This window comes from Aphelocoma coerulescens, chromosome 4A (genome assembly GCF_041296385.1).
Source record: "Aphelocoma coerulescens isolate FSJ_1873_10779 chromosome 4A, UR_Acoe_1.0, whole genome shotgun sequence".
Classification (NCBI taxonomy): Eukaryota; Metazoa; Chordata; class Aves; order Passeriformes; family Corvidae; genus Aphelocoma; species Aphelocoma coerulescens.
The window spans coordinates 18,851,587-18,912,534 of record NC_091018.1 but is presented as its reverse complement, the minus strand read 5'-3'; the positions used below and the strand labels follow the sequence as shown (position 1 = coordinate 18,912,534).

Genomic DNA, 60,948 nt, shown 5'->3' with positions numbered 1-60,948 from the left:
TGAGCTGGGCAGCACTGGTGGGGTCCTGGAGGCAGCATGGCTCCCTCACTCTCTGATGTGGCCTCGGTGCCTTTGGGGATGGGGCAGGGTCACTGTGAGTGCCACAGCCTGTGGAAGGGAACACCAGAGAAAGCAGAAAGACCTTCCAGAGGCACCGGGGGCTGCTCAGGTCTTCAGGGTTGGTGGAACAGGAGAACTCAGTTGCTCTTTTTGGGGACAGAGAGAGGGTCAAAGATGCCACTCTCAGACATGGCCTCAGTTTTGCTGAAAAATAAGGCACCAATGCTAACATAAGGTTGAATTAGCACAGAAGCCTGGCTGGAATAACCCACAGCCAAATCTGTCAGCAGCCTGTAAATGGTGATTCTTCCAGAACTACCTAGAAAGGTGACCAGCACCTAGAGCAGGGTGCAGCAATAAAACCCTCATTTCAAATTAACACATGGCCAGCCTGGCCTCTGCACAGCGATGCATTTGTGCAACCAGGAAAGAAAATCTTTGGAAAATGCTGTTCTGTTACAAATTGTCCATGCTTTAATTAAGGAGTCCTCATCAGAGAGGAAGATAACTGTGAGATACATGAGAGGAGGAACACACTTGATCTATAATGAGATCAGCTCTCAAATGAGGTCGCCCACCCATGCACCGCTTGTGCACGTGCAGCGGGAGCAGGAGCCAAGCACAGGGAGATGAGGCCAAGCTTTTGTAGCTCTGCAAATGAATGGGTCACGCTTTGGGTGGGGAGGGGACACGAGTTATGTGCTGGAGAACTTGAGGACAAGGGCAAATGTGTCCTCCCGTGCTCTCCTCACTGCCCTCTTAAAGGACAATTCCCTTATTCCTGTGCCTTGTGACAAAGGATCCTGGAACAGGCTCCAGGCACACACGGGCCAGTGCAGCATCCCCTCATGGAATTAAAACAGAAACTGAAAAACACCTTTCTGTCCCCTTGACACAGATTTAGGTACATAAAACCGAGCCCACCCTTAATATCCTTAAATCTTTAAATGACTCAGGATACTCTGCTTTTCTGGTCAGAAAAGTAGATCAGGTGTGACTTTAAATGCCAGGCACCAGCTCTAGGAAAAGAGTATTTAGAGCAGTAGGCTACAACTCAGGAGACTTTCAGCTCCTGCAGTGGCCACAGATTTCTGTGTCACCTAGGGAATCACCTGGGGCCACAGAAAAAACACAGCAAGTGCCCAAAGTGGGCTTAGAATTTCTTTGGACTCCAGGTGCCAGCAGAATGGATAGTCACTACTTCAGACTCCATGTAAACAGTTTCACCTGGGAAACCAAAACAGGTGCTAGGAGTTACCAGCACAAGAAATCACCAGCACTGTGAGAGCAGTCCTGGCATCTGAAACTGCAGGAAGACAGATCTTCACTAAATAAAAAATGTCATTGCATGATCAAGTGTCCAAGGTGAAACCTCCCAGGCTCCAAAGCAGACATGGACTGCAGTGAGCATGGCCTGGACACTGCAGAAAAACCTAAAGCTTGGTGCAGTGGGGCTCTGTCTTGGAGTGCAGAGCTGCTGGGATAGGCTTGGACGATGTTCCTGCAGCAGCAGCATCCCACAGACCATGAATGACAGGGCAAACATGAGCCAAGCCCCGTCCAACATTAAACAAGGCTCTGATTTCAGGCTGTGGGAGAGGGGCAGCACTCCTGGAGGCCTCGGCATCACCGATGGAGAAGGGGAAAACGCTAAGCCCGAGCACATTTCTCATGACCCTGAGACAGGAACAGCTTTATCCAAATCCCACTGAGAAACAAGAGTGCTACAGGCAATGTTTTAAATATTTAATGTTTACACAACACTCGGAATACAAATGACAAAGAGAAGGGAACTCCTGTCTCTGTGAGCTCCTCGGGGAGTTTTCTCTTCATGTGTGGTTTTCAGCTTGATTGATGCCTGCCCACACAGTGAATGGCAGCAGGGGACGTGTCCCATGTGCCCCAAAAACACCCATCCTGCTGCCACTGCACAGGGCCCTCACTGCCAGAGAATGGGGAGAAGCTGGGGAAGAATCGGCCTCAGCCATGGGCACACGGAGAAGCAGGATGGGCCCAGGGCCACAGATGGCTGAGGGAGAAGAGCCAGCCCCTTCCCTGGCCCCTTCCCCAGCCCTGTGCCCCTCTGCCCTCCCAACACCACAGTCACAACAGTCCCTATCCCAGCCCCTCAGTGATTTCAGCTCCTTTAGTCCCTATCCCAGCACCACCAGCTTTATTTCACTGCCAGCTCTGCTGATTCAGCTCGTTCCACATCTTCCCCCGGCCATCAGCTGAGGCTGCTCCAGCTTCTCATGGCAGGATCTCCATTATGGCTCCAGCTGAGCCCCACAATGAGCTCCATCACTACAGCTGCTCCCCCATTCCAACAACTGCTATCCCAACCCCACAGTGATTTCAGCTCCAGCCCCACAAGCTTTATTTCATTGCCAGCTTGGCTGTTTCCACTCCAGCTCCACATCTCCCCACTGCTGACAGGTGAAGCTGTTCCAGGTTCTCAGCAGGATCTTCATTTTAGTTCCAACCCCCCAGTCCCTACCCTGTCCCTGCCCCACAGGAGCTTCACCCCCAGCCCTACCATGTTTATGTCTTGCCACCTCTGCTGTCTCAGCTCCTGCTCCTCAGCTTCCCTCTGCCTCTGGCTAAAAGCTGCTTCTGGTTCTCACTCCAGCCCAGGGCTGTTGACAAGGACATGAATCAGTCACTGTCATCACTTCAGTATCTCCATGAGCTCTCACACCCATCCCAACAGGGGCTAACGAGACCTGACCTCCGACACACCCCTTCCCACAATCCCACCCCAGCCGGCAATAAGGGCAAGGAACAGCCACTGAGCCCCAGGTTCCCCATCCCAAAAGGTGCCCTTGGGCTGGTTCTGAGTCCCAGGAACACCACTGAGATTCCACCCCCAGCTTGTGCTTGACACCACTGGCTGGGCTGGAAGCCCCTGGGTAGCTCCTGCAGCCCTTGAGCTGCAGCTCCATCCCCCTCTCTGTGGGATTTATTTCAGCTCCACATGGGTTTGGGTCTGGCTCCAGCCCCTGGGCTTTACATCCCCTGTGGCCCCAGTCCTACAATCTTTATTTAATAAACACTATTTATTTAATAAGAGAATAAAAAATAGAATAAAAATACTCTAATACAAAGTATTGATAGAACATAAAAGCAACACAATAATGGAAGGAAACAACTTTATTGCCTTTACTTTTAATATTACTTCAAGCTCCAGATCCCCACAGTGCCTGCCTACCCCTCCCTTGCCTTTCCTTCCCCTCCCTTGCCATGTCTTGCCTTGCCTTCCCTACACCCCTCTTGCTTTGCCTTGCCTTTCCCACCCGTCCTTGCCTTTCCCACCCGTCCTTGCCTTTCCCACCCCTGTCCTTGCCTTTCTCACCCCATCCTTGCCTTTCCCACCTCTCCCTTGCCTTTCCCACCTCTCCCTTGCCTTTCCCACCCCTGTCCTTGCCTTTCCCACCCCATCCTTGCCTTTCCCACTCATCCCTTGCCTTTCCCACCCCTGTCCTTGCCTTTCCCATCCCATCCTTGCCTTTCCCATCCCTGTCCTTGCCTTTCCCACCTCTCCCTTGCCTTTCCCACCCCTGTCCTTTGCCTTTCCCACCCCATCCTTGCCTTTCCCACCTCTCCCTTGCCTTTCCCACCTCTCCCTTGCCTTTCCCACCCCATCCTTGCCTTTCCCACCCCATCCTTGCCTTTCCCACCTCTCCCTCGCCTTTCCCACCCCGTCCTTGCCTTTCCTACCCCATCCTTGCCTTTCCGACCTCTGTCCTTGCCTTTCCCATCCCGTCCTTGCCTTTCCCACCCCGTCCTTGCCTTTCCCACCCCTGTCCTTGCCTTTCCCACCCCGTCCTTGCCTTTCCTACCCCATCCTTGCCTTTCCGACCTCTGTCCTTGCCTTTCCCATCCCGTCCTTGCCTTTCCCACCCCGTCCTTGCCTTTCCGACCTCTGTCCTTGCCTTTCCCACCCCGTCCTTGCCTTTCCCACCCCATCCTTGCCTTTCCCACCCCATCCTTGCCTTTCCCACCTCTCCCTTGCCTTTCCCACCCCATCCTTGCCTTTCCCACCCCATCCTTGCCTTTCCCACCCCTGTCCTTGCCTTTCCCACCCCTGTCCTTGCCTTTCCCACCTCTCCCTTGCCTTTCCCACCTCTGTCCTTGCCTTTCCCATCCCGTCCTTGCCTTTCCCACCTCTCCCTTGCCTTTCCCACCTCTCCCTTGCCTTTCCCACCCCTGTCCTTGCCTTTCCCACCTCTCCCTTGCCTTTCCCACCCCTGTCCTTGCCTTTCCCACCCCATCCTTGCCTTTCCCACCTCTCCCTCGCCTTTCCCACCCCGTCCTTGCCTTTCCCACCCCGTCCTTGCCTTTCCCACCCCGTCCTTGCCTTTCCCACCCCGTCCTTGCCTTTCCCACCCATCCCTTGCCTTTCCCACCCTCGCATCCCAGGGCGATGCCGCCACCTCGCGGGCCCCGGGCTCACAGGAGGGAAGGAGGGAGGGAGGATTTTGTGTGTGTCCTTCAGGGAAATAAATCCTGGGGCCGTTCCCTCGCAGGGGTGTTCCCGGGCTTCTCCTCAGGCTCCTTCCCTCGCCGTGACCAGCCTGCCTGAAAAAATCACTCCAAGCGCCCGCTTCAAACGCTGCTGCTCCGGGGAACCGCAGGGATGGATGGCAGTGCTGCCTGGTCTGTCCCCACAACAGATCATTGTTGTCTCTGAGATGCCTTTGATTTCTCAAGGTGTAGAAATTTTTGTTATGTTTGTGGTTACGGTAGGCGGGGGATGGATCCTGTCCTGTATTCTTCAGTTTCTGTGACAGCTGTAGACAGGGGCAAAGCACAGCCCTTTCTGTGCCCTCTCTTTTAGGGGCTTTTTTAGCTCAGTGCTGTGCAGAGGGTTCAGTGCTAGTCTGGGACTGATCCCTTACTCCAACCCTTCCTGTCATTTATGCTTTGGGAGAAATATCAAAATTCCACAACGCAAAAGATGAGTGATCCAGGTTCAAAATGCTGTTGGTTGAGCAAAATCAGACACAACTGGATACACAGCTCTGAAAGTTTTCTGTGAATCTTGGTTAGTTTTCAGATTCAGCCTCTTGGGCTCTTCTTTGTTCCAACTGTTTAAATTAAAAAGAGTAGAGTAAACATGTAGGATTTAAGTCGAATCTCTGCTGGAAACCGCCCCATGTTTTATTAATAAATTGCCCCATGAAATGAAGTGAATAATAGATGAACATAGCTCTGGTGGGACACAAGAACCTGGCACTGGAGTGTGTGTGCAAGGTGATGGGCAGGAATTTATCAAGGTACGAACGGGCTTTGAGCACAAGGTGCTGAAGGTGTAGAAGACCTTGCACAGGAGCAAGTTCTGTTGTTTACTTGTGCTGTGTGGTTTGTCTTTTCAAAAAAAAAAGGCTGGCTCTGGGCTCTGGTTTGCCTGCTGGCGGTGCAGGAGGAGTCAGGTTTGGAAAGCAACAAATCTGGAGCAGGGGACACTGCTCAGGGGGTGTTTGCAGGCTGTGCAGGAGAGCAGTGAGGCAACTGGGGACACCAGGAGATGCAGCACAACCATGGATGGAAACCAGACCAGAGGAGTGCACACACCCACCGAGGAAGCTGCAGGGATCATTCAAGGCTTTCAGGTATGATGTTGTAAGGTTCAATGGTTCAGAGTAAGTGAGACCTCCTTTACAGGATTTTTTTTTTCCATTGCTTGTCATCCGTGGGGCTCATCTTGCTGCCTGTCCAAAGGAATTTCTGTTTCTGACAAGACTTCCAGCAAGAGCTCCTCCTCAGCCCAGACAAATCCCACACAATTCTTGGATTACGCCACTCACATCAAAAAGTTCTCATGGTTTCGCTCTGCACTGGATCAAAGCAAAGGCTGCTACTGTGAGAACACATCTTATAAGCTGTGAATATTTATTATCAGCTCACAGAGCGGAATTTTGTTGTGCTCCTGTGGGTTTTTTCCATGTTCTTCCCTGAGCTGTGCAAATGAATCGCAGTGTGTGTGTAATATATAGGCATCAGCTTTTTGTTATGCTTTAAACTCTGGTTTAAACTCAGTCAGGAATTGGAAACACATGGCTTTAGTATGTAGGGCTTTTTTACTCCTGAAATGGTAGAATTCTAGTGGCAGCTTCCAGGGGCATTCAGTCCAGATTTCAGCGTGCCTTCAAAAGGAGCTGGGGTAAAAGAGCAAATAGTCCTGCAGCAAACCTTGCAGTACAGAAATTTGTGATACTTCTTAATCATCTTCAGAGTATTTTGTGGATGTAACTCATCCCCTGAAATCCAATCTCCTCTGGGAGATTTGCTCAATAATAATAATGTTTAGGAGAAGGAATGAACTTGTTTGTAAACTTAGACCAGTTGTGCTAAAATGAGGATTAAACGGGGGAAGAAAATTGGGGAGAATGATGACATTTTTTAATGCATTTTGAAATGGTTCTTGTTCAAAAATTGGAATGCATTTACTAAAATACAAGTAAAAGCCACATAATGGCAAAGTAAAGGTGTTATAGTCCTCAAATGAGAAAAAATTCAAGTCAAATTAACCCAGATGTTTAGGATTTACCCAGAAGGAAATTGAGGCTGAGCAAAGTATGGAGAGAAGCTTGTTTTGCCAAAACCATTTTTTGTTGAAAATTTCTTTGTGCCCTACTTTTTATTTTGCCACAGCTCAGAGAAATGTATTATTTCCTGAGTTTTAAACTTTTCTAAACCCATAAAGTGATACCAATTCCTTTACTAGGACAGGGAGAGGAGAAGGATGAGTGCTGTGCAGCCTAAGAAGGAATGTAACTTTTTTTTTTCCATGGTGCACATCAATCTGTTTTCCCTACAAAAACACCAAACCAATCCTGCAGCTCTTGCCAAACAGCCTTATTTGCTTCTTTAGGAGTTCATTCACAGTTCCAGCCACAGCTGACAGTTTGTGTGTCAGGAGTGCATGAGGCTCTGCACTTTCGGTCAGCTCGGAGCTTTCCTGCTGTTCCTGGGACATCCCTGGAGGAGTTATCCCAACACACACCCCCTTGGAGATGTGCCTGGGGTACAGCCCGCAGAATTCCAGGTTAAGAAGCCGAGGGATCCGTGTTTGCAGGAGCCACTTTGGAGCTGGATGTGCCCCGAGCAGCGTCTGACATCAGCCAGGTGAGTGCCTGACTGGTGTTTACTGGGTTTTCACCTTTGTCACAGGGAGAAAACTCTCTGTGTGAACCATAGTGAGCACTTCAGCCAGCACGGGAGAAAATGCTTTGCATTACTTGTGTTTGTTTAATATTTAGTTCTCTCAGAAAGTCACAGCTCTGTGTTAACTCTGAGCCAAACTTTATTGCAGGATTTATTGCCAAAGCATGGGTGCTCTCCTTTCTTCTGGGATAACCAGTTTCATTCTACTCTTCTCTCTACAGGCACCCTTTACAGTTATTCCAAAGAAAGGGGCCAGATTGGTAAAGTGTCATTTGATCTCTGCTTGTATAATTCCATTTGCCATCCTGTCTCTGATCTTCCAAAATATTGTCAGTTCTCACCGTGGATTCTCTCACTGTGAAATTCAAGGGGGTGTTTTACTTTTTTTCGTTGTTATGGTTCTTGTGAAGGAGAGATTTTTGTACTGTATCTAAAATAATTGATCAGTGGATAGATAAAATAATGGAGTGGCCTGATAAGGAATTTCTGATTAATTTGCAGTCTCTTTTTTCTTAAGCTAACTTTTATGAAAAGGCAGAATGGAGAGGTACTGGAATTCTGAAGAAATCTGTTTCCTGTGGTTTCAGCACAAAACCTTGGCTTGAATGAATCAAGGGGTAATGCTGTTTGCATTTTCTTCAGAGCTTTTAATAGATCACTTGACTGGATTCATGTTAATTGTAACAACTGGCATCTAGTGTACTAAATTACTTTTTTTAAAAAAATCTAACTGGAATTGTACCTCTCTGATATTAACTGAAAATGTGTCTGATCCTGAGGCTGTACTGGGAGCCACTGATGGACAAGGTTTCTTGAAACATGGAGACACCTGTGCACTTTGGGAAATCCTGAAAGGAGCCACGGGCTTCTGTCTCTGCTTGCAATGGTCTTTAAGAATTTCAGCATTTCATTTCACCTGGAAACCAATCAGCTGGAGGCAAAAGTCTCCTCTGCTGCTAGCCCCATTGCTTTTTTAATCTTTGCCATTGCCTGAGGAGAGAGAGAAAATGGTTAAAAGTGTTTCACAGGCTGGGATAAACTCCCATGGGAAAGGCAAGGAGGGGAGGGAGGGAGTCCAGCCAGAGTTTATCCTCCCTGAATGTGTTCTGCCAGGCCTTGGAGTAGTTTTGACTATGAAATCAGCATTTTGACTATGAAATCAGCATTTGACTATGAAATCACATATTTAAATATGTGCAATCATATATTGATTTGTATTGATTTCAGTCAGTTCTCAAGCTGAGAAGATCCCACACACTTCTGACCATCAGCCCTACAAATCTGGGGTGTTGCTCATGCCAGATGCAGTTGTTCCCCCTTGGGCACAGTCACCTGCGAGGGCAGCTTTTCTCAGCAGCTGTTTGCTTCTGTACTCCCCTCCTGAAGGGTCAGAAGGGGTTTACTCTTTATCTCACCAGTTCCTGGTAGATAAGAGATAGAGAGGTAGGAGAGAAGCTGTGAAAATCAGTGCCAGGTTCTTGGCAGAGCTCCTGCTGCACTCCTGGGCTTAGGGAATGTCAGGCTTGGTCCTGAACCAGCACTCACCCTCTGCAGTGCAATCTAAATCCCAGCTCCCAGCTGAAGTGCCACAGAACCTCCCCAGTCCAGTGAGACCTGGAAGAAAAGCCTGGTTAAGCACTGTGCTGTTGCAATACAAGTGTTGTAATGAATTTTATGGTAGAAAAGCTTTGGTTTATAGCCTGAGGATTCTGCCAGGCCTTGATGCCATCCATGAAAGCAAACAGGTTGTGGCCAGTCCTGTTCCTGATGTCCAGTTACTCTCCCCCACATTCCTGCTCAGAGGCAATAGGATATGGGCAGATAGTCCCAGATGAAAATATGTGTTTTCCTCTCTCAATTTTAAGTGTGGCAAAACTGCACAGCAGAACAAGGTTGGCACCATCCTGTTTCTGTGAGAAGGCAGATGCTTGTATCTCCTTCCTGTAGCTAATTCTTGAGCTGAGCTAATGGAGAAACCTTTATATGCCTATAAAAGTACTGAGTTACAGAGGCCATAAAATAGTCAAACTAATCTTATTTTGTTGGAAAATCCAAATACTGGATGAAAGAAGGGCTAATGCTGCACAGCCATGGTATCCCCAGAGCCTAGAGCACAGAATAAACTTGGTATTTCACCCAGGCATGGAGAGCATTGCCATCCAAAACTACTGAGAAGCCCTGCCTCACGGTCATTAATACTGGACAGGGTGCTATTAAATTATCCTGTGCAGCAAATTTGATCAAAATTGAATATATTCATACTAATACACATCCACACAACACAGATTTAACATTGACTTTATACTTTTATATTGGCTTATGCCGAGGAAGAGAGGATATCCAGTCCAGCATAAAGTTAATGTATTGAGCTGTTTAGAGAATTTGAATGAGTAAGTTTCTCCAGAAGAGGTGCTTCTGCTGCAGCAGTAGCAGTGGAACAGCCAAGGTCATGACACCACAGTGTTTATGAAGTGGAAGCTTTTCAACTGCTTTAAGTTCCCCTGCACCCTTAATACAGATTTGCAAAGTCATTGCATCGTAAGGACCTGTGATCACTCTGCACAGCAAGAGAGAGCAATAACCTTTTCCAGCTGGAGCTCTGGAAGTTCCTTTAATTAGTTTTACAGAAAACCAGTTCAGAGTCATTTAAAGCTTTTGGCTCCAGGGCTGCTTTTTTGGAGGCACTCACGGGTTTGATTGTTCTGAAGCAAACTATGGAGACAGAGATGTTTGGGAAAATACGAAACTATGTTTGCAAACAGTGAAATACTTGAGTCCCTGTTTTGTTGTCACAGTCCAAACAGTGGCTTTGAGGTTTGGTGAGGAGTCAGTATTGAAGGAGCAGAGTTCAGAGCTGGGAGGTTTTTGTGTGTTGTCAAGACAGGCCCACAACTGCAGGTACCAAAGAGAAACCTGACAACCAGGTGTGGGTGGCTGTTGTTCCTGCTAAGGTGACAACTTGGTACGTGCAAATGGACAATAAGCTTAAAACTGGGTTCATACAATAGCAGAATGGTTTGGGTTGGAAGGGGCCTTAAAGCTCATCTCATTCCACCACCCTGGGCAGGGACACCTTCCACTATTCCAGGTTGCTCAAAGTCCAATCCACCCTGGCCTTGAACACTTCTCTGGGCAACCTGTGCCAGTTCTCAGGAAATCACTTCTTCCTGGAATCCAATCTAAACCTCCTCTATTTCAATTTAAAACAACTCCCCCTTGTCCTATCAGTGTCTGCCCACGTAAAAAGTTGCTCTCCCTCTCTTTTGTAAGCTCCCTTTAGGAGCTGAAAGGCTGCTCTAAGGTTTCTCTGGAGCTTTCTCTTGTCCAGGCTGGACCACCTCAGCTCTCTCAGCCTGGGAGGCTACCCCAGAGCATGGAATATGCTGTGTGCATCATTTCTGGCATCTCTCCATGGTCTTCCCAGATGGGGGCTCCTGAGCCAGCAGGAATGTGGGCCTGAGGCTGGGGTGGGCCTGATCTCAGGATCCACTTCTGGAAGAAGCAGTTTCATTTTCAAAGCTGTGTCCAACTGTGGCCTTAAATCCCACCTGGAAATGCACTTTGCGCATGGAAATTCCTCGGAGTCCTGCAGCTGGAACAGCAAAGTGGGGTGTGTGACAGAATTTATGTTACAACACACCAAGCTCCTCCTTGCAGAGGAGTTTCATCTGGCACTGGGGGCCCTCTGCAGCTGCTTGACCTCTGGGGCTGCAAGTGCTGGGTTTGGTTAAGAAAAACCCAGCCCTGCTGTGCCTGCACCCCTCAGGCTGGGGTGGGAGTGGGAGGGATGGCTTGGCTTGACAGCTGCAATAACTGCTCTGCCCGAGTTTTTACCCTGCATGTCACTTGGTTACACAGAGTTACAAAACTGGGCTGAGAAGAGGTGACTCCTGTTCAGGTTTGTGTATTTAGTGCATGAATTCAAGGGTAAGGAGGGGTGTAGTTATCCCTCACACTCCTGTCTGGACACTCAGTGCTGTTTTTGGTGGATCTCCGGTGTAGCAGCTGGAGGAGAGAAAGGTTAAGACAGGGAAATGTGAGTGTAAAGAAACTCTGTTGGATAGTTTAGCACTTGAAGCTTCATCTTAATGCCCTGGTGAAGACTTGGATATCTCAAGTGAATGTCCCTTTAATTTATGGCTCTCCTAAGGCCAGGAGGTGATATTTGCCCAGTGCTGAATGTGATTTAGCCGTGCTCCCGGCAGAGGAATCATCTCTGAGTATAAACTGTAAGTAAAACTGACATTGTTCCGTGGTCAGGCTGAGGAGGGGACTCTGCACCAGCTCAGCTTCGCTCTTCTGCTGAAACCCTTTTTCTAAAAGAATAGGAAACTCTCTGGGAAAACAGAGGGGCAGAGAAAGACTTAAAAGCTCAGAGGTTGGAATCTCAGTGACGTGAGACCTGCTGTACTTCTGCTGAGACCACGGGGGATTGGGTGATCTGTAGAGCTCGTCAGGGCTTTTTCCCCCTTCCCTTCTCCCCTGGAGTGGTCCCTTCTCTCTGCACAGTGGCAGAGTGTCTGTGAGCTGGCCTGCATTATTTTTAGGACTCACAGCTCATTCTGTACCACATGGCAGAGCAGGGAGCCCTGGCAGGGCAGCTGCCAAGCCCTGCACGGTGTTTCCTCAGCGCTGCAAGGTTGGAGTGGCAGCTGAACCGGGGTAAAGTTGTGGGTTTGGAGCAGGGGATGCTCTGCTGCTGTGTGTCCCCACTGGAGGAAGGAGTGTGGTTCTTAGTTTGGGCACTTCAGTCATCAACTGAGGGTCAAAAACCAGGAGCTGCTTCAAAAATAAACCTTGCAGTGGGAGCTAGGTCTGCCTCAGGCCATGTCCTGGTAGGTGAACACCCCAGGGGAGAAGGGTTCAGCTGTGCTCCTCCATCCACAGCGCCCAAACCAGCAGGCTGTTGTGTAGAAACTGCACTGACATTCTCGATGATGGAGGGCTCTCCAATGAGAAAGAGATACTTTTGATGCATTTAAAAAGGGCAGCTTTGGGTTCCTGTGAATGTGGATTCCTCCTGATTCTCCACATGGTGGTTGGACTTCAGTTCAGTGCCTCCTGGGTGGGAGTGAAACATCCAGCAGCCACGATGAGCAGCCCTAGGAGCCTGAGCCCCTAAAACACACTCCAGATGTCACAGGGAGCCTGGAGAGGGGCAGGATAAGAGAGCTGCAGGAGAAGCCTCCTCCTTGTTGGTGTTCCCCTCGTTGAGCACTGCTGTGCAGCCCAGGGTGAGGCAGGCACTGTTTTATCGTCTGTGCGTTGCCACAGAACATTCCAGGCTGTTGTGGAATGGAGTGTTAATCCTGGAAGGACTCATGTTCCTGTCTGGCAGATAGAAAGGGAGAAAGGGCAGGGGAATGAGGTCATGAAAGACCTATCTCAATGAATTAGGCAGTGACAAAACCCTCATTACCCAGGGGCTATTTTAAAAACAAACAGACTCAGTTTAGGATGTTAGATAGCTCATGGGGAATTTTTAATGATCAAGAATGCCAGTTATCATGAAATAATCTATATCCCACCCAAATTAGTCAAACTATTTTGTTGTGGTCCCTGAGGTACCCCTGTAAAATTGACAAGTTGTTCTGCACTTGAATTTGAAGAACTGGTTTGGGGGGGGGGGGGGGGAAAGCAAATCTATTTTCCCTGTCTTGGGAGGCAACCTGCCAAGTGAGAGGCCTTGTGACTTTTTTTTGAGGGAGATAAGTAACCAGAAAGTAACAGAATCCCAGAATGGCTTTGGTGGGGAGGGACCTTAAAGCCCATCCAGTCCCACCCCCTGCCATGGACAGGGCCACCTTCCACTATCCCAGGTTGCTCCAAGCTCCATCCAACCTGGCCTTGGACACTTCCAGGGAGGGGGCATCCACAAACAGTTTTCACTCACAAGAACAAAGACCATGATAAATTTGATGTTTCCAAGTGTTCCTCATTACTCTTCAGTTTTTCTCTCGCTGTGCTCACTTGCACACCTGCAAAAGCTTGGTTTAGCTTCCTGCAGATTCGTGGAATCTCATCCAATTCATGCTGCAGGTGGCTCAAGGAGTTCCAGCTGAGCTCACTGCAGCTGGACACAGCAAGTGGCTGCCAGGACAATGTGGTGCCATGCTCCAGAGCAGGATGTTGGTTAATTCAACCTGCATTTGTCTTTATTGCTGTAGGCAAGGAAGGGGAGATCCATCGTTAACTTTAACCTGTGTCCAGAAGGAAGAGGAGAGGAACTGACACACAAGAACTTTCCAGAGTAAGTTCAGATGCTCTCACCACTCCCTCTCTTGAAGCAGATGTAGCATCCCTCATGTCCTCCAAATTTCAAACTGAGTGATTTCAGTCAAACCTGAGTGATTTCTGTAATTGATTTCTCATTTGTAAAATGTTTTAAAGCAATTTATTTGAGCTCTGTGGGTGCGACTGTAGACTTGCCAAGTTTGATAGTCAGGATTCTGGGAGTTAAGGTCTGAGAACACATTGTTTGGGTTATTTGTTGCTGTTGTGCTTTTTTTAATACTTTTCGTTCTCATCAATTATTTGCAAATATTTTCTCCTTCGGGGAATTCAGTTTCCTGAAATGTAGCATCAAGTTCAAAGGCAATAGTACAAGCCAAAGTACTGTCACTTAAATTAAGATGGAGAAATGTGGAAATCTGCTTTTGGTTTTTTTAGGCATATTTGGAATGGATAGTTCAAGCTTTAGTGGCCAGAAGAAGAATGTAGGACAGAAAGATGGCCCAGCCCTTCACATGTGGTGCAGACTGAGAGCCAAGCCTCACTCTGCTACCTTTCCAATCAATTAGACAAAGCAAAATGTTGGCTTTGTGCCTGGTCTGGGCTTTTTCCTGGTAAGCATTCTGTTCAGACAAAAATATGATCCCTATATATAAGATCTTTTTGGGTTTTATACTTTCCTAGTCTTTAACATGATCTAATTTATAATCTGGGTTGTTTTGCTTTATTTTAAATAAATCAGTAATCTCGTTTAGAACAAGTTATATGCTCTCTTGTTAAAGACCAGGGAGTGGTATCAGCTATGGACTTTCAAGAACCTTCATAGCTTGTCCAATATTGATCCTATTTAGACAGGAAGATGTCTTCATCAGTGCAGCTCTTCCGAGATCAGAAGTACCACGAGCTGAAGGGGCAGTGTGTCCAGCAGGGCCGGCTCTTTGAGGATCCCGAGTTTCCAGCCTCGGATGAATCCCTTTACTATGACTCAGCAGCAAGAGGGAGAGTGGAGTGGAAGCGGCCAAAGGTAAGGGATGAGCTCCTGCTGTCTCTTCCAGCAGAGACACTTCCACCAAGAGGTGTCACAGCACACCTCTGTTCTGTTGTGGATTGCCACCCTCTCCCTCAGCTGTTCCAGTTTGTTTTGCCGAAGCCTTAGCCCCAGGTTCTACCCAGGGAGAGTGGAGGGTTTTCTTTTATTGGTTGATGCCATCTCTGGTCTCTGCATGGCTATGCTGAATTCACAGTGGATTTTGCCTCTGACTTGTGTAAAACCTCAATTACCCACCAGTGATTTTCTGTGCCAAAAGAACAGCTATTATCTGTAAGCAACCAAGAATGCTGGTGTCTATTTGCCACTTTTTCTGGCATCTTAACAGGAAAACAAATATGTCATTTGCTTTGAATTGTGACTAATGTAGTGGGCATTTCAAATTATTAATACTACCTATAGATGGGGTCTGTTAGTTGATTTGCTCTGAGGTTTTATGCTTTGCATGTATTTTAAAATCAGTTCACAGCCATAAGAAAACAATTCAGAAGAACACAAACCCATTCCCAGTCCGGCTTTCTATCAGTGTCATCTGTTCTCTTACTCTCACAAGTGTAATGGAGAGGACAGTGGAAGCCTCTAGCCAGATGCATGCAGTATTTTCTCCCTTAAGCATGATGAATTTCTCCTTTACTTCACCCATGTCTACTTTTGGGATTTGAGTTAATCTTCTGGAAGGACAAACTTGGGTGTCTTTCTTTAGAAAACACGATGCCAATGTGATGTCCTTCATATGCAGCTGGTGCTGTTCTCTGTCCTCTGTGACAGGGGACAACAGATGAGGCTGACCAAGGCTGGACTGTGTTTGCCAGGATGGCCTGAGACTGCTTCTCTCTTTTGCTTCTTCTTGTTCTTTCCTGGTGGTGCTCATTCCTCACAGCAGCTTCTCTATTGGAATTTTAATGAGCAGTCCAAGGGTTGCTTTCCTGCTTCCCATTTCAGTTTTCCAAGTAAGACGTGAGACTGAAGAATGGGGAGAATGAATTTAGGAAAGAAAAAGAAGACATTCCAAAGTCTGTGGGTTTATTTTTATTTCTGAGCGCTTTCCTGTTTATTGGAGTCTTTCACCCCCTCCTAGGAGGGGAAATGCTGTGCAACCAGTCATGGTGAGGTCAGGAAAAGTGTTTGTTCTTTGTAAGAGATGTGAAGCAAGAGCTAAACTCTAGCCAAGGATGCCATTTTGGGCCATTCTGGTGTGTATGAGTTTGTTCAAGGTGGTGGTCAGTGGTTTGAAGTCTTAACTGTAGGTCAGTGATGAGCATTGCATCCAATTATTACCCACATTAAACACGACGTTAATGTAGGAAAGCTCTCAATTAATGTTCTCTTCACATTAGTTTCATTGTCATTCATCATAAAACCATGCACAGATTCACCTGACACACCTGAGATGTTGAACCATATCCCACCAGTGCCTGGTCTCTGCTGTTGAGAAGTTCAGAGGGTGAGTTCAGGTGTTGATGCCAACAATGCAGAACCATAGAACCTTCTAGGTTGAAAAAGGCTTCTAAGTCCAACCCTTACCCTGACACTGCTGAGTCCACTACCAAACTGTGTCCCTAGCACCAGATCTACACATCTTCTGAATATCTTCAGGTATTTAAAACCACTTCCCTGGGCAGCCTGTTCCGGTGCTTGACAACCCTTTTGGTAAAGAAATTTTTCCTTTTATCTAATCTAAACCTTCCCTGGTATGTGTTTTTGCTGGTCTTTCTGAACATTGGGCTCTGCTAATACCCCAGTCCCTCTGAGATAAACCTGTAAAATAACAACTGGGCTCAGCACCACCTTTTCAAAGGTGCAGCACCTTCCAGAGTCCTTCAGCTCATGCAGGAAGCCTCCTGGGGAGGTTTTCTGTGGGGAAAAAACTTCTGGTTTGTTGGAAAAAAAGTAGAAAGGTTCCCTCCTGTTAGTGGACATTCTTTCTGCCCACTGATATTAGCATCAGAGCCCATCCTGCTCTTTCCCTGTGATTTCCCTGGAGTTTGCCCCCTCTGCCAGGCTGAAGTGGGGCTGGGGGCAGGACCCAAGAGGCAGGAGAAGCCTCTGGCCTGGCTGCATCTGGGATGTCCTGGGCCACCTGTCCTGGTTAACTCCTTTCCGAGGCAAACACTGCCTCTCTGTGGTGGTCCTGCTCAGCATGGGCTGAAAACACCCAGGAACGACCGTCACTGCTGAATGGATACTTTGTCTTATTTTTAACTAAACCTCGGGTTTGTGTGAACTTTTTCACTGACCTCGCAAAAAGGATGGAATCTCAAGGACATCTTTGTCAGTGTTAAACAGCAGTGGTCCCCCAAGCAGGGCAGGCAGGCATGTGAGGAAAGAGTGGGTAAGCTTGCTTCAGAGATAAACAGCGTTCTTTAGTTCTTCATCAAGGAAAATAGTCTGATCCGACAGAATGAGGCTCTTATCATGTGCTTTCCTGGTTTCCCCGCTTGACCCTGGGTTTTATGAGCCTGATTCTGCTTTGATCTGCATCTTCTCCTTATGAAAGGGCTGTGATTGCACCCTTATGTTCTGGGAAGACAGAGCTGCTTTGTGTTCAGGAAGACACCATGAGACTGCTGAACTGCTTCCCAAGAAACCCCTCCTGTGTCCCAGCCCACAGGAGGGACACTGCTCTGCTCGATTAAATTCCCATTAACTCCAAAGGTCAGATACCTGGCTGAAGGTGGAGAGTTGCATGTGCACAGCCCAGTGCCCTTTTTCCTAGAAGCACTGCATGCCATGGGCCCCATTCTCCACCCTTCTCACCAGTTTTCCAGCATTTTCAGGGCTGGAAAATTTCATGCAGTTGAAAAGTCCAGGAAATAAGGCACTGTTGTGTTCTGGAATGATACAGTCCTAGGAATAAACAGGACAAGTGTCTCCCCATTTCCCAAACTGGGGAGTGTGGGATGAGCAGGTTGGTGATTTATCCAGGACCGAGGTGCCAGAGAATTCAGGAGTTCTGACTTCTGCACCTTCACGTGTTTACTGGAGGCAGCACCAGCTTTTGTTTGCTTCTAACTGGTGGAAAACAATTTGCCGTCTCAGGAGCTGAAACATTTTCCCATTTAAAAGTGCTGATTTGAACCCTAAACCCTCCCCTACCTCGCTACCTGTTTAAGATTTTGCTCTCATTTGGAAAGCAGAGGAAGCTTGGGGCAAGTCCCTGCGTGGGCACTTATTCTGGTTGAGCTTTAGAGATTTTGCATTAATGTTCTTTATTCACCAGTGGCAGGATTTGTGGTCTCGGTGTCCTCCAGAATATTTAACAGTAACCCAGTTGTCATAAATTTCATGGAATGAGGGTCATGAAAGACTTGGCTGTAAGCACGCTTGGGTTAAATGTCCCTCAGATGCAATGCTGTTCATCAGTTAATTCCTCTGTCTCCTCTGTAGCTGTGTCACTGCAGTCTAACCCTGTTTTCCAGTCTGAATAAGACCAGAGACATCTGCTTATGTTTGGGACTCGTGTCGAGCCCAGTGGTGCCTGCAGGAGAGGGAGGTGTCCTGGCACTGCGTCAGGCTTTGAGCACTTGCATTACCCCTGCAAGAGCGGTTTTGGGGCATGGAGTGGAGTGACAGCTTATCACACCCTGGGATATCTGCCAGGATGGGGCCTGGGGGGAGTCCAGAGCTGCAGGAGAGTGGACATTAAAGGGGAATACCATCAGCTGGCATGGCAGTGATGTGCACTCAGTGTAGCTGCATTGCTGCCTTCAGTGTGGCGAAGCGATGGGATTGCAACAGCCCCTGTGAGCAGTGACACTTGCCTGGTTTGCCAGATCCCCTCTCCATGCTCCCAGCTCCCTGCTGGAGTGTGGCTCTTGGTTCAGTGATCCCTTTTTCAGATCTGAATGTGCCTTTTTAATTCCTTCAGCCACTTTTTTCCAGTTAAAAATAGGGGGTGACAGCCATGTTCGTGCTCAGTCAGAAGAGGGGTCCCTCCCCACATCCCCTCGTCACCCCTCAAACTTTGAAGGATTTAATTACTGTTTTCTTGAAAAAATTACTTATTCTGCAAAGGCTAAATGTACTGAAACAGCTGAAGTTTAGGCTTGTTTCCCTGCCTATCCCAGAATTGTTCACATTTCTCTGCTGTTGGTGGTTATTGACTCTTGTTCATAGGTAAACACAAGTTGCAAAGCTCTGTGTGCTGTGACATTCGTGTTTGCACTGAAAATAATGGCACATATGGCATCTGGGAGGTGAGGGAATGTGTTTCAAAGAGTGGTGCTGAGCCTCTGCTGAGCTTTGAAGGAGCTCACAAATCCTTTTATGTGCCTCAAGCAAAGCTGGGGACACAAAGGTGGTTTCAGGTTGTAGGCTGTGTGAGCCAGTGTCTTGCAGTTTATTTGCTGTGCTTCTCTGGGCCCTGTTGGTAGCAGAAAAGGGCTGTGAAAGACTCAACCTTGCACTAAGACGAAATCAGTCCTAAGTGGCTTCTTTTCCTTATGTGTCTGTCACATCCTGGATCTCAACACCGTGGATATTGTCCTCCACACGCTCCAACATCCTTCAGTGGGTGACTTTCAGCCATTCACTCCACGAGTGCAGCTGTACAGGGCTACTGGAGGATTTTAGGACTTCCTAGATGGCACTGGTGATCATTTTAACAGGCCCTTTTGTATGCTGTAATTAGCTGTGATTACACGAGTGCAGTGGCAGGGAGGCTGTTTGCCATTGTTACAAATAGTTCTTCTTGCTGTTAAAAGCAGATTTAGCTTGTGATCTTCAGCTACAGCTCATTACCTGTGGCAAAGTTTTAAGTCAGGTATTTCTTTGTTAACTGCACGTGTGTGTATATAAAGAGAATGATTGCAGTGCACCTTAATTTTTATAGAAGGGCTTAAGCCTTGCAGGCTCAAAAGTGGTATAAAAGGTCATAGGCAAAGTAGGCTCTGACCTAAGTTTAAACCCTTCATCTTAAAGAAATAGGAGAGCTATTAAGAGCTAACCTCTGGGAAGCAGTCTGCCCTGGAAGATAATCCGAGAGATTGATGGGGAGGTTTCTGTACACATTAATCGTGGCTTTTAGGTTAAAATTGTGGAGGCAGGGACCGTGCAGGCAGGGACCATGTAACCCTCCAGACGTGATGTTAGTGTGGAGGGGGTGGGTGAGGGGACAACAACAAGCAGTTGGGAGACCACCAGAAGAAGAAAATTCGTCAACGATGGTGAAGGATCTTTTCTTTCCTCGTTAAGGACGAACGGTGCACCCCAAAGCTCCTGCAAATGGAGCCTGGCACTGCTGCACGTTTGAGGGGAGCTGTTCCCGCACGCTGCGTGCTCGGTGCTGTGGAGCTGAGCTGCAGCCATCTGCTGTCCCTCTCGTGCAGGTGCCGATCTGCAGAGCACGAGGAGCTGCTTGCCAAGGGCTGGCTGCTCCCTGCGATGGGAGGAAGGCTCCCGGGGAGGAAGGCGTTAAATCCATCCCAGCTGCGGGAGCTCCGATGTTGGCACGGCTCCCGAGGATGCAAGTGGCAGCACAAAAGCGTGGTCCTCGCACGCGTTGCCCTGGCAACTGCACATTCAAACGGCAGGAGGGGCAGCGGCATCCTGCAGGAGATGATGCAGTTGCAATTAAGTGGAATTGTCTTCACGTTGTCGGAATTAATTTGGAGCCGGGAGGGAGGGGAGGGTGATGGGTGATGGGTGCACGTTAAGGGTAGAACAATGAGCTGCCCCCCATCTGAGATGCCGGGGTAGGTAGGGCTTCATCGTGCTCTGTGTTTCTTTAAGGGTAAAATTAGCGCTGGCACTTGGCTTCTGGACCTTGGGTTTTGGTTCGTTTTTTTTTTTTTTTGTTGTTGTTGGGGAGACTAAAAATCTGCCTCGAGAGCTTTGTTTGTTTAATGAGGGTAGGTTTAGTGGAGTGAGTGATCGTCTGGACAGCTGTTGCTGTTCTTGCATCCTGGTGATCCACAGGCTGGAAATGTCGGCTTTACAAAGATCCCAGGGACGTGTCCAAAAGTGGAGGGCAAGGTCTTTCAAATCCAGGTCAAAACAAGTCTTACCTTTCCTGTGTGGCTGTAATTCTGGATCAGCTGCATTCAGAGTCTGCTTTCTTGTTGTCTTACTTGGTGAAATCGGCTGATTTGGATCATTTTCTCCAGCAGCTGGAAATGTAATGTCATTTTCAGGTGGCCACCTGGTTTTGCCCTGGCGTGATGAGACAGAGGAGGTCAGCTGTGATTTGGTGCATGAGACACATGGAAATTCATTGAAATTCAAAACTTTCTAAAGCACTTAGCTGCCAGGATTTTGGATTTAGTTGAAATCTAAATGTAATCTAAATAAGAGTGCTAATAGCTCGACTAGATGTGTTGATCAGAGATCAAAAAGGTAACTGGAACCCACTGGAACTGGAATTCTCATTTCACCAACCAGGAATGGAAGTTCTCATAGATGGCATCACGATGGAATAACATTGTCATTTTTACTGCTACCCTAATATGATCCTGCAATCATTTTGAAATTAATAATAGTCTGGCTGTTCTAAGCAATTTGTCTTTTTGAGGAGTGAACACATTTTGTAAAAATGGAGGGGAGGAATGACAGCTTTTTTTGTGGGGGGTAAGTACTGGGTTAAAATACGTTTTGGCTTTAATTTTAATGTTGCAACTTTTCCCCAAATATGCTAATAAAGCTGAAATATTTCTTGGAGGCAAGGAAACATTTTTCAGCTCTAAAGAGCCTTCCCTTGTTGGTCTTTTAAGGTACTTGGAACAGCATGTTCTTATGGTGTCCAGCCAAACACTTCTCTGAAAACATTGTGGGCTTTGTTTTGTTGTTTTCCTTCTCCCATTATTATTTTCTCCTAAGGTTTTGAGGTTGGGTTGTTTTATTTTTTTTCACTGAATGTATTCTGAAAAGAGAATGTGACACCTTCTAGCACCCTGGCAGGCAAAGGTAGGGAGCTCCAGACAGCTGTTTCATCCAGTCCCTTGCCCTTGCTTGGCCAAGAAGTAGCAAAGGTGGGGTTTTTGGGGTGTGTGTTTGTGTGTTTCACAACTGGGAGGTTCATTTGGGCTTTTTTTTCCACAGCTGGCTGGAAAAGGAAGAACCAAACAGGAGGATTTGTGTTACATTAGGCATGTAAAACGTGCTTGACAGCTCACAACGTCTGAGAGCAGCCTCCTGAGGAACCACGGAGACTCCAAAGGAGTCTCCTGAGTTCCAGCACAACATTATTATTCATGTGTTCTTGTTAGCTAATCTCTTATGGAGCCAACACCTGTAGTGCAAAGGGAAGGGCCTTTATTGCCACAGCAGAAGAGACAGCTGCCACAAGACATACCTTGTTGAACATAATAAAAATATATTATAATCCCTTGAGGAAATGTTATGTTGGTGCCAGGAAAAGGGGATGAGAGGGTTTAAATGCCCAGAGCATGGCCACTGTGCTAATTCACATTCAATATGACACTGATCCTTTCCCAGTGGCAGTGACATCTCTGCTGCAAGCCCTGCCTCAGCTCCTGCAGGTGTTCTATCACCAGACAAACTGGAAAACGTGTATTGACTTTGTCTGCAGGTTTGGCCTATTCATATTCTCAAGCAACCTTTGTCACCAAAGCCTCAAAGTAGTAATTAACAGGCTTGTCTCTGGAAATTTGCTGTGCACTGGACCTTGAGAGAATCCTGTTAACAGCAAGTATTTCGTATTGGATTGCATTTTGCCTAAAGAGAATTTTAAATTGAACAATATAAACTTCACATACAATGATCAATTTCTCCAATGTAAACCCCCAGCAAGCTGAAATCTTGACTCATTTGCAACAGCATTTCTGTCTGTGATGAGACCAACCCAATTTCTAACACAAATATAAAGCCTGTATGATGGGCTGCAAGGGCATGAACCCAGAGCAGGCAGGCAAGGATGTGTTTAAATGGATAAATGCACATGGATGTGTTTAAATGGATATATGCACATGGATGTGTGCCCATGACGTGGGGCAGGGACTTGGGAAGCAGGATGCTGCAGTGGCAAGAAGGGTGAAGCAGCACTTTGGACTTGCATTGTCACCCCAGGGCAACTCTGTGGCATTTGGAAGGCAGGCAGAGACCCAGAATCTGTGCTGTAGGATTTGAGTGGTGGTAGCTCTATAAGGGGAATTTAAAAATTCTTTCTGTGCTAAGAGGAGTGATGGGAAAGAGGGTGGGTCCAAGGAGAAGTCACTGGACAGAGCAGTCACCAGACACAGAGGGTTGGTGCAGATGTGTTGTTAAGCACTTCCTTTCCCAGCTGTTTTGTTCCTGGAGCCAGGAAGTGGAGCAGAGCTGTGTGTGGTGCCCCAGGATTCCTCTCACACAGCCAAACAAACAGGGAGGGATCTCTTAATTCCCTGAATCCCTCCTGGCAGTTATTGCTGGCAGGGGCTGGGATTCCACTCTTGGGGGGGTCATGTCCAGCTGTGTGACCCTTGTCCATGTCCCCTTTCCCTGGGCCTCAGTCTGCAGGCCACATCCAGGCTGAGGTGAGCGCAGTGTGCTGTGGCTCCAAACAAGAAGCTCCAAGAAGCTGATGAGATTTCCTCCAGATGGGCTCCATTTCTGTGTCTGTGATGGTCCTACAGAAACAGGATCAGGAGTTCCATGTTGTTCTAGGATTTTGTGTCTCTCCTCACCTTTCTGCAGGTGATGCCCAGCTCTGGCCGAGTGCTTCACCCTGCAGAGACCTTGTGTGTTCATTTGGAAAAGGAAAATGTGGGAGAACACAGTGCTCCAGGACTTGGGAGGGCCTCACTTTTTTTGAGATGGGTGTGTAATTTATGAAGCTCTATTGAGACTGAAACAGATAACTGTTTTGTTCTCTTGAGGATGTTATTTTAAGAAAGCGTCCTTTACTGAACAATAGACACTTATAAACATAGTTTAACTCACTTTTATTCCCACCAGTGGTATAAGCTGGTACACCTCAATATTAACATCAGGGTTTTTGGTCCCTGGCACCTTTCAAAGCTTTGGGAATGTCACTGTGCTCTGTTTGTCACTTTGTCTGTCCCCCAACAGGCTGAGTATGGGAGGCATCATGAAAACATCGCTTGGCATGTTTCCATCTTGGTTTCTGACTGGATAAAACATTCCTCCCATAATATTTTGTCCTTAATGATTTCAGCTGGGGGAGTTGTGACATGTTTCTTCTTGGAATTGCCAAAATGTTCCCAGAATTGAGCTGTTGCTCACCCTTATTCTGTGAATTCCATTATTTTATTTTTATTTTGCCTGGAAGGTCTTGCTAAGATGGGGCTTGGCCAGAAGAAGAGATGAGCAAGGAACTATAAAGCCTTCAGGTCTGACCTCTCCAGTTCAGTCTGGTGACTGAGTGGGCCCCATATGACATCAATTTGATGGCTCAATCCTGTCTCTGGGGTCACCTCAGAAAATTCTTTGGTTTTAGTTGTGCCTTTCTTTGCTGGCTGTGTCATGACAGGAAGCAAAACCCCACAGTGGCTCCCAGCCAGTGTCCCTGCCCTCCCCACTCCAGCAGCTTTCAGAGGAGCTGGGGGTGCAGTGGATATCCTGGCACACAGCTGCATCCTTCCCCCCTCATCTGGCAGGTACCAGGGCAGTGTGAGGCATGAGTTCCCATTTTTTGTGGTGATACCCTTTGGATACACTCACCCTTCCATGAGGGTCGCGTTTATTTCCATAGGATGAAGTGGCAGGGTTTGGAAAGTGGCAACTTGCTCAGTGGTATTATTCACCCAAGTCTTCCAGGAATACAATTAAAGGCAAACATTTGTAAATGACATGCATGCTTGCCAAGCACACAGCTCTCCAGATGCTGGTATTTTGTTATCATCTCTCTTGGCACTTTTTCCAGTTGATATTTCCCTCCCTCAGATAGGATGAAGGCTTTCTTATGTTGTTGTGGTTGTTTCCTGTAAAGAAAAGAAATATTAAACGACCTCAATGTCATTTCTAGAACATAAACATTACAATTCCAAGGCTCTGAATGTTTCTTTAAAGTTTCAAATGTCAGGTTTTATTTAGCTGGTTCAGTTGTCATTAGATGAAAATTGGTTTCTCAAACAGCTTCTGTTTGTCCTGAGGCGATGTGGTGATGGTAAGAATGACATGGTAAAATTTATTTTGAGACTGTAAAACAAAAAGCCTGAGGATCATATCCCCAGCCAGCATAAGTCTCCTTACAGTAATTGTTAGTTCACTGATGTAGTCTTCCAAGAGAATTAAATGTCTGACTTCTCTGAAGGAAAAATTACAGCCTAAACGTGCCAGTTGCAAAGGAAACGGAGGTATTGTTCTGTCAACACTCTTCAGCTAGAGTGGAAGGCATCCACATCCAAAAAATGCTTTCTGTGTGAAGAGCTTCATACTTTTCTCGTATTATTTCCATATTTAAAAGGGTATTTGGGATGAGCAAAGTCCTGGAATTTGAGGTTTAGTAAGCCATTCTGTCTTAGATTTGCAGAGTAATTTGTTTGAATTTCATGCTGTGTCCCTGTGATCTAAATGCATGTTTCCTTCAAGATTAATTCTGTTTAAAGATTAAATAAATATGTATGTTTTCTTGGCTAAAAAGAAGCTTTTAAAAATCCTTCACAGCTGAAAGAACCTTTTAGAATTGTCTTGCCTGTATGTGGCATTGTTTCTAACTTAATCACAAAGGCTAAAACATTTTGAATTTACACATTTTCCAGCTTTCAGGAAATAAAATGTCCTTCCTCAGGAGAAATACACATTTTGATAAGAGCAAGTGTTACCTTCTGGTTTTCATGCACTGAACTTTGGCCAGTGCTGCAGGTGGCAGAGGCCACCTTGACCTCCTGAGCATCAGGAAATGAAATCTGTGTCTGGAGCTGCCCAGAAGCCATCTGGGCACTGCCTGCTCCAGTGACCCTTCCTGGGCTTGGGAGGTGGACAAGTGGCTCCCCAAGATCTGGTTAATAAAGTGTCTGTGCTGTATAAAGCTCATTGAGGTCTGAGTTTTGCCTGGAGACAGCACTTTCTAGTCTGATACAGTGAATAATTATCAAAATAGGGTTGGTTTTTTTCCTAAGACTGTACTAAATCTCCGGTCCTGTGATGATGAGCAAGAAATTAAATCTCATTTAGCAATGATCCACCTGTGGGCTGAGCTTTGGTCTGCAAGTCTGGAGTTTAATTGCTGCTGTGAGTTTACTGCTGGTGGAAGCACAGAACTGATAAAAGGCAAAAATTCAGGGATTTGCTCTCCCTGGGTCAGTAGGATAACCCTATAGATAATCCATTTGCAAAGATTTTGTGCAGAGCTGCATTTGCTGTGCATGATCACTGCTGCCTGTTTCCTCCTCCCCCCAGATAAAGGGCATTTAAGCCTTGGCCATCTGATTTTCCTCCCTAAATGGAGATGTGAATGCAGTACCTCATCCTCTGGCCTCTCCTCCCTCATCCTTCACTCACTGACTGCTCTCCACAAATAAAACTCCTCAGAAGTGATAGTTGCCTAAAAGCTGCTTTTCACATTTGGGCACATGATCTAACTGGTAAAACAGCTGGTGTCTGGACTGTAAGAGGAATAACTCAAATGTAATCCAAATATTTCAGATGTAATCCAGCCATGGCATTTCTCATTCCTGGTCTTAACGAGCACATTCATTTCCCTAAAAGCATGATGAATGTCTCGTGAGCCAAACCAAAGCTGCATCAGCCTGTGGACAGAGGTGGATTGAGGGGACTTGCACCTTGTACTCGTTTGAAAACAAACCAGTGAGAGGCACCAAGTCAGAATAACAATTTAATGGAAATTAAAGAAAAGGAACAGAAAGTAAAAGAAAACACTGACAGAGTCAAGATACAACCTGAGTCCCTGTTAGGCAGGGTGGTGGTAGCAGTCTGGTAGAATGGTGGCTGCAGTCCTCTGAAGTGGTGATCCTGTAGTAGAAGGGGTCTGCTCTTCCTCAGAAAGTCCAGCAGTGGCTGTGTAGCTCCTGTCCTCTGGAAATCCAGTGGAGCCACTGTCTTTTGTGCTCAGAGTCCCAGTTATATCCACGATGGGATGCTTGGTTCCTCCCTCTGGGTGGAGCATCTCACAATGGGGTAATGAGTCATGAGGCCAAGTGTTGATTAGGCTCATTAACAGAAGATGGTCCGGAGGGAGTTATCTGGGAGTCATCAACAGAAGATGGTCCGGAGGGAGTTATCTCTGAGTCATGGGCAGGACAACGATGGGCCATTAACAGCAAGAGAGTCTGGGGGGAGGAGGCAAGGAAACACTGCCCCACCTGATTTCCACAGCTCATGAGGATGGTAATAGAATACACCTCAACCCAGGACACACCTCTGCTTGTTTAAAGCAACATCAGCCCTTGCTTTAGCTGAAGTGATGATGATTTATTTACAGCTGAAAATCTGCCCTGCAGCTCTGCATTTGGATGGAGTGAAATCTGTAGGCACTGAGGGCAGGGGGAGGCTGTGCTGGGAAGACACAAGGAGACCAGGTTAAGCTACTTCAGCAGACATTCCAAAATGTGCAAAAAATTAAGAATGAGCATCCCTCTGATGAGCATAATGGCTGAACTGTAAATGCTTGTGTTGTAAGACAAGGGAAAAGCAAACCTCAACATTATTAGAAACAGGCCCTTCCCCTTGAGGAGAAGTCTTTTGAGAGTTAAGAAATGTTTCTCTAGGTTTTTCACTGACTTTATTTTAGCTGTTAGTCCCTGATTAAATAAAAATGATGAAGTTCTCACAGCAATTCCTAAATATTCATAGAGCACCTTCATCTTTAAAGGAAATTTTGTGGTGATTTGAAAGCATAACAGGAACTGGAGGTCTGAATCCCTTTTGTTTTACCCAGAGTGTAGCTTCAAACCTGTAACTCCAAATCAAACACTTTGTGTTATCTGGGAAGTGCTGTGAGACTGGTATGAGATCTCATACAGGGTTTTCTGAAAAGAGGAATGGAAAAATCTTTTAGTGACTGTACCATTAGTTTAGGATTGTCCTAATTTCATTGTGAAGTCTTCAGTTGGACACAGAAGCTCTTCTACACTTCAATTTTTCATTAAGGCTATTTTTGTTAGTTCCATCTTGTGATTGGTGGTGCATATTTGCATTTACAATACACATTTAGGGAAGATGGACTTTCTAGTGAAGTCATTAAAAATATTCTATATATTAATCAAAATCTATGTATCTAATATTTTTTTCAATGGGGAAATTATTCGATTAACTACTGATAAAGGGATTAATGTTTTTAAATCATCTGTGCTTTTTTTTTTTTTTTAAATTATGTTTGTATTTCTTTGTGTGGCACTTCCTGTGGCTCTGCTATGATTACTACAAGCCATGAAGTCTGCTTTTAGCATCTGGCAACAGTTTGGGGTTTTTGAGCACAGAAGATAACAGGGTGAATATTCCTGTGGCTGCCAGTAGTCATTGCAAAAGATAACAGGGAGATTATTTGGATTCCCCAGATTTCTAAGCTGGTAAATCAGAAGGGTAATTTCTCAGTGATGGCACTGATGTTAGTGTTTAACAAAGGAATTTGTCTGAAATGAAGTGGTGAATTCAAATCAGAGTATTTAGATCATATTGGGAAAATCAAAAATAAGCTCAGGAGCTACGGAAAGAAACAGCATGGTATAAATAAGAAAAAAAGTTTCTTACTGTGTCTTTGCAAGCAGGGAGTCTCTTAAATGTCTGAACAATTTAATCACGAAGATGAAACTCACTGTGCTTCAGCTGGGATAAAATCATGACCAAGTAAATATTCTGACTACAGCCTGACAGGCTGAGTCCTCCCAGGCAGCCAAAGGCTCTTGCCCATGGATCTGTCTGACTGAATCTGCTCTAGTCTTTGTTTTGGGTTGAAGCAGAAGAGAATCCAAAATTAATTATCACTAATGGTGCTAGGAATCTTATTGAATATTCAGTGATAGAGCTCCACATTTTCACAAGTCCTTAAGTGGTTAAAGCAGCCAGGTTCCTCTGACTTTTCAATGGTTTGGGCATTTAAGTTGCACAATAATAATAATAATATCCAAAGTGACAGGCAGAGGTTAGCATTAAAACATTAAAGCATATTCAGACTGGTTTATCCTGGAAATTCTCTTGGGGCTGGAAAGAAGAAATCCTCAAGATCACTTTGTATAATAGCACCTTATCCAAACATATTTAATTCATTTTAGTCCTCTAATAGCCATCTGTGCAAGACAAAAGAACCTCCATAGAGGGAAAAGCATGTGCTTGATTGCCTGGCAGATACAACAACGGTGATTTTGCTTAATAATCTTACTTTGGAAGTCACTGGTGTGGGTTTTTCAGTGTCATCACTTCAAACTGAAGAGACTTATCTCACATGCTGATAGCTTTATTGCTAAATGAAAATCTTCCCAGGGCAAGGTCTAAGAAGATGTTTTAGAGATAGAAGCTGCTGTTTGCTTTCAAGATGTGTAAATAAAATCCTTCCTGGTGGTTACTGTGAAGGTGACACACTGATTTGGCTGAGTCAAAAAAGTGCTTTCAGTATTCAGGAGTAAAATGAATGCTGCTGTGGCACTTTTGAGGCAGTATTTTTATAGCTTAGAATTGGAACTCCCTGTGTTCCTGACAGACAAATACCCTGGTTTACATCTGAGGCTGATCTTTGCCAGAAAGGATGTCCAGAGTAGAATTTTAAGTCTGATATGTGTCATATTGGGACAGAGACCCTCCATAGACTCTGACCTTCATAGGCTCAGCAAAACTGTGTTGTGCTGGCTAGAATAAAATTTCTATTAAAAACCAATTCAAAATCCAAAATTCGATATAGCTCAACTCATCTAGCAGTCTAGGAAGCTTGTGTCTTATGTTCAGGGCTTTATGTCATTTTACAGCTCCTCTTTTTATGTTAAGAAGCAAACATCTAGTCCAAAATGGTGTGGGCTGGATCACAGTTCCAAAAGTGTGTCTCGAAGGTGTCACTGGCTACACCTTGAACTGTTATCCCAGGCATTAACATCTTTTTGCTTGAAGCAAATAAGTGGGAGAACACCTCAAGGTGCTGTCTGAAAGAGATGAGGAGTCTGGGAGAAGAGGATAAAGGATTTTTATCCTTAAGAAAGTGTCTGAGAGAAATGCCATGATTAGTAGGTACTGGAATCTAGGCTGAAAGCAAACCCTGCTGGAAAAGGGATGTGGAAAGGAGGAACTTGTTGCTAAAGGGGTTTATTCTCTTTAATGTGGTGTTTAGACTTATGCTTTTTAACCTTTAAAGTCTGTGCATTGCCACTGGGCAAGGGAGAAACATCTCCTTTGCAGGAAAAACAAATCATCTCCCAGATTAATCTGAATTTTCACTCCAGACAACGTTTGGATGACTTGACTTTAGTTTTGCCACAAAATATACAATGTAATAAAGAAAATAAATGTGACTTTGCTGAAATCTGCCTGATACTCTTTTGTAAACAGCAAATTCCCTTCCTCATAAAAGGCAGTGATGGAGAATTCCAGCTGCATCATCACCAGCCCCCTGAGACACAGCAGAAGGTCAGACTGGACAAGATCATGGCCCCTGAGCCAAAATGATGCTCATTATCAGGCAAAGGAAATAGTTTCCTCATCAACCAGAGCTGGACAGTCAGGAGTACTGACCTGGGAATAGTTCCACTCCAGTCCTGAACAGTTCAGTGCTGTGAAAAAGTGTGTGTGACTTTTTCCAACCTCCTTTTCTTATTGTTTTTATTCCCCATCTGAGGGAACTCATCCAAGAATTTGATAGACAAACATGTTTTGAGGAAGCAATAAAAAGATGTAGCTAAACAGTGGGTGGCCTTTGAGTCTGATGAACTGTGAGTGGCCTTACAGCCCATGTCTGACCTTGGCCACGTTAGGGTGTGCCTGGATGAGATGTCAGGGACTTGCTCTAAGGACTGCCTTTGTCCTTGGCCATCCTGTTTTACTGCATTTAATGCAATAAAAGACATTTCCCCTGCTTTGGTGCATGGCTGCATTCAGATTTTCTTTAAAATGCTGTTTTTTACCTGTTTTTCATGGAGCATCACCACCTGAAAATCAGAGTAAATTCTCATAATAGCATTTTCCAAGAAAACTTCAGATTAGTGACCCCAAAATGGTGCCTTTAGGATGGAAAACTCTCACTCTTTTCAAGAAATTTATACATTTTTAACCAACTAAATTGGGACTTCCATTAATTTTTTTTCTCCCCACGTTATGTCACAGTTGCTGTGGCTTTGGAACAGCTGAAAATCAAATTTCATAGGGGTTGGAATTGCTCTGAGTTATTGGTTTACATAATCAGGCCTCTCTCCAGTGTCACAGCACCATGGCAGTGGCAGGGTAAAGTCTGTGCATGGCTTCCAGGGGAGTTTGGACATCTTGCTGAGAGAATTTGATGTTGCCTGAGGTGAATCCTGTCCTAAGAATGGCATCTCTGATTGCTGCTTATGAGGAAAAGTCACACAAATTGTGGGAATAGGTACAAGGGGAAGAAGGCAGGAGGCAAAGGCTGTTTTCTGGTAAATCCAGTGAGAAACAAAGTGTTATTCTCAAACAAGGCAGCTTTTCTCCAGAAGTGTCATGGATGTGCTGCAGTTCTGTAGCAGCACGAACTCAGGTAGTGCAGCAAGAGGTGGCTTGAGGTGGTTTGTTCCTGTATGAGGGTTCTGGGAGAACAGCAGATCCTTCATTGCAGTCTGGAGTGGTTTTTGGGCTGCAGTGGCAGAGGACTGGCAGGGCTTCAGCAAACACTTGGTTAGGAGGTTCAGAAAAAGGTCAGCCCTAGGGCCCATCACTGAGCCCTTCCCAGCCCTGTCAGCATTCTGGAGAGAGCAGCTGAGTGCTCCAGGGGTCAGGTGAAACCTAGAGGCAGCCAAGATACACACACCATCTTGCCCAATTCCAATTTTTTGGGGTTTTTCTTCCAAAACACGGGTTGAGATCCTCCCCAAATAAATGTGTCCCATAGGCAGGGCAAGGCTGGAGCTCCTGGACTGAGTGTTAGTCACCGCTAACCCAAACTGAAAATGGGAAAAAAAGAACACTATAAAAATGTCTGTGATGCATTTGATTTTGTAACAGGATTTAGTGGAGAGGGAGGAGGGGGAAGAAGCATTTCTCAATCCCCAGAGAGCTGAGTTTTCTTTTACACAAGGCTGGAGTTCTGTGCTCTTCCCCTTGGTTATGTGCAGCTCAGTTTCTGTTGGAGCAGCACTGGGTATCATCTTGCTCTCAGGAGCTGATGCTGCTGGATGATGGGCATGAAGTTTACAGAGGAATTGCACATCCCGAGCTCAGGGTGTACAGACACAAACCTGAGGCTAAACCTGCCTTTTGTGGGTTTACATGGTGTAACAGCACTGACAAAAGTCCTTCCTGATCTCAGCAAGGGCTTTTTCAGTCAGGTCACACCTGACCCCAGGTTTCTTTGGATGGAGATTTCTCTAAGAAATGTCCCCTGAGGGGTGACTTCTCTTTTTTCACTCTGCAGGCAGGTTCTTTTTCAGCCATAACAAGGTTGTAAAAGACTTTTTGCATGCACTGGAGTATCCAGCGCAGTTGGGCTTGGTTGTTTTGCTTCTTGGGGCTAAGTGCAAATGCCTTGGCACACAGCCTGGTCTGGGGAGCGTTTCTGTGACCATGCCAGCACAGCTGGGCTTTATTACAGGATGGACAATCCCATTTACCTCTTCAGCTCCACAACCACAGGGTGCTGTCTTTGCTGCCTTCCTTTAGATGAGGTTGGTTCAGTGTCAGCTGCAGCTAAAGCTGAATTTTTGCATCCATGTTCAGAAAGAATTGCCTTTCCCCCTGCTTCCCCACACTGTCTCTACAGGAGCTGACTCAGGATGATAGCAGGGTGGGAGAAGAGAAGAAAATGGGAACAATTCTCAGCTCTGACAGAATTCAAACTGCTTTTAAAAAATTTAAGGGAATGCTTACTGGGCTTAAGTAGATCAGTCTGATAGTGCCTGCCTCTGTGGGTCTTGTGTGCAAGCAAAGGTGGGTTGGATTATTTTTCATGCTAGGGCTGAGTTCTTTAAAGGGTGCTGGAGAAAGTAAGCTTGGGTGCTTAGGCAGCAAGTGAGAGAAGGGATCAGGACTTCTGAAGTGCCTGGATCACGTCTCATGTCAGTGTCTCTTCCTTGTAATTCCTCTGATAGTATCTGGCTGGGTCCTCAACTATCCTAAATTATCTCTGCTGGGAGCATTGTAGAGAAAAGTGATTTTTTTTAATTCCTTTTTTATTACATGCTTGGAGCAACCAGAAATGCTTAAAGATCCTCACAAGGACTGCAGAATAATATATTGAAATAGCACATTTCTAACTTGTGTTGGGGGAATTGTGGCTTAGATAGATAAAAGTATTCCTTAGAATTTGCTATATGGCACAAGTGGTGAAGATCACAAAGCTCAGAAGAGGGCAAAGAGCTGAAATGAGCTCTAGGTTGTGCCTCAGTGTTAATTGTGTCTCATCTGAGCCACGCAGTGACAGTGACCATAGAAGCTTTTGTAATGACAGGAGAATTCATGACAAAAGAGACAGAATTGGTGGCATTTTTACGCTGTTCTTTAGCCCCAGAAGTCCAGGACTCGGAGGTGGTTTAATCAGAAAGGGTTTATCAAGCAGGATCCTGGAGAATTTGGTGACTCTGGTGGAAGCAGGGAGGTGCTGTTTCTGAGCTCTGCTGTTCCTTGCTTGCTTTGGGCCCTGGCAGTCAGCAAATGCTGATCTCATCCATAAATGCTGGCACTTGGCACATGCTGCTCTGGTTTGCCTCTGAGGGCTTTGTGAGATGTGAGACACACTTCAATTAAAAAATGGCAGTTTAATGTGGTTATTTTTATCAAAACAAACCAAACAAGATATTTGTAATACACAGCAGTGCTTAATTTCTTTCTAAAACTAATTAAAGTTTTTGGCTTCCACCAGTGACAGAAAAGTTTGGACACTTTTAACCCCAATGGCTCCGTTTATCCCTCGTTTATTATTCTAACAAAATAACATTTTGAAAGGAAAAACAAACTAGAAATTACTAATGCCAGAGATGCCAGGAAATGGGATATGAAACTGGAATCTAGCCCACGTGGATGTGGGATGTGTGCTACCACCATGAAGGCCAAGTAGCCAAGTGATGTCAACCCCTGCAAGTGGGTGGATTTACATCATCTGAAGTGCCAGCCTGGAGGTCCTGCTGCCATTCCATATCAGAGCACCCAGGGAGGCTGAATGGATCTGTCCACAATGCTGATGAGCATCTTGTACGTGGCCAGTTTTCCTCCTGGGCACCGTTTTGTTATCCAGGTTTTTGTTAAGGTCTCTTAATAAGCTTTGAATTTTCCCTAAGTGCAGGCACACGTGAGAATTGCTGACAGAAGATCAGTGTCACGTAATGATCAGTTGCTTGTTTCCCAAAAGGCATTTAAAATGTCAGCTGTTATTTAATGAGAAAAGTCTCATGCCAAAAATATAATTTTCTTAAGGAAAACAGCTGCAGCTCCATGAATTCCATGCTGTGAGCTGACTTCAGGTGCCATTGGCTAAACCAGCCCAGGAACACCATCAGCTGAGCACTGAGGTGGTTCTTTGCTCTGGAAATGTGGTCATCTGGCACTGATTTGTCAGAGCCACATCAGAGAGATGCGTGTGGTCTGTAGCCAGGCTTGGGTTGCACTCCTGCTATTTTGGGATCATCATCTTTAATTACCAAAGGGCAGAGGGAATCCATAGGTAAGGGGCACAGCTCCTTCCTCTGCTGCTGATGGCAAACAGGACAGACTGCAGGAAATCTGGGGTCTCCTGCCATTTCGAGGTGAGAGGGAGTTATTTATTCTGCATTTCTAATGCTTGGACATAGGATCATTTCCACGGGGTTGAAATTTTGGGTAATCAAACTGTGAAAGAGCAGAATTTCCTACCCCTGCCTGCTTTGCCATCCTCTCAGCCAGTGAGGAAGGGCAGTGACTGACGGGAGAGTGTCAGGAGCAGTCACTGGGTTGAACCCAGCAGGTCCCACACCAGGTAGGGATGGTCCCATTACCTCTTTGCTGAAGTGTTTGTGGGACGTTCCCTCTCCATTCAGCAGAACACCTCTGCCAAGGATTTCTTGGGAACAAACACATCACTGCTGCAAAATGCACCCCTGTGGCTTCCCCAGGATCCATGGAACTGGAGGTGCTCCCTTTAGTGCAAGGGGAAAGGCAGGGAGGAGCAAGGAGACATCCCAGGAAGATCCAGCCGTGCTCTGTGGGAATCTGCATGTGAATAGAGATGGAGCCAGGAAAGGAGGAACAAAATGTTCTAACAGGAGCCAGATCCATGAGAATTATGAGACCCAGAGGATAAAAGGTGCTTCACAAAGAGGTATTCTCTTCCTCCTGTGGGGTTGGGGTCACTGCAGTAACTCAGGCTGTTGCTGAAGGAGGGTTTCCAGTGTGGCAGCCAAGGGAATGGCAGTGAAGAAAGGAGAAGCTCAGAGCTCAGGTGTCAGCAGCATCATTTCCTGCTGCTTTTCTTGACTGGAAGGATGGTGTGATCACTTCTGGGGTGGAGTCTCCAGTAATCTCTGGTTTGCTTTGCCAGGACCTCTGTGAAGACCCCCACCTACTTGTGAATGGAATGAGCTCCCACGACTTCCACCAGGGCAGGCTGGGGAACTGCTGGTTTGTGGCTGCGTGCTCCTGCCTGGCTCTGAGGAAAAGCCTCTGGCAGCAGGTGGGTGACTGATGTGTGTGGGGTGGGAAATAAAGCAAATCAAGCAAGCTAACCTTGATTGTTTCCCTGCCTATCAGCCAGTGTTTTCCTCTCTAGGATTAATAAGGGGTGAGTTTTGGTGGATTCAAATCTTCCCTTTCTTTAACAGTTTATTTTTCATGTTATGAGACCTCCTCACTCCACACTGAGCACCCAAGAACAGACAGAACAAAGCTGCAGAGCACAGTTCTTTTTATCTCTCTCTGCAGATCAGTATGAATTTCACTTTCCTGAAATATTCTTTGAAGTGGGGCTGTGTTTCACTGTGTACCAAATTCACTCTCTCTTCTTGCTGCTTCATCTGTGTAGGGTCAGCTGCTCATGGAGCTGAATGCCAGCACGGCCCATGTTCCAGAGCAGTCTGCCCCAGGAATAAACTCCACGCAGGGCACTTGCTGACCCTCCCCTTCCACGGTTTCTCAGGTGATTCCAGACTATAACGAGCAGGAATGGGACGCTAAAAACCCAGGGAAATACGCTGGGATTTTCCGTTTCCGCTTCTGGCGCTTTGGAGAGTGGACAGAGGTGGTGGTTGATGATCTGCTGCCAACACAGAATGGGGAGCTGATCTACTGCTGTTCCAACGTGAGAAACGAGCTCTGGAGTGCTCTGCTGGAGAAAGCTTATGCTAAGTATGAGCTGGTTCCTTGTCCTTGTAGTCCTCAGTGTTGTCCCTTGTTCGTTTTGTCTTTCAGTTCTAGCAGACTTTCCATAGTTTTTAGTTTTGCTGCTGGTAGAGAACCTAAAAAAGACTGAAAACTCTTTCTTTAGTCTCTGTTAAGGATGTAAACCATAAAGGAGTGCCACGCAGTCTACTTCAGCAGCCCAAATCCTTAAGGATCCTAGAGACCAGGGAAGATTTATCTGCAATCTGCTCAGGCTTTTTTTGTTCTGTTCTGTTTTTCCCTTGGTGAGACACAAACATCTTCCCTCCATTCAAGCCAAATTAGAGCACTCATTCCAGCCCCCTGTAAACTGGGAATGTTCTGTGTTGCCTCCAGGCTGGCTGGATCCTACCAAGCCCTGGATGGAGGCTGTGCTGCAGAAGCCCTGGTGGATTTCACTGGAGCAGTGGCAGAATCCATTAATTTGGCAGAGGGCAAATATGGTGAGGTTATTTCTGAGCAGATGAAGCTGTTTGAAGACTTGATGAAAGTGCATAAAAGAGGAGGGTTCATCAGCTGCTCCATTTCGGTGAGTACAGAGAGCTGGATTTCAAGGGTTTATTTCAGTGAAAATATTCTGGAAGAAATACCATTATTGGTACATTGAGTATGTCCTTCCTTTGCCTGTTTGGAAAAGCTTTGTGTGGAGAAATCTAGCAAATGTTTCCAGCCCAGTACAGCTCCAGGAGCCACTAAACACAATCACAACTGCTTGTGCTGCCACTTCACTGTGTGTCTGAATTGCTGTTCTTTCTGAATGGTCACAGTTGTGAGTTGACCTGAGATAAATCCATCCTAATTTACAGAGCAGGTGGCTGCATTCAATTGCTTTATTACTTAGAGAAATCTCTTTAGAGAAAAAAGCTCTGGCACTGAGCTGCTGAGACTTCTTGACTTTGATTGTGCCAGTGCAGTCAGGGTATCAGGGGAGCTGAGCTGCAAGGCTGAGCTCACCTGGTCATTCAGGTAAAGCTGTTTGACAATGATGTCCCCACTGGAATTAACCTGCAGAAGTTGCCTGTGAGGCAGGTAACTCAGTGCCCACATTAGCAGCCCATGGCCCTGAGGTTCCCATAGTCAGTAGACAGGGGCAAACCAGTGACAAACTGGGCTGAACTCCCCTTCTATATAATGTCAGGCCCTGACGGGGTAGTGCTGAAATTCTCACCTTGTCCAAAGCTGTTCTCACCTGTGAAGGGCTGACAAACTGCCACGGCACCTGAATATTTCCTAAGAGATTGCTTTAAAATGATTTTTAAAAATCATTTATCATGGACCATTAACCCAGCAGCCCACAGAAAAGGGATCATTTTCTGGGATTTGCAGGGTTGGCATCTAAGTGCACTTCAGCATCTTCCTCCCATGGGCCCTGCTTCAGTTTAAGACCTTAGCTGAGGCTGATCTTAGTTAAATCACTTAAACGTTTTGCTTTCATTTCCCCATCTGTGAAACGAAGATGATTCATTCAGAAATTCTTGTGAGTATCAGGAGAGTTGTGGAGTTGTTAAGAACAACAGAAAATCAGCTGTGTTTGGAGGTTCCTGACAGTGGTACCTGTTTAGCTGGCCCTGGCCATGCACTGTCCTGGCACCTTCTGGGACACAAACTTTAACCTAATCTGGGACTAACCTGGGACAGAGCAGGACTCCTGAACTGTCCCTTCCAGCAACATCAGGAAACAGCTCAGAAACAAAATCATCAAGGTCTTTGAGTTTTGTTTTACCTTTCTTTTGTAAGGCCTGAATTTTTATTTGCAAGAATTCTGTCTGATTTGCTCAGACCAGGCTGGCAGAGCAGACTTCCTGGTGTGAATTGTTACTGCACACGTTGTTTCTGGAATGGTAGCTTGTTCCCAAATGCTAAGGCACTTCTGTTTCTTAACATGGATCTGGTGAGGGGATAGACTCAGTACAGGGAGCTGTATTTAAAAAAGCAATTAATTAGGCAGTTGTAATGCTTTCAGTGATGCCTGGCATTATGTTTCTGCCTGCCAAATTAAACACAAATGCTTCTAAACATTGATTACAGAGAGGCCATTCCTAAGTTTGCCTGCATTTGTCATTTTTTGATGTATTATACACACAGTGGAGCTTGCTAGGTGTAGAATATTTAATACTCAAGTGGCTTCATTGCTGCCTTACAAACATGTCATCATTTTCCTTGGATTACAAAATGGCCCTGAGCATCACCATGTGGAAATGTGAACAGACAGGAGATGTTTAAATATCTCATTTGAATAGATAAATAAATAAATATTTTTGGAATGAGGTGGGAAAGGCCAGCAGTGAGAAAAGCCTGGGGGATAACAAAGGCAGCAGGAGAAGTTACAGACTCCCGTGCTGACAAGGATTCCTTGTTTGCTTTTAGTTGTGAAAAATGCGAGTGAAAGTGTTACACTGGAGGGAGCCCAGAGCCAGTGGGAATGTCAGCCAGTCTGGGTGCAACACTTGAGCTGATTCTTTGGGAGCTGCTGTCAGCGAGAGGCACAGAGGGCTGGGTGAGACTCTCACAGTTGCCAGACCATCTGTCAGTTCCAATTTGATAGAAATTTCTCTTTTCCCTCTCTCTTTTTTTTTTTTAATGTGATTTCTTACCTTTGGGGACTGGGCACTGTTATATCAGTGCAACATTTGCCTTAGGACAAGGGCCTTGTCTGTTTAGACCAGTTAAATTTTGAGAGGGGTAAAAATATCTGAGGAAGTACTATGTGCATTCCATAACTCTGTTAAGTCCTTATTTATATTTAAATATTCACATGTTTATACTACTATATTAATGCATAATGATAAATTATAAATAATATATTTATATTTAAATATTTGCATTAGTTACACCAAGAGACCATACCTCTTGCTCTCTCCACCACCAAGCCAAGGCTTGATTGAGCGTTAATTAGGTAATTACAAGGATCTGCACTGAGTCAAATCTTCTTTCCTTGATGTCCAAGGGAATGAGTGTCTCCAGGCCCTATGGGTGATAGCCCAATATAGACAAGACAGACTCAAGGATGGCTTGGCTGGATTCAGTGAAGGTGTGGAGAATCTGGATCCAGGAGCATCAAAACAACTCCAGAATCTTTGTATGATGCTGTTTTTCTGGGTTTAGATCAGGAGATTTGGATGCATTAAATGAAATTGTGCTCTTTTTCAGAGCTTGGCTACTTTTATGTATTCTTAGATCAGCATCTGATCAGGCCTACATCATCCAACAGGACAGTTTAGGATTAGTTTAGGGACAGTTTAGGGTTAGTTTAGGGACAGTTCAGGGCCAGCCTGTCCACTGCTGCAAACTGGGATTCTTATGTGGAGTTTATGATGGGCAAACCCAGTTCCTAAAGCACCCTACACATCTTCCCTTTGCCACATAAGAGAGCCCTGGCAGGATTGAGTGAGCTGCAGGACAGGCTTCACAAATGGCTTGGAAGTTTTTCTGCCTTTGCCTGTGCTCTCCCATTTTTACCCACTGCTAGTAGTTCTTCCTGGGTGTCAAATTTATTCCAACACAAGAGCAACCACTGGACTCACCAGCTAAATTCCTGAGTGTCCAGGTGAGGACACCCCCAGAGAGTCTGGGCATCAGCATCCAGAAAAGCCATTTTTAAAAAAGGACAAGATTTTGAAAGGGCTGGTAAAGGTTGTCCATCAGCCCTGTCTCCAGCTCTGAGGCCAGGATGAGACAGACTGGCTGCAGCAGGCAGGATTCCCCTGTGCTCTGGAATTGCCTGGCACTATCCTGCCCAACCCCAGCCTAGTGAGCCCCAAGATTCCCAGTGCTGCTCTTTTCAAATCACTCGGGAAGGAAAACAAGCTCTCCTTGTCCTTCCCCTTGAACTTGGAGCTGTCAGGTTCCTCAGAGATGCGAGTTCTTTTTGTTCAATTGTCATTCTTCGTGCCCAAGGAGTCCCCTGGCCGTCCCAGCGAAGCAGAGACAGAGATGGGGCTTATTGTGGGCCATGCCTACTCCGTGACTGCCATCAGGAAGCTTCGTCTCGGGGAGAGGCTCGTGCTCTCCCTCAAGGCAGAAAAGCTGTTCATGATCAGGCTGAGGAATCCCTGGGGGAAAAAAGAATGGCACGGTGCTTGGAGCGACAGGTAAGAGCTGCAAACCCAGTGGCAAAGGGGTGAAGCTGTGCTGGGGCCACTGGAATTTGTGGATGAACACTGGTGAGACCCCCCTGTACTCAGGGAGGCTGAACCTCTGTGCCATCTCTGCCCATTTTCCTCTGAGAAAATGAGCACGTCCTGGAGGAGTTTGTGGCTCCCTGGACCTTATTTACTGTTTACATCATTCTTCTGGCACACTGGAAGGAAAACAGCTCATGAGTCAAGAACATGAGGCTCCTTCCCAGCTTCACCAGACTGTGTCTGTGACTCAGTTTCTCATCTGTCATTTCCAGCTGCTGGGGATGGTAAAAGTCTTTTAGATAATTTAAGTGGCGGGTGAAAAATGCTGTATAAGTGCCATATTTGTGATTTCTTTCGAATTTCTTTCTAATTCATTTTCTAATGAATTTTCATGTGGGCCATGGGTTTAGCAGGCACGTCCACAATGCCAGAAGTGATTGCAGGGGGGAGGTGTTCCATCATGGGTGAGTTATACATGAAAATGTGTGACAGTTCAGCACTGGGCTCACCAGCCAGGATTTAGTATTTAACAATGCAGTGTTCTCAACAACAGCATATTAATTTCTTCTAATCCATGCTTTAGCTAGCAAAAATCTGCTACTTTCAGAGAAATTGGTCTGGCTGAAGTGCAAAGAATGCACAAAAGAGCTACTGTGTCCTGTTTTACCTGAGCCCTTGGGGTTCTCCACGAGACTCTGTCTGACACAGCTGCCACTGGTGCCAGCACTGAGGCCTCTGACAGTGGCCCATGGCTTTTGGTCTCACAGAACTAAATTCCAAATAGTTAAAGAAAATGTCTGTTCTGGTGAGCAGCCTCCCTTCCCTCCTGCCAGCCACCTTCAGCTTCAGCCTTCCAAGTGTTTTTGGAGAGGCAGTGAGGAGTCGTGGCTCTGTTTGTCTGGTGTAACCCATCAGGGATGGGATCTGTGGTTGGGTTTCAGCAGGAGGCTGCTGGAATTTTGGGGGTGTGCTCCCCTGCAGCAGCAGGTGCCTGCAGGGGCTGTGTAGGCACTGAAGGGGCTGTGCACTGTAATGTTCCTCTGGAAACTGGACACTGTGCTCAGGCTCCAGCAGTTTCTTCTCAAAGGCTCCCTGGGGAAATCTCAGACCTCAGGCCTGTTTTATTTAGGTGATTAAAAGACAAAGAGAATACTCTGCTCTAAGTGAAGCGTTCAATAATCTCCCAAGGAGGAAAACCAGGTTTCATTTGAGGGGCCTTCAGGGAATGGAGTCAATCTCCTGTGACCTTGGAAACCAGCTGTTTAAGTGTTTAAGAGTCCTAATGGAGGGTGTGACAAAGAAAATCAATAAGATTCTGCTCTAGTTGTGCCCATTTCCTATTCATCTCCTTCTTTTTTAGTAGCTTTCAAATCAATTAATGTTTTAAAACCCCTCCTGAAAGCCTCACATTTTCTTCATGAATATCACCTGCCCTTTCTGTACTCTGACATTCCTTTTAAAACCGTGGACCAGAAGAGATTTTTACTTCCAATTTTTTTTCCAGGTGAGAGTTTTTAATTTAAGTTAGTAATCATCTTTGTTATTGTTTTTTCTTTTTCTTTTTTTTTTTTTCTTCTTTCAGTTCTGAAGAGTGGAAGAAAGTCAGCGATTCTGAGTGCAAGAACTTGGGGCTCACTGTTAAGAATGATGGAGAGTTCTGGTGAGTGGGAGTGATGTGAAGGCTTTGGAGACACTGGCTACACTGAGTAACTGTCATTAATCTGCCATTTAACAGCTCCAAAAAACAGATGGGGATAAAATCATCCCAAGGTCTGTTTCTTTCAAATTCCCAAGGGATGACAGGGAAGAATAATAAAAATGGATTTAAAACTAGTAGAACAAAATTAGTAGCTCTCAATATTGTCTATATTTAGGACAATCTCTCAGAAACCAGGAGAACACCTGCTGGTTTACATGACACAATGCCAAATATTGAACACACGGACAGCCCTGTTTATTGCCTGCTGTGCCTGTCTGGAGGTCAGCCACAGCTGAGGCATCTATAAATAGAGTTGCAGGCAGTGAATTTTGATATTTGTTGATGTTTTCCAGCATGGGAACGAGAAGTGTTCATTCTCTATACAATCTCTAGAGCTCTAGTAATTTTAACCTTGCTTAAAGCTTAGATCCTTAGCCCAGCAGCTTCTCCAGCAGACGATCAATATTGCATCAAGTGAGCTGGCACAGCTCAGTGTGAAAAGAATTCTGTTGGCTTTGTCAGGACTGGCAGCTGCAGGGTTTGGCTCTGGGCCATTAATAAGCCAGGCCATGATGGTAATTCAGAGACCCAAGCAGTTTCTCAGTTGCTCTGCAGTCCAGCCTGTTCCTTTAGCAGGCACAGATGAGATGGGGTTGAATAAAAGCTCTGTCCAGAGTGCAGAGGTTTGAGTCGTGCTCAGGGGCAGATGTGACAGCAAGGACTCCAGTAATGAGGAGTGGATCCTGCTTTAATTGCAGGTGACCTCTTTGGCCTTTATAAAATGTGTTATCAAATCCAGCCTGGGAGCTTCAACCTGTCCTTTAGGCTTAGGAGATGCAACAGAACAGATCCAGGTGTGACCAAACCCCCTGAGTGATACTGCTCTGAATTAAGCTCTAAGACTCTGTGATTGTGGCTTCACGAGTATTTCCACATGGAAAGCTTTCCAGTGAATCACTTTGTCCCGTGGACAGCTGAGCAATGCCTCCTCATCAAATTACTGGAAGATTTTGTGTGTTGTTTTGGCTCTTTGCATGAGTATCACTGTTGATTTTTAAACAAACCATTACTTCCCTGGCGTTCCTTGGAGCAGGATGACGTTTGAGGACTGGTGTAAGAATTTCACGGATGTGGACATCTGCCGGACTGTGAACACCTCCTACTTCAGCCTCCACAAGACCTGGGAGAAGGAAATGATCTATGGGGCTTGGGCAAAGCATCCAGAGCCCCTGCTGAACCGCTCTGGAGGCTGCTTTGATAACAGAGAGACCTTCCTCCAGAACCCCCAGGTGTGTTTTGTGAGGTATTTGATAACAGAGAGACCTTCCTCCAGAACCCCCAGGTGGGAATCCCTGTTTTGTGAGGTATTTGATAACAGATAAACCTTCCTTCAGAACCCCCAAGTGTGTTTTGTGAGGTATTTGATAACAGAGAGACCTTCCTCCAGAACCCCCAGGTGTGTTTTGTGAGGTATTTGATAACAGAGAGACCTTCCTTCAGAACCCCCAGTGGGAATCCCTGTGTTTTGTGAGGTATTTGATAACAGAGAGACCTTCCTTCAGAACCCCCAGTGGGAATCCCTGTGTTTTGTGAGGTATTTGATAACAGATAAACCTTCCTTCAGAACCCCCAGTGGGAATCCCTGTGTTTTGTGAGGTATTTGATAACAGATAAACCCTCCTTCAGAACCCCCAGTGGGAATCCCTGTGTTTTGCGAGGTATTTGATAACAGATAAACCCTCCTTCAGAACCCCCAGTGGGAATCCCTGTGTTTTGTGAGGTATTGATGTGTAGCCACTTTAGCTGGGGCTCCTAAAGTATCCACCCTGTTCAGGAGTTGGCAGTGAGTGCTAGACAAAAATCTCATTGCCCTGGGAGTGTGCTGGGTACTGCATGTTTCAGTGATTTTGGTGCAATTTCTCAGAAGGGTTTAGATATTTATTTAGAACTGATCATGTTTGGGGCTGGTGAGTCACACACACAATGGAATTACTGATGTCCTGCCTGGACTTCTTTCAGTTTCCCAGTCTTTGAAAGGCAACAAGTGTGATTTTCTAATGACAGAACTCACTTAACACCCTTAAACAGCCTGGGGATTTGATCCACTGTATTTAGTTAGTATCCCTTGGCATGAATGTAAGATTCTGGAAGTACCTGGTCTCTTCCCCAGGCTCAGCCTCTCATCAGCGTTACAGAATTTTCCTCTCTCATCCTACCTGGTCATTTCAAGCTATTCAGTTTATCTGTTCATCCGCTCCCACTCCCTTTCCCACCTTCCTGCCCTTCTCCTTGGGGATGTGTTTTCATCCCAGCACATGCAAATTCAGGCATAAAACTTCAGTTACTGTCCATGGGATCTGGGCACTTACTCTGTTAGGTAATACTTTGAAAATTCCTCTTTCTGTCCAGGTTATCTAGAGATGTTTTTGGATCTGCTTCTCTGCACTTGCAAGGGAGGTTTCTGCCTGCACCCTCTGTTTGCAGAGCAGGGTGCTGGAGCAGTGCAGCCTCTGCTGCTCAGATCACATCTCAGACTCCCAGCTCACCCTGCAGTTCTTCACTGCTCTGCCTTCTGTCAGTGCCTCATTTCCAGAGGGTGATTTAATTCAGGTATTGCCCTGTAAGAGTCTGGATGTATTCCAACTGCTTGTCTGGTCTCATTTGTAAGTGTTTAGCTGTCACAGAGAACAAAATACTCGGTTCCAGCTGAGTGCAGTGCTTGATGCAATGGAAGGCCTCTGTATCCCAGTGTTATCTCTGGGCCAGTTGATTAAAAGGCTCTTAGCAGCAGTGCTGGAACACATTTATGTTATCTTAGAGCCATTACAGATTACTCTGGCACACACCACCATAATCTAGAGATAATCTCTCTGTTCTCCCAGCACTGAGGCCTCCTTTGAGGTTTATCTGTGCAGAGAGGGATTGTGACACTTCCAGTCCCTTCTGATAAGGCAATTTAAGCCAAGTCTATGTGTGTTCTACAGTCACCTGCTGACTTCTAGATCATTAAGACAGCTGAAATGCCATCAGAAGAAGGTCACAGCTGCAGAGCTGTCACCAGACCAGGAGAGCTTTCCTGGTTCCACGTGTTCTCCTCCCACCCCTCCATGGCCTTGGAACACGCTGAGGGGGTAACCCTGCATATGGTTCAACAGGGACAAGGATTAAAATGTGCCTTAGAGGGTGTTGCTGCACGTTTATATCTCACTTTTTAGGCTCTCTCTGCAGAGGCTCTTTACAACCCCATGGACTCTCCAGGGCCCTGTGCTTTCTCTGCTGCAATAAGTGATACAGAACTCAAATAAGAGCTTGGGACAGGGCCTTGTTCAGCAAAGCTCAAGGCAGAGGGACGTGGATGGGTCTGTAACCAAGGCAAGCTCAGTATCTACCTCAGAGCAAAGCTCAATAATTTGCTTTTTAGCAGCAATCGCAGGAGAAGGGAGGGGGGAACTGAACCAATGATGATATTCCTCTCCATGCTGCAGGGAATTCCAGCTTAAATCAGAACATGTGGTGCACGTGGTACCCAGCTGTGCACTGCTGCAAGTTTATGTTTCTATTTATTTTCTTCACATTTAAATGTCTTTGAGGATGGAAGAGTACAGCATCTGTCTAAACTTGGGGTAAATAATTTCCTCTTCCCCCCACTGACAACTCATTTTTGCCCTCTGCATGCACAAAGAAAAATTTAAAGGAGTCTCTAATAATGAACAAATTAATTTAATTCCTTGTCATATAAAGAAACACCTGTCTGACCTTCTTTCATTCATACTTACTTATGAACTGGTCTGGTAGTGATTTTTAGTAATGTCTGATTTAGTAAGGTGGGAACTGCTGCTTAAACTTGAGATAAATTCCTTTGATTTGTCTTAAACCCAAGCTGACTCAAGTTTCCTGTGAAGAGTTTGGATAAAATATTTGCATGTTAAAGGTGCAGGAGTCTTTCTTAGCTGTTTTTTACTGGGTATTCAGGAAAATGGAGAAGTCCAAAATTAGCATTCCTGTCATTCTTACATTAAATAGGAACGGTAGATGCAGAACAAAGTGCCTTTTAAACGATGATTTGAAAGATTCCTTCATTTGCAGGCCCTATATAAAGATGTTTGAAATTCACAGGCACTGTTGAGGTAAAAGAAGAATCAAAAATTATCTAAGACCCCATGTGGAGTCTGTTAGTTTATTTTTTAAATCTCACTCCTGATTTATAGCTAAATAAATTTCATCTTTTGTCTTTTGCTTTCAAATGAAGTATTCTCTGCTGACTCCAGTTATTTCGTAGCTTCATCCCAGGCTGTCCTTTATGTGAATCAGAGATTCACGGAATGGTTTTGGTTGGGAGGGACTTTAAAGCTCATCCCATTCCACCCCTGCCATGGGCAGGACACCTTCCACTATCCCAGGGTGCTCCAAGCTCCATCCAACCTGGTCTTGGGCACTGCCAGGGATCCAGGGCCACCCACAGCTTCTCTGGGCACCCTGTGCCAGGGCCTCCCCACCCTCACAGCGAAGAATTTCTTCCTAATACCTACTCTAAACCCACCTTCCTTCATCTTAAGGCCATTCCGCCATGTCCTATCACTAGGATTACCATTGTCATCAATACCTTTTATTTGCCTGATACTTTTGGTTTTAAGATCCTTATTATTAGCATTAATTTTCCACCTGTGAATTGCTGGCAATATCTGTTACGTGGAGAACTCCCCTTCCTCCCCCAGATATATTTCCATTTGCCCCCTTTGTATGCACATATTTCCCTGGTGATGGCTTTACCCTCAGTCTCCTGAGGCAATTCCAAAAGCTCTTCCCTCTCCTCTCTCCTCCCAGTACATCTTTGATGTTAAGAAGGCCGAGGACAAAGTGTTGGTCTCCTTACAGCAGGAGGATCGCCGCAAGTACAAGAAAGAAGGGAAAGGAGACAACATCACAATTGGCTTTGAAATACTCAAGGTAGGCAGCCAAACTCCTGGTGCAGAGTTTGTTCAGTTTGTTTAACACTGCTTCATCCTGACAGTGAGATCTCTGGCAGACAGAGCCAGGATTATGCTGGGGTCTGGCTCTGCCTGTGGGCACTGCACAGAGCTGGCATTGCACAGGCCATGGGAAGTAAACTGAATTTAGTTCAATTCAAACCCTATTTGATTAAATTTCATTTATTTGAAATAAGTGGTTTTTGCCCCTTGCAAAAGAATTTTAAGTGCTTCTCCTACCCCCAAGCTTTCTAGAGAAAGGCAAAATAATATTGATGCCTAAAACGTGGAAGGTTTTTTCTCCTCACTGGAGGCTTCTGCCTCCATTTCATCAGCAAATACAGCCAGGTGAATGAGGTTGAAAAGTCTGCAGTTTTTCTGTTGCCACTTAGAAAAAAAGAGTGTTTTCAAAAGCTGGAGTAGTGAGCAGGAAATGAATATATGGGAAAAGGAACCACAGGGCTCCCAAAAGGTAATTTAATTGCACTCTCAAGGCCAATTGAGTAAAGTGAAAACACCCAGACTCAGAGAAGGAGGGAAGCAAAGAAACAGCAATTTTTCTGCTCTTTCACTGAGGATTGGGGTAATCCTGTCATCTGTTGCTACAGCTCCTGGGCCTACATTAAATCTATGTCCCTACCCTGTTGGTTAGACATGCTGACATCTGCATCACACCTACTCATTTGCCAATCACCTGTTAACCACATATATTGAAAAGTGTCGTTGCAGAAAGCGGAATAATTTACCTTGTCTTGTTCATGCCTGCAATTTGGAAAGGCTTGAAAAAGAAAATCACACCTTCATAAAAGTTTCAGGGCTCTATTTTTATTTCTGATCAATAATTTTTCTATTTTAGACACATTCTAACACACCAGGCTCATTAGCATGACTAAAGGCCTTTGGAAGAGAAGTGCCAGAAAAGAATGAAGGGCTGCCTTTGCCCCAAGAGCTGCTCAAGAGAAGGGTTTAGGTTTTAACTGTGCTGTGGCAAATACCAGTCCCCTGGAGAGGATGTTAAGAGTTAAGCACAACTTCAAGGCTTAGAACAAAACATGAATGGTTATTCTGTGGCTTTTGCATTCAGGAAAGGGCAAGGGAAATACAGCTGTGTGCATCTGGATTGGGAGCCTGCTGTGAAAGGCTGGAGTGCTCTCTCCATGCTAGAGAAAGGAGGCAGAGGGATCTCAGCCTTGTCGGAGCAGGTGCAGTCCTCAGGGTGTGTGTCCATCTCTGGAAGTGTTCCAAGCTCTGCAGTAGCATCACACCTCTTTTAGTGGGTTCCTGTCTTTGCCAGCCCCAAACTTTCACCTGCCACGGCTTAAACGGATGAGAAAACACTTGCCAAATGATTTGTCTTTATTGCACGTTGTGTTTTATGGCCATGAAAAGCTGCGTGGTGCTCAGGGAGAATCCTGCCTGGTAGCCCTGCTATCCCTGCTGGCATTAATCCCTCTCCTGCTGCAGGTGGAGGATAACAGAAGGTACAGGCTGCACAAGCTCACGGTGCAGGAGAGAGTGGCCACGTCTCCCTACTCCAACACACGCAGCGTGTTCCTGAGGAGGACCCTGCAGCAAGGCCGCTACGTGCTCATCCCAACCACCTATATCCCAGGGGTCCCCACAAAGTTTATCCTGAGGCTCTACACAGATGTGCCCTCAAAGCTCAGGTGGGTGGCACTCACAGCCCACAGGCTGCAGCTCCGTGGAAGGGGTTGCCTGGTTGTCCTCCAACACCTCCGAATCACTGGCTCATGTGGCTCCAGAAATGGCCCTGGAGACATCAGGGCCACCTCTGAGAATCTCCAGGTTTGTGCATGGTCAGGTGACACTTTACCATGCCATAAATCGAGTTTCTCCTGATGGGGGAGGATTTGCTGAAAGTCCTTGCAAGGAGTTTCAAAGATAAAGCGAGATGTCTTCTGTAGTTTCAATGCTTCCAGATAGTTGTTTATTAAGTCTTATCAGAGGAACAGAGCCCACCAGCATGAGCCAGGTACAGCATGGAAGGAGGAAAAGTAGGAGTGAGAACCAATTATCAAAATTTACACAGCCTTTTAAAGATATTTTAACCAACAGTTACAAAAACGTACATTATTTTCACTTTCCTGCCAATTATTCAGTAACACAGGCAGGAACTGCGGAATTCTCTATCCAATCATTCCAAACTACTTCTACTGCAGAACATGGAGTAGTAGAAGAAGGAGAAGAAGGTTTAGAGAACAACAACAGTCCTCCATTTTGATATTTTTAACTCTTATCTATTTACTACAAAGAGAAGCCCAAAACCTCTAAATTTTTCACCCTGTGACAATCTTACATAGTAGTCTATCACCTCATTCCCACCACTGTATTTTCTAGTTCTTGTCTGACTGTTGGTAATTTTTTCCAAGGTTTGAAGCTAAAACAGTGTTGTTCAGGGGGGTAAGAACCCTTAAAAACAGGCAGAGAAATGTTTTCAGCACTCTGGGTTCCTACAGTCAGGAGATGTTTAGTTAGGGACCTCATGGACAATTAATTTAGGGTCTTTTGGCTTTTTTGTTTGGCTCTTGTAGTGGCCTGCAGTTCCAGGTCAGGACACCGAGCACTGGTGCTGATAGTTGTTGTTTCTGTGACCATCTCCTCTGAAACCAGTGGCTGCTGCAAGAGTAGAACCAGTGCTTCATGAATCAGACCCACTGAATTTATTTCTTGATTTGATAGTGTTTTCCCTTATTTAAAACTGGGTTTTTTTCACCACTTTTGCTCCCACGCCAAAGATAACACAAATCTGTTTTACTTTGCTTTGCTCTATTTTTATTTCTTACATCTGTCATTTTTGCACCACAGAATTCAAAAATGGCAGATGAGGAAAAACTACAAATCTCACGTTCTAAAAACGCCAGATTTCCACAACCATTGATTGTTTGCTTGACATTCCTTGCTTTGGTTGCTTTTTTCCATGATTTTTCAGGGAGCTGAAGGCAGATAGGCCTAAAATGACGTGTTGGAGTCTTCTTTGTGGCTACCCACGCAGAGTCACCCAAATCAAAGTCCACTCTGCAGAGGGTTTGCAGAAGCAAGACAGATCAGGAGGTAAGTGGAAAAAGAGTCTGGAAGACTGGAATTGGCTTTTCAGTCCTCTAAAGACAATTTGGGTTGATATGTAAGCAGTCAGAAATTATCCAAGCAGAGGATTTATGGGATTCGTTTTTCTGTCATGTTGTAAAACCTTCTCCAGTGGAGAGATCAGATGAATATGGGGATGCAAGCAGCAAGTTCTGGGCAGGTGCATAACTGGGCAGGAGTAGCCAGACCCTCCTGAAGAGCTAATTGTGGAGATTAGTAAGGTTCTTCTGTCAGGATTACGTGTTTTCTAAATGCTTCATTCTGGAGCTTCTGAGGACTGAGACTGGCAAACTGTCCTGAAAACATCAGGATGTCTCTAGACCCTGACACTGGGGCTATGCAGGTGCAGAAAGTAAGGGCAGCCTGAACAGAGATACCTTTTTTGTATCACTAGAGCTCAGGGATTTGAGACTGGAGTACACTGATCTTCACAAAAGCCCACTGCTGTCATCTCAGAGTTGTGCTCAGTACAAATTTCTGAGTAACTGCATAAACAAAACTGAAGGAGAATGAGGGTTGCATAGCTCAGTGCTGCTTGTCATCAGAGCCCTGCTCCTGGCCAGAGGAAGTTTATTTAATCTTTATTTTAAATGTTTATTGGAAAACTCCGTGGTGCTGTCTTTGATCCATTGCCCTGTCTGGACAAAATAATGGGTGGTTTGCTGTTGTCAGGAATAATGGCCCAGACTCAGTCCTGGATGCTCCTTGTGGAAGTACCTCTCTCCAAGTTAGTGTGTTCTGAAGTGGATCCAGCTGTCTGGGAGTCAAGCACAGGGGCAGGTCTGCAGGATGATGAGGAAGCTCTTTGTGCTTGAGGATTTTTCGTCTCTCATTCCCAAGCCTTTAAATGTTTCAAAAATTGCTCTCACTACTGTCTGTCAGGCCTTTTCCCCGAGTTTCTCTTTGAGAACACATCAGCTTTTGCACCTTTAGATCTTCCTACTGACATTCCATGTTGGATTTGCATACTTAATTGTCTTTCACCACTTATATTCTAAGCTGAGTGTTGAGGCCCCGTGGCGTGTGACAGCCCTGGAAGCAGAGAATCATTAGTGGAATCTGCCTTGGGAGCAGCCTGAGAAGCAGAAGGAAGGAGAAGCAGAGATTCACCTGCAGGAGGCAAAACAACCTGCTGTGATTGCCAGGGCAGTGCTTTTGTCTCAGCACTGTGTCTGCTGTTTGTCCCGTGCCCTTTTCCAGCAGCTGAGGGTGTCAGAGCTCTCTGGGTACTGGTAAGAGCAGTAGAGAGGAGAGGGAATGCATCTGGGAACATTCCCTCAAGGATGTTTTCCATTTCCTTTTGCTTTGGTACAGTGCTGAAGGAGGTGGGTGTTAGATCCTCAGTGCAGTTCTCAAAAACCCAAAAAGTAAGCCTTAGACTACTGATCACAGATTTCTTTAAGCCTTAGAAATGTCATTGCTGTTCAGGTGTTTCTGGCTTTTACAGATTCACACATTTTCCTATGCACTGTTCTTTTTTACAACTTCCCAAAGCAGCAGCATGGCCAGGACTGGGGTAAGAGAGCTCTTGTGGGGTTCAGGGCAGAGCTGGAGCCATTTATGTGCCCCAGAGCTGAACCCAGCCCTCCTTCCACTGCCAGAGCCCTTTCCTGAGTAGCAGCTCCAGTTTCATCCCCAGCTCATGGCCAATACCAGGACATTGCTTTTCCACTCTAGCAGACCTTTCTGTTTTTCATTTGTCCTGTAAATAAACCAGGCTCAGAACTGGGCCATGCATAGCTGAGAACATCTGATCCCCCCTGGGCTCTCCCATTTCTTCCTTTTGTTCTGGAATTGGAGGCAGTTTTCCTAAAACAACTGACCCATCCAGCACTGCCATCATGGGGTCGTGCCGTGCAGGAACATTTTGTGTCCGTCTTCTACCTCCCTCTGTTTCTCGAGGTCTTGCTGAGAATTTGAATGTTTCCTTCAAATATTCTCTTTCCTGCTGATGCCACGAAGATTTTCGCCTTTTCTTTTATACCCCTGTTATACCTTTTTACAACTTCTGTATTCCTAGTGCTTTTTGCCTACATTCTTGGACTTGTTTCTCAAGCTGAGAGACCAGACATTTTAGAGGTTTCGTAGTTAGGGATCAGTGTGCCCCAGAGCCCAAGGTCCTCTCCAGAACACATTCTGTAAACCAAGATAGAACCATGCAGGGGAAGGTTCTTTGGGGAGGGGGGCTCACCTGAGCCTCTCATTGGGGAATCTTTGATAGATCTGCTAATTAGTAACACCTATAATATTATACCCAATGTTGGGGGAGGAAACCCATATAGACTGGGTGGGGTGCATCTCGATGCATATGACCTGGACGTGTGCACCTAAGGGTCCTTAAAATAAATACCAAGGTAAAATCCCTTTTCCCCTTCTAACCGTGTTTGATTTTTGATTCTTGATTTTAAGACCAGGAAAAGGCATCACTGCCACTTGTCGAGTTCCCTCACTAACTGCTCCCTCATCCATCCAGCAGATGTGCCTGTCACCTCCTTAAGCTCTGTGTCCTTTCCCCACCCCTCCTTATGCTCGCTGTCTCTTAATTACTGTTAATGATCGGGTGTTGCTCTGCTCTTTGCCCTCGGACAAAGCTGTTAACACCATTAGGGTGCCAGGCAAGACCCCCGTTTTAATCAGATCCATTTTCCAAATCGCTTTGCAAAGAGGGCAGCTTTTCCACCCCTGATCAGGCAGTGCGGTGCCACCCCATGCCCCAGAGCTGAATTCGCACGTTCAGTGACACGGAAGGCAATTGCCCATCAGCAAAGCCAAAATCCTGCTACCTGCCCTGGAACTGTGAGGGGTTGTCAGGAAACGGCCCGAGGCAGCTCTGGCCAGGTGTAACCATGGAGCAGCAGATGGAAAAATCTGTGTCTGCCTTGCACATGGCTGCGTCTGGTTTGGATGCAGCTGTTACGTGGTTTGTTCGTGTGAGATGTTGATACCTGATCTTGTAAATGAGGGATGTGTTGGAGAGAAATCATCTGGGTAGGCATTGTTAAAAAGCTAAAGTTGCCTAAAGTTGTGCTGCCTTCTGGCTGTGGTGGCATTATTGAGTAGATGGTTAAAAAATGTGTGTTAGAAACTATCACAAGCCTGACTTACACTTATAGATGCTCAAGGTTTATTTAAAATCTGTATCTGAGAGGTAGCAAGGTGTGCAAAAAACCCTGATATTCTGTCATTAACAACAGAAATGGACAGAGATAGTTGTGTTGAAATACAAAACTTTTTTAACTTTGTTTAATTAAAAGTTAATTAGAAAGTGGAATGGCCCATTCTATTTGAAGACAGGTGTTTCTAAATCGATTCTTGCTCCTTACTGGAAAGGAAAGGAAATATCAACTTTAATAAGAAATAAACATGTTCAGTGTAAAACCAACAAAGAATTCCTAAAATGTTAAACAATTGCAAGGGTCATGTATGAGGTTTAGATGGGATATTAGGGAGAAATTGTTCCCTGTGAGGCCCTGGCACAGAGAAGCTGTGGCTGCCCCTGGATCCCTGGAAGTGTCCAAGGCCAGGTTGGACTGGGCTTGGAGCAACCTGGGACAGTGGAAGGTGTCCCTGCCCATGGCAGGGAGTGGAACTGGATGGTCTTTAAGGTCCCTCCCAACCCAAATCATGCCATGATTCTGTGTTTTCACCTGGACAGGGAGCAGTGGCTGTGACTTGCTCTGGTGCCCTGTCCTGTGCTCAGTGGCAGCGCTGCTGCCAGGCACAGGAGGGGATTGTCTCAGCTGCCATCCTGTGTCCCCAGAGCTGTGCTGCTGATTGTGTTCCAGGAGCAGATCCCTATGTGCTCATCAAGTGTGAAAACCAGAGCAGGCGCTCCCCGGTGCAGCACAACACCACCAACCCCATCTTCAACACCCAGGTGATCTTCTACAGGAAGGACATCGACAGTCCTGTCACCATCCAGGTGTGACAGCCACACAGGGCAGCTGCTGAGGGCAGGGAGGGCAGCACAGCAGCATCCCTGGGCTTCACTGGGCCAACTTTTCCTTCGTGTGACTGATACCCAGGAGAGTGAGAAGCTCTGCTCCCTCTTGCTGGGCTCTGCCTGGAGCTGTGCTGCTGCTTCTCCTCCACAAACACCAGCTGATGGCACTAGAGAGATCAGAAGGCATGTTTCATTCCAAGGCATGTTTCATTCCAAGGCACGTTTCATTCCAAGGCATGTTTCATTCCAAGGCTTTGCAAGAATTTGCAGAATTCCCTTTTGCCCCATGTGGTACCTGATGAAACAGAGAAAAGCCAAGTGTTGTCCAGAGTCAGTGTTTGAAACAAAACCAAAGCTAATGCTATTATTAAGACGTTTTCTACCCTGAATTCTAGTCCTGTGAGAACTAGACCTGCCTGTTTACCTCAGCACTCAGCTGGAGAAATGGAGCTTGGTGTTGAGATGATGCAGCCCAGGAAAACTTTGTCTTCAGGCTAGGCTGTGGGCCAGGCTCCATCACAGGCAGAGGTGGAGCACTGAGGAGGTGCAGAGGTGAGCACAGGCAGGCAGAGCAGCACAGAGGAGCTATTGTAGGTAGGTTTTACTGCTGATGAGCTAAAAAAGGTCATTTTTATTCCTCTCCTAGGCAGGCTTTGACCTAGAAAGCAAAAAGCTGCATTTCGCTCCTTATTTGCATAGCCTATGTAAATGAGCATGCAAATCCAGACTCTCCCTCACGCTCTCTAGACAATTCGCTAAATTTAGATGCACGCCCCCTCCTCGCTGCTTTTCCAAGGGGTTCATGCGGGTGACCCTTCTCGAGCACAGCCCTTTCCGGCCTCAGCCGGGTTTCTTTGTGTCCCCTCGTCCCCAGGTGTGGAACAGCAACCTCCTGAGTGACCAGTTCCTGGGGCAGGCGGTGCTGGCAGCCTCCCCCGGTGAGCCCCGCGAGCAGCAGACGCTGCGGCTGCGGGGCAGAGGCGGCCGGGAAGCAGCCGAGGTGCCGGGTCACATCACCGTCAAGGTTCTCTCCAGCGATGACCTCGCCGAGCTCTGAGCGCCGCAGCCCCGCAGAGCCAGGCGGAGCTGTCACCTCGCAGCAGCCGCGCCGGGGACTCGGGAGCGCACAGGGTGCACATCAGCATAATCGCTTTAAAGGGGGGGGGGGGGGGGGGAAAGCCCTCCAACTCTCCACATTATCATTGGTAATGGGGAGAGAGGCTTTGGGAGAGGGGGAAATGCATATTTATACGTATCTATGCTCGTAATACAGCACATGCAGAGGCAGAGGGGCCAAATGGAATGCTGGCAGGTAAGTTCATTAGGATGTGAGCATCTTCCCAGCAGCATCGTTGAGGGTGCAGGCAGGAATGGCTGCAGCTCTCTCTGTCAGGCACCCACCAGCAGCTCTGAGGAGTGGCAGGCACGAGGTGGATTCATATCATTCTGTCCTTGTTCACTGCCACGCTGGCTTTGGGAGGGGGGCATTTTTCCCTCTAGAGGGATATAAATTTCTTGATGAAATTTCACTTCCTTGGTGAAAATGTCACCACTCAAGGAGTTCAGTCATAGCTTGTGGCCTGAAGACCAGTCTTGCCAGGCCAACATTAAAATAAGGGGGCAGATCTTGCAGTGCCTGTTTGAACACCCAGCAAGTAAGAGCTTTGTCCACCTGAAGGCTCTCAGATTGACTTTCTGATTCTTCTCTTCTCCATCTCAAGCTGGTGACTCACAGTTTGGTATCCCTGTCCAAAGGCAGGAAGGGCACCTCACAGTTCAGCTGTTTGCCCAGAGCACAGATGCAATAATGGGAGCCTCCTTGCTTTGTTTAATCCATGTAATGCTAAAAATGGAATAACGACCCTCTTGTTTTGGCAGATGTAGCACCAGCCTGAAAGAGGAGAAAATGAGCTCATGAGAAGGGTGGGTTTGTAAAAGCAAGGTGCTGTGCCCCGGCAGGTGTCAGGTCTCACTCTCAAAACTTTGCAGTCATTTATTGCTGGCACGTCTGATGTTCGCAGAAGTTTCACTTGGGTACCGTGGAGAATAGGTGATATTTCACATTTCCATCACCACAGGGGTCTAGGTAGCAACTCTTGCCTTCCCCTGCAGCCCATGGCCCTGCAGCCCGTGGCAGGGTTCCCTCAGCAGCTGTTTGGGTGGCCATGCTGGGCAGTTGTTGCAGTGGCCACAGCAGCAGAGCATTCAGAGGACTGGTGGACAGGCCACCAGAACACAGAGTTCTGATTCTCACCCCGTGGTTACCGTGAGTTCCCATGCTCCTAGTGGTTCTTAGTTAACATGTTTTAAGTTTATTGCTTCAGGAGTTCTCCACCCAGTTTTATGTATAAGTTCATGTTTGTGTATTTCCTCTAGTTGCTTATGTATTAGTTCTGGAAAATTCTCCCTTCTTCGACACCCCATTGGTCTACTCATATAATTCCCTCCCTTAAGTTATCCCTATTGGATATTGTGCTGCCTCGGGCAGCCCCAACAATGTCAGGCAGTGACCCTGACAGTGCATGAGGCTTTCTGTGCTGGACACTCAGAAGTGGGTTTTCTGCAGATTCTGGTTGGTAAAGTGAAGCTGAAGAACTGTTCTGCCCTTTTTACAGCCAGGAAATTTGGATTTCTGTGTGCTTCGTAGCCATTTCAGCCACACTGTGCGATTTTTGTAACTTATGCAATGGCTCTCGACAAGAGTTAATGTTTTCACAAAAGGTTTTGAAGTCTCCTCAGGGCTCCAAAAGGATCCGTGCTGTGGTAGGAAAACGCTTTCTCTGGCATGCCAGAGATGGACTGTGGGGCTGTGAATGATGCTGCAGTGCCATCAGCTTAGCTGCGTGTACCGGGGACCTCAATCCAGCTCTTTTCAGACAGCTTGGGCTCGGGCCACTTGGCACAGCAGAGCATTTGTCAGAGGTGTGAACTACAAGCCCCACAGGCAAGTGACATTCTCTGTAAGCTCGTGGCTTCGGGGCTGCTTACTCTCAGAAGTGTTTGTAAACTGAGATTTATCTTTTTAAAACGCGTGAACTGTCTTACACAGACCCAGAGCTTGGACGAGGGGGAACTGCAAATGTCAGGGCTGCCCTAGTCGTGCACGGAGACCTCTTTGCTTTGCTGTTCCTCACACACTGTTCCAGGCTGTGGGAGCTGCTTCCTGCAGTGTTCCCTATGGGATGGGTGCCATTCCCAGGGCTTGGCTTGGCCAGCTGGTTGGCCTGGGTCAGTGTTTGCCCTGAAAAAGGTTCCCCTCTCAGATGGCACTGGAGGTTTGTGCCTCCCTGCCCCACGATTTGGCTGAGAAAGCTCCTGAGCCTGCTGAGGGCACAAAGCCACCTCAGCTCCAAGGTGGAGGGGAGTCCCTTGGCTCTTTCCTTGGAGCTGCACAGCTCTGGCCCCCAATCCCAGCACCATCACCCCGTTTCAGCCTCTATAACAGGCTGTCCCCAGCATCAGTGGGCAGAGGGAGCATGACCAGCAGTTCTTGGGCACCTACAGCCTGGCAAAGGGGGAAGTCAGGGTAGGGAGCATAGACATGGTGATTTTTAGGCCTTGATAATGATGCCAGCTCCAGACATTCCCACAGTTTCTCCCGGTGGCATGGGGACAGGCAGCCCTGGAACACCACTGCTGGGCACTGCTGCCCTGAGGGACTGGCAGTGCTGGGAGCCGTGGGAGGCTCAGCCGTGCTGGGGCCAAGCAGGATGTCTGGACCTCTGCATTTATTATTTTTGGGGAGTATTTGGTTTTGGCATCAGGAGGAGCTGATCCAGCCTGGGAACACATCTGGCTCTGCTGGTTTCCAGAGGCTTCTGTCTTCCCAGGTGCACCCCAGGTGAAGCAAGGCAAGGGCAGGTTGACAGGGGCTTGTGCTGCTGCCTGCTTCTAACGTTGTTAGTTAAAATTGTAATTTTTTAACAATACCAACATGTGGGAAGATATGTTTGGGTTGGTTTTTTGGGATGGGGGGAGTGCTGCATTTATGTACACACTCAAGCCACCGTCAAGCCCTCAACAATGAAAACAGGTGGAAGTGGGTGTAAAATGTTTCATTGCAACCTTTTGTAACTTTTCAATACGAAGTGACCTAAATAAAATTTTACCAAAAATTTACAATTTTAGCGATTTCTGCGCCGGCAGAGGCCGCGAGAGGGCGCTCGGTGTCCACCAACACAGGTGTGGCCATGGCCAGGTACCGACACCTGAGCGCGGCCGGGTGCAACACACCCGGATAAAAACGGGGTTTCGTTTACAGAGGATACCACATATCTATATTATATATGTATACATACACATATATATGTGTACAAAGTACAAATATAAAGTACAAAGTACATGTATGTCCATAACTCTATAACACACTATACATATCATTATAATCCTATAAAAATATATCTGATACTATATATTATAATATATAGTCTAGACAGATCTAGACATATAATAATTCTACAGTACATTATGTGTCTATGGACATTTGCATGCCCCCCATTTATGTTATTTACATTTCTTTCTCTGTAATCTCTATATAATTTTTATCTTTCATGTCATTGTGTTCTGCCAGGTGGGGGGAGGACAGGGAATTCTCCAAACACTCCACAGTCCCAGCTGGCTGCCTGTATCCAACAGGATGTTTTGGCTGCCCTACTCTTCACCCATTTTTGGCTGGAAATGCAATTGCACTTTCTTCCTCATCCAGAAGTACCACAAGTGGGAAAAACCCAGCCCGTGGGCTGCATTCCAGAGGCAGTGTGCTCTAGAGTTGATGGATGAATGAAGGAGACCCTTCCCCATTTCCAAACCACACCAAAACCCCCATAAATGGCACTTTGCATCTTTAAGACACAACCAGCAATTCAGAAATGAATGTAACCATTGGGTGAGAAGGGAGCAAATCTCCCACAGGAGTGAAAATTTTATTCCTGATTTTTCTGTGAGCTGGTACTGCTGCCATGAAGTGTTTCCATGGCTTCACAGACTTTCCTGGCTATATGGATCATTTCAGGCAGCACGGAGAGACTCACTGCTGTTTGTAAAAATGGATGCTGCCCAAAGGGAAAAAAAAAAGAAAGAAAGGAACCATTACTTTCCAAACTCAGTTTCTCACAAGATGAAGCAGGATTCCTCTGGTTACCAGAAATACACATAAATAGGACTGAGGGGACCATCGACACCTCAGTCTTAACATTCAGAGGCAAGTAATCCCGTTAGTCCCATTAATCAATTTATCAAGGTGTCTTCATCTTGCTGGGATTTTTGCTCTGCCAGCACTCTGGGAATGCCACTTGCTGTCTCAGGGCTTTTTTCATTTCAGGAAATTCAAAGGACTCACTTAGGTTCCTTTTTTCTAAAGGTAGGGGCTGCTTCAGTTGTCAGAAAAGATGAGTGCGAGCTGTTCCTCAGGGAACTCCAGCACCTCCAAGAAATGTTGATCCCAGTAGGATTCAGGCCTGTGCTGTTCTGAAGAACACTGAGGTGCAGGTTTTCAGCACCAAGACAAGAACAGCCAAATCTCTGACTGCTTGGTTGGGACTGGGTTCCTCTTCTACCAACACCATTTTGGGCCTCTGTACCTGGCACCGTTCTACTGCAGTTCTCTTGCCACCAGCTAAAACTGAATGCACTCCCAAAGTACAGCACAGAAATGATCAGAGGGTGCATGGAACACTTTCCTCTGAGGAAAGGCCAAGAGAACTGGGATGGTTCAGCCTGGAGAAGGTCCCAGGGATACCTTATTGCAGCCTTTCAAAACTTCAAGGGGACCCATTTTTAGTAGGGCCTGTTGCAAAGGGACAAAGGGTAATGGTTTTAAGCTAAAAGAGGAGAGATTCAGGTTAAATCTAAGGAAGAAATTGTCTATGCTGTGGTGAAACACTGGCACAGGTTGCCCAGAAAGGTGGTGGATACTTGAAAACATCCAAAGTCAGGTCAGATAGAGCTCTGAGCAACCTGACTGAGTTGAAGATATCCCCACTCCCACTCATGGCAGGGAGGTTGGACCAGATGGCATTTAAAGGTCCATTCCAAGCCAAAATCTTCTATGATTCTACTTTGAAAAGCACCAAGACTGGGGATTAACAGGAGAGGAGGGCACCTGGTGCCTCTGAGATGAGCTGAGGAGAATTTCCCCTGCAGCCTTTGGCCCTTTACCTCCAGGAGCTCCCTGGCTGTCCAGCGAATGTTGGGGTTGGTGTCCAGGCAGGAGTGCAGGAAGGCGTGGAACAGAACTGACATCTCGCTGGGCATCCTCAGGGGTGGGTACCTGTTCTGGGCTATCAGGTCCTGAGCCTGGGGACAGAGGGAACATGGGACAGCCACTCACCATCCCTGAGGTGACAGCTCCCCTGCAGGCCCCTCCTGGCTTTCTGATAGCTCCTGAGGCTTCTCAAGGGGCCCTGATCAACACTGGAGGGTCAGGAAGCAGGGAATTTTCAGCCTCCTGACCCTGAGAGCAGCTCAGCTGGTCAGAGCATGGTGCTGATAACAACAATCCCCAGATGGACCATTCACTTTAGAGTTGGACTTGGTTGATCCCCGTGGGTCCCTCCCAACTCAGAATATTCTTGGATCTGGAAATTATTCTCAGTAGTGTTTGCTGCCTTATACAAGGCAAAGGCAATCCAAAAGTGGTCTTCCAAGAAAAGCAAAGAAACTTTTTCTAAAAGAGTGGAAGACTGAAATCTTCAAAATTGTTTTCTTCCTCAGGAATTAGCTGTGCAGCATTTAACTTGGTTTCAGCTAATAGTCATGAGATTTTACCCTGGCATACATTCCTCCACTGTTCCTTGTTCATTTGGTGTAAGACCTGATCATTTCATTTTAAGGAATTAGGATCAAAAACTGAAAACTCCAAACTATGTTTACTACAAGTAGCTTTGCTAATAAACACTTGCAGAATTTTTTTTTTTTTGGGGGGGTAGTAGATAATTATGGCATTACTAAAACCAGTGACCCTCCCTGAAAGGCACTGGTCAGAGTTGAAAAAGACTTCTGGGCCTGCAGATACACTTGAAATCCTTTTCCATAATAATTTCCTAATTGGAGAAACTTGCTGCTGTCATTCAGAGCTACAGCTCAGAAAGGGATCAAACAGAGCAGGAGGAATTCAAGCAATGCTGGAGGCCAAAATGGCACATTTTTGCACTGGCACGTGTCACTTCTCCTCTGATGAGATGTTCTGCAGGAACATTTCTAGAAGTGAGCCTTGGTGGATCTATTTCAGGCTGATTGGAGTGGGATTTTGG

At 46.2% G+C, this 60,948-nt stretch overlaps 2 protein-coding genes across 8 annotated transcripts in view; one reads left to right on the top strand and one right to left on the bottom strand.

Annotated features, from left to right (window-relative positions):
- The first annotated feature begins 5,594 nt into the window (after positions 1-5,594).
- Positions 5,595-54,860, top strand: CAPN6 (calpain 6). Of its 7 annotated transcripts, none has more exons than XM_069015641.1 (16): positions 5,595-5,672; positions 6,935-7,188; positions 7,745-7,844; positions 13,395-13,477; positions 14,310-14,482; positions 35,025-35,156; positions 35,619-35,827; positions 36,197-36,389; positions 39,758-39,951; positions 41,567-41,644; positions 42,777-42,972; positions 46,508-46,630; positions 48,115-48,317; positions 49,601-49,722; positions 53,541-53,677; positions 54,573-54,860. In XM_069015641.1, the coding sequence occupies exons 5-16, from the start codon at positions 14,318-14,320 to the stop codon at positions 54,753-54,755; spliced, it is 1,935 nt and encodes a 644-aa protein (XP_068871742.1). In that variant the 5' UTR covers positions 5,595-5,672; positions 6,935-7,188; positions 7,745-7,844; positions 13,395-13,477; positions 14,310-14,317; the 3' UTR covers positions 54,756-54,860. The 7 variants fall into 7 exon arrangements, with proteins under 7 accessions (XP_068871742.1, XP_068871743.1, XP_068871745.1 ...); XM_069015642.1 differs by having other exon boundaries at positions 7,729-7,844; XM_069015644.1 differs by lacking the exon at positions 7,745-7,844 and having other exon boundaries at positions 46,559-46,630.
- Positions 54,861-58,220: 3,360 nt separating this feature from the next.
- Positions 58,221-60,948, bottom strand: part of LOC138110573 (serine/threonine-protein kinase PAK 3-like) — a 9,879-nt gene continuing 7,151 nt past the window's right edge. Inside the window, exons 8-9 of the mRNA XM_069015638.1 lie at positions 59,855-59,992; positions 58,221-58,749 (exon numbers count right to left, since the gene is read on the bottom strand). Coding sequence (XP_068871739.1) covers positions 58,621-58,749; positions 59,855-59,992 — 267 coding nt within the window. The 3' untranslated portion in view covers positions 58,221-58,620. The remainder of the gene's footprint in view (positions 58,750-59,854; positions 59,993-60,948) is intronic.

What these genes read in the sequence shown, in the direction of transcription:
- CAPN6 (XM_069015640.1), top strand. Translation starts at nt 14,318, where the DNA reads ATGTCTTCATCAGTGCAGCTCTTCCGAGATCAGAAGTACCACGAGCTG. An exon ending in TGGAGTGGAAGCGGCCAAAG is followed by an intron (nt 14,483 to 35,024) that starts GTAAGGGATGAG and finishes TTGCTTTGCCAG; the next exon opens with GACCTCTGTGAAGACCCCCA. An exon ending in GGAAAAGCCTCTGGCAGCAG is followed by an intron (nt 35,157 to 35,618) that starts GTGGGTGACTGA and finishes ACGGTTTCTCAG; the next exon opens with GTGATTCCAGACTATAACGA.